Source organism: Panthera onca, chromosome C1 (genome assembly GCF_046562875.1).
Source record: "Panthera onca isolate mPanOnc1 chromosome C1, mPanOnc1 haplotype 2, whole genome shotgun sequence".
Lineage (NCBI taxonomy): Eukaryota > Metazoa > Chordata > Mammalia > Carnivora > Felidae > Panthera > Panthera onca.
The window spans coordinates 215,864,952-215,935,836 of record NC_138346.1 but is presented as its reverse complement, the minus strand read 5'-3'; the positions used below and the strand labels follow the sequence as shown (position 1 = coordinate 215,935,836).

The following is a 70,885-nucleotide window of genomic DNA, read 5'->3' as shown; positions in this document are numbered from 1 at the left end:
GGTTCGCCGTCTGACTCTTGATTTCGGCTCAGGTCACGATCTTACTGTTGGTGGGATCGAGCTCCACATCAGGGTCCGTGCTGACAGTACAGAGCCTGCTTGAGATTCTGTGTCTCCCTCTCTCTGCTCCTCCCCCACTCACGCTGTCTCTCTCTCTCTCTCTCAAAATAAATAAAATAAACTTAAGAAAAAAAGGATTACTCACGTTCTTTATTTCTCCCTAAGATGGTTTTGGTAAACTGTGTTGTTGTTTTTTTCTAGGATGTTACCTACTACTTTATCTAAGTTTTCAAACTTATTGGCATAAACACTGATATTGACTTTGATAATACTTTCTGTTTTATGTTTTCCCTGCTTTTCAGAAGTTTCTACTCTTATTCTTTCCTTTCCAGACTTCTAAAATTCTAAAGTTGAGTGTTTGGTTCATTCATTTTGAGATTTTCTTCTTTTCTAACAGAAATGTTAGAATGTATCTAATGTATCAGACATGATACATTATTTCTGTATATGGATATCAGTTTGTGTCCACATTCAGTTCTGATGACTTCCAAGTGTATGCACTTTTTCCCAATATATGTAGCTGTATTTCGTTACTGATTTCTAACTTAATTGCAGTGTGGTCAGAGAGCCCCGTCTGCATGGGGCCAATCCTGTGAAATATGTGGAACCTAACAGTTGGTCAATCTTTGTGACCATTTCACGTGTGATCCAATAGAATGGGTCTTGGGGCGCCTGGGTGGCTCAGTTGGTTAAGCGTCTGACTTCTGATCTTGGCTCAGGTCATGATCTCGGGGTTTGTGAGTTTGAGCCCCATATCAGGCTCTGCACTAAGAGTGCAGAGCCTGCTTGGGATTCTGGCTTTCCCTCTCTCTGCCATTTCCACACTTGCAATCTCTCTCTCTCTCTCTCTCTCAAAATAAATAAATAAACTTAAAAATAGAATGGGTCTTCTCACATCCATCAGAATGGATCAAATGAAAAGACAGAATACTGCTAAGCATTGATGAGGAGGGGGGCCCCTGGAGCTTTCACGTAGGACTGGCGGGAACACAAATTGCTACAACCATTTGGAAACCTTTTGGGCAATGTCTGCAAAGGCTAAACATAAGCTAAACATACCCAACAGAAATACATACATGTGATCATCAGGTGACACCTACAAGACTGTTCATCCGGGGATACCTGGCTGGCTCAGTCTGTAGAGTGTGCAACTCTTTTTTTTTTTTTTACGTTTATTTATTTATTTTTAAGAGAGAAAGTGTGTGAGTGGGAAAGGGGCAGACAGAAAAGAATCCCAAGCAGGCTCTGCACTGTCAGTGCAGAACCCAACGTGGGGCTCAAACTCATGAACCGTGAGACCATGACCTGAGCTGAAATCAAGAGTCAGACACTTAACTTACTGAGCCACCCAGTGTGGCCCAAAGCATGCAACCCGTGGTCTCGGAGTCGTGAGTTCAAGCCCCACATTGGGTGTAGAAGATACTGAAAGATAATAATAATAGAGGTGAAAAAGTGTTTATCCCAGCCCCATTTATGCTGCTTGCAAGGAGGCAACAATCTAAATATCCATCCACAGAAGAATGGGTACGTGTGGCTTATTCATACAATGGAATGAGAATACAAAGACATTTCTACACACATAAATCTCTCAAACATAACAGTGAGCAAAAGAGTACTACTGTATGGTTTTGTCGATATTCAGTCAATATGGGCAAAATTAATCCACAGTGTTAGAAGTCAGAAGGTGGTTTCCTTTAGCATGGATTGTGACTGGGGTTGGTGCGGTGGCAGAAAGAGGGGTCTGAGGGTGCCATAAAGACCCATTTCCTGATCTAATCCAAGTACTAGGTCTGCCGTGTGTCGACTCCATGAGAATTCATTTGATTTGAGAAACACAACAGATGAACACAGGGGAAGGGAGAGGAAGGGAAAGGAAGGGAGGGGAGGGGAGGGGAGGGAAGGGAAAATATGATAAAAACAGAGACGCAAACCACAGGAGACTCTCAAAGACAGAGAACAAACTGAGGGTTGCTGGAGGGGGGATGGGCTAATTGAGTGATGGGCATTAAGGACGGCACTTTTGGGGATGAACACTGGGTGTCATATGTAAGATATGAATCATTGGGTTCTGCTCTTGAGGCCAAGACTACACTGTATGTTAACTAACTTGAATTTAAATAAAAAAGACAGAATTCCTTTGAGTTATATTTTTGATTTGTGTACTCTTCTCTATATATCTTCTTGTTCAAGAAAATTTCAGTGGAAAAAAAACAAATGGAAGCACCTGGGTGGCTCAATCAGTTAAGGATCTGACTCTTGATCTCAGCTCAGGTCTTGATCTCAGGGTTGTGAGTTCAAGCCCCACGTTGGGCTCTGTGCTGCGTGTAAAAGCCTACTTTAAAAAAAAAAAGTTTGGTCCTTAATTGCTAGGTGCGATGTTTATATATTCATTAAATCAAACTTGTTAGGGGCTCCTGGCTGGCTCAGTTGGTGGAGGGTGGGACCCCTGATCACAGGGTTGTGGGTTCAAGCCCCGCTTTGGGTGTAGAGATTACTTAAAAATAAAATCTTAAAAAAAAAAAATCTCTTTAAATCAAGCTTGTCAATGTTCCTGTCAAATCTCTATCCTTACTTACTTCTTACACACTTGATCTGTCAGGTATAAGAGAGGTTGCGTTAAACTTTCCCGCCTTAACAGTGCATTTGGCAATTTCTTCTCATAAATCTGTAAATATTTGTTTTACATCTCTTGAGGCTGTATTACTGGATGCTTACAAGTTTAGAATCATTATCTCTTCCCGATGAATTGAAAGTTTTTATCATTATATAGTCCTCTTTATCACGGGTAATGATTTTTGCTTTCTTCTCTGTTTTGTCTGATGTTTAATAGCTGTTTCAGCTTTCTCTTGGCTACTGTTTTCCAGTTTATCTTTTTCTACATTTTCAATTTTTTTACGATCCTTATGTTTTGGAACCACCTCTTGTGACTAACACATAGAGGAATTATTATTTTTAAGAAGTTTTTAATGTTTATTTGGTTTTGAGAGAGACAAACACATAGACATACGGAGCATGAGTGGGGGAGGGGCAGAGAGAGAGGGAGACACAGGCTCCAGGCTCTGAGCTGTCAGCACACAGCCCCAGCGGGGCTCGAACACACAAACCATGAGATCATGACCCGAGCCGAAGTCGGACACTCAGCCGACTGAGCCACCCAGGTGGCCCTGTATCCAATAATTCTAAAATCGGGCCTTTGTAGTTCTGTGTCGCTGTCTGGTTTCTGCTGTTCTTACTTATGGTGCTTTGCCTCCTTGTGTGTCCTGTGGTTTTTGCTTGGGAAGTGTTCATTTTCCTCTCTTTTTATTGTTCATTCTGTAGGAATTCTTTGAGATTTGGACTGAGGTTGAGTTCTTCCAGGGAGGGTTCACATTTGCTTCTGAAAGTCACCTGAAGGCCCTATTCTCCCAAGATGGTGTGTGTGTGTGTGTGTGTGTGTGTGTGTGTGTGTGTGTGTTTCATATGCACACACTTTGTATCAGTTTTGGAGTCCAGTGCAGAAAACAGAAGCCAGTCAGTGTACATTAAGCAGAAAGAAGTTGAAAACAGGACATCAGGCGCTCGTAAAATCCTTGGAAAGACAGAGGAGTGGTCATCAGCAGGCCTCCCTGGAACTGTTGAATTGATTCAGGCATAAGGAAGCGAGGGTTATGTGGCCACTAAGGCTATTGAAGCTGTTGCCAGAACAACCATATCTGCCCACAAAGCTGCTGATAAAACCTTGAAATACCTAGTCCTGCCACTGCCATGGCTGCCTTTCACACTCATTTCCATGACCTTAGTTGCAGAAAGACCCGCCCCTGTCTCGCTTCCGTCTACCAAATCTGATGCAGCTCTGGGCAACCGGCCAGACCTAATTCACGTCTAGAACCTAGCTGCAAAAGAGCCTCAGAAACGCAGCGTGTACTTTCTAGCTTCTGCCGGGTCCTTTGATCCTATTCAGCTCAGAACCACCAGACAGCTCAGTTCTTGTTAGCCTTTAGTCAACCTTTCCCTAGTGTATCTTTTCCCTTCCCTTATTCTGACTGGGGGAGACACTATTCACCGGCTACTGAACACTCACTTGTGATTTCCTTCTCTCTTGTATACTTTTACCACCTAGGCTGGGGGAGCGGGGCTGGGGGGAAGACTAGCTTCTTTTGTCAGGTGACAACAGTTTTGATTAATGAAACACAAGCCGAAGTCTGTTGAGATTCTGGGAGGGTGTTTGCTTTTCCCGAAAAAGGAAGCAACGTGACTAGTTTTTAGCTTTTCCTTTCCTGCTTTGAGTGTGGATGTAGAGGCTGGAGTCTTGGCAGCCTTTCTGTGACCACGAAGAAAAGGTAAAGAGAAATGCTGAGACACCATCCCTATACTACTGAACCAACACCAGCAGCCACATACTCCCAGACTTCTAGAAGAAAAATAAACCCACTTTGTTAGCTATTGTTAGGTGGTGCTTCTGTTATTTGTACTCAAAAGTAGCCCTAACCAATACAGAGCTTTCTTTTTATGTGTGTCTTCTGTGAATAACAGAGATTTTGTTGTTGTTAACTAAATCTGAAAGTCTCTGTATTCTAAAATGGGGATTCAATCCATTCTCCTTTTGTTTTGCTGATATGTTTTGACTTATTCCTGCAATGTCATTTGGTTTACTTTTTACCATGATTTTTTTTTTTTTTTTTTTGAGATTTTAAGTCATCTCCTCACCCAACCTGGGGCTCGAACTCACAACCTTGAGATCAAGGGTAGCATGCCCACTGACTGAGCCAGCCAGGTGTCCCTACCATGATTTTTTTGATGTTGAAATGTCTCCCTTTTTCTTTCCATTTGTTGGATTGATTTTTTTTAAGTTTATTTATTTTGAGAGAGAAAGAGCATGAGTCGGGGGTGGGGGGTGGGCAGACAGAGAGGGAGAGAGAATCATCCCAGGCAGGTCCCACACTCAGCACGGAGCCCGACACGGGGCTCAATCCCACGAACCATGAGATCATGACCTGAGCCAAGACACTTAACCGACTGAGCCACCGAGGTGCCCCAGGATTGATCATTTTTTAAAGTTTCATTTTCTTTTTCTTCAAATGGTTTAGACGTTGTACATCCAATTTCTAGTATTCCCAAGTAGGGAATTTTCTGACTGCTTTTCTTTTCGTGTGCTGTAGGTCCAAGACTTTCTACTCATCTGTCTTTATGTTCATGTTATGATCCTTTCTTTTATCCTCTGCTGTCAATCCTCTGAAACAAAAAACATATTTTTTTTAGGTATGGCATTTTTCAGGCCTAAGAGTTCCATTTGGTTCTTTTTTATATTTTCTGTACTACTCCTAAAAACTCCCTATATCTTCATCCATTCTATCCATCATTGCCTATAAAATCTTTATTTTTACAATAATTATTTTATTATCTATATTAATGTAGCATCGGGTTATCTACGGGTCTGCTTCTACGGCTTCTTCCTGATTACGACATGCATTCTCCTGCTTCTTTTCATGTCTCGTAAATTTGTATCATATACCGAACACTATGGATGATAGACAGTTGCTGTGACCTTCCTCTGGAAAGTGGTAAGTTTGGTTTTAGAAGACAATTAAATTCCCAGCAGATAACCTTGATCTTGTGGTGGTTTGACTACAGGCTTTTTTAGGGTATTTATCTCAGTTTTGCCCTCAGTCTGGGATATGGTGCTCACTTCTAAACCATGGCCTTTCTGGGCTTTATCAGAAAGCCCAATGGGTTTACCAAGTACCTCGAAGTTGGCTGGACTCGATATCCAAACTGCTCACGTTCCGGCTCAGTTCCTTTGGCCTTCTGGTTGCTTTCCACCGGATTCCTTGGAGATGCACATGTACGTACACATGCACAGGTCAGAGTTCAGCCAAGGATTCGGGGGTGCTTGTACACAGATTTGGGAGCTTCCCCCTTTCCACGATCTGCCCTCCCTCTATTCCTATCTATTCTGGAAGGAAACCCTGAAACGGAACCTCTGTCTTTTCAGTCCAGTAAGACTGCTACTTGCTGTTTGAATTCTATTTCTTTAAAAAAAAAAAAAAAAAGTTTTAGTTTATTTATTTGAGAGAGAGTGGGGGGTCGGGGAGCACAAGTTGGGGAGGGGCAGAGAGAAGGAGAGACAGAATCCCAAGCAGGCTTTGCACCGTCAGCGCGGAGCCCGATGTGGGGCTTGAACTTGAACTTGTGAGATCATGACCTGAGCCGAAAGTCGGACGGTTAACCAACGTCGCCACCCAGGCACCCCCTGAACTCTGTTTCTTGCAGGCTGAGAGAATTCAGGAACTGTCTGGGGGAAAGCTGGTTACACATGAATCTGCATTAGTTTGATTCCTTTTTTTCCCAGGGCACTGGTCGCTCCCCACTACCTTCACGTGGCTGGGTTTGTGTTTGTTTTTACCCTGGGTTTATCATTGCCATAGGCAGGATGGTTAATCCGATGCAAGTTTTTCTATTACCTGAAGTGGAACTTATCTCCCCAATTTTTTATGTACATTTAATAGTTATTCAATTTTTTCCGGAGTTAATCAATTCTGTCCTCTTCTCTTGAGAGACCAAAGCATTAATCTGTCTTCAGTTTCTTCCTCACTCCCTTCCTGCTGGGATTAACCTGGGATCTTAGTTCTCTATTGTCCTTGATTCTTTAGCGATGCATAAAACATTATTTAAACTCCACTGTAGGTTATAATGTCTTCTTTTCTCTCCATTGCCCATTGGACACATCTTCCTCCTCCTTGGATTCTTTTTGTCTTGCTGTGTTGCAACCCTTGAGAAATTCTTTCAAAAAGCCAATCTGAGAGTGACAGACTTTCTGAGGTTTGTATGCCCCAAATAGTTCATTCCGACCTTTCACTTGAATGCTATTTTGGCCGAGTACAAGACTGTGGGTTCAGAATCACTTTTTCTTAGACTCTTGATAATATGGCTCAAGCCATATTTTCTCATTTTCTTATTTTCTTCCAGCATATCCTGTGTTGCTGGGACTCCTAGAATTCTTGCTCTGTTGTGGGTAACTTCCTGCTCGTTTTTCCCTTTGGAAGGTGTTTTGTTTTGTTTTGTGTTTTCCAACCTCGGTATCCTGCAGTTTTGGGAAATGTGTCTGCGTGTGTCTTACTTTCAGGTAAATCATTTGACCTCAGAGAGTCCTTTCCATATGAAGACCCATGTCTTTCTTCAGATCTGGTGAATTTTTTCCCATTATTATTTTTTAACTTAAAAAATGTTAAATGTTTATTTATTCTTGAGAGAGAGAGAGAGAAACAGAGTGCAAGTGGGCGAGGGGCAGAGAGAGGGAGACACAGAATCCGGAGCAGGTTCCAGGCTCTGAGCTGTCAGCACAGAGCCCGACGCGTGGCCTGAACCCATGACCTGAGCCGAAGTTGGATGCCCAATGGACTGAGCCATCAGGCCCCCCCCCCCCGATTATTATTTTTTAAACTTTTAATTGAAGTATACTTGACGTGTAACATTCTATCAGTTTCACGTGTACAACATAGTAATCCAACAATTATATACATCACAATACAGTATGCTTTATTTACGTGATGCTACTCTCTATTCTTGTCTTCTCAGATACTAAATGCATCTTAACTCTTCCTCTGATTTTCTGTTCCTTGGCTCTTTTTCACAATAGCCTGTTTTCGTGGATGTACTATGCTGTCTCATCTCGGAGGATTATTTTAACATCTTGTCGGCTTTGTGAAGTGTTCGTATGGGTGCTGGTCTCTGTTTATTGAATTTTGTTCTTTTCTTGACACTAATTTTCCGCAAGTGCTCGGTGATGTTCGATTTTATGCTCATATTTATGTTCGAAAACCCCCTCTCTCCTCTCTGTGGATCCAAGTTCTGATCACACGGGCCTGGAAAGTGGAAGGGCCGTGCTTCCAGACAGAGTGTGTGGTCGGAATGAGCGCTCTCCAGCAGATGGGTTTCCAGTCCCACCCGGACATTCCTTGTTTTTATTTTTATTTTTTAATGTTTATTCATTTTGAGAGAGAGAGCTAGCGAGTGCATGAGAGGGGGAAGGGCAGGGCGAGAGAATCCCAAGCAGGCTCTGAGCTGTCAGCACAGAGCTCCGCACCGGGCTTAAACTCACCAACCATGAGATCGTGACCTGAGCTGAGGACGTTTCTTGCTACCTGGGACCTTGATATGTTTCTGTCACCAACGCTCCGGCTTATGGAAACTCACACTCACTAACACAGCTTCGTACAGGGGGACAGGGGAAGAACTTGGCTGGGGGATACCCTAGAAGGGGTTCCCTAGATAATCACCCTGATGACTGCCCCAGGGCTCCTTCCTGTTCTGTGTCCGTAAAGGCACAGTTTTTCCAGAACTCTCGGAGCTGCTTTCACAAAAGTCGTGTCCTATGACGACTTCCTTGATCCTACTTCTCCATTGTATCACACCTGTCTGCTCTGTATCTTTCATGAACTCCTGCAACAGTCAGGCATGCCGATAGAGAGGTTTTTGGGTTTTTTAAGTTTATTCATTTATTCTGCGAGAGACAGAGACAGCATGAGTGGGGGAGGGGCAGAGAGAGAGGGGGAGAGAGAGAGAGGATCCTAAGCAGGTTTCTGCGCAGAGCCCAACGTGGCTCACAAAACTGTGAGATCGTGACCTGAGCCGAAACCAAGAGTCAGACGCTTAACCGACAGAGCCACCCAGGCGCCCCGAGAGTTTTGTTTTGTACTTACAGACTGAGCCTTCATTTCAGGAGTTTTCAGGCGATGCTTAGCGGGGCGGCAGGGGCCCCCCTGCGTCCGGCGGCGAGGGACTGATTCTCGGTCACCCTACTGCAGTGCATTCCTGGCTGTGAGCTGCACAACAGGATGCTGCACCACTCTGCATAATTAGCAGCTTGCCTCGGATGAGGTTCAGACTTAGAGGAAAGAGGCCTGCCAACATCAGGATTTACAGCCAGAAAAGCAGTTGAAAATATATCCTCAACGTTAGGCTACCAAATTTTAGAAGAACATCTTTCGGGGCGGGGAGTGGGGGGGGGGGGGAGGGGGAGTCCCACCTGGAACCAGTTATGGAGAAGTGAGGTGATAATTCCAGAAACATGGAAGGCGACTTCTAAGTCAGCCACAGCTGTGGCACTACATACTGGCATTTAAGTAATATGGCAGAGTTTTATGTGCAACTCAGGGTGTGGCACTTAGGTATGATTCAGAAAGAATAATATGAGATTGTATAGCTGGAAATGGGCATTTGGGTGGGGATTAAGCAAGGACAGAATTATAATGCATGCCAGTGGGTGGTAACACCTCTTTTTGCCTGTACTAAGGCTGTTCAGAGGAGACTCTGTATCTAGAAAGCTTTTTTTTAAATGTTTATTTATTTTTGAGAGACAGAGAGAGACAGAGCTCGAGCGGGGGAGGGGCAGAGAGAGAGGGAGACACAGAATCCGAAGCAGGCTCCGGGCTCCGAGCTGTCAGCACAGAGCCCGACGGGGGGCTCGAACTCACGAACCGTGAGGTCATGACCTGAGCCGGAGTCGGACGCTTAACCGACTGAGCCACCCAGGTGCCCCAGAAAACTTTTTGTAATTAATGGATACGTGGAATCCTTAGGAATATGATTTAAGAAAAAAAAAAAAAAAAGCCCCGACACGAATAGACTTTGCGTAAAGACGGATAGAGAAGGTTTTAGAGAAAAACGTTTTAAACAAGCCTTTCAGTTTGGTAAATCAATTCCTTAATGAGATCCTCATCAATGCCCAGACGACAAATGACAATCTATTCCCACCATTAAAATTTGTGGATTCTTGTATAAGGAACATTTGGACCGATTCAGCACCCACGAAACTCTGAGGAAAAAAAATGTGGCTTTGGAAACAGAAAACCAAAACAGATTTCTGGCTGTGGTCCTCCAGATCCTCCCACACGCTGATTAACTACAGGATCAACATCAACAACTGTTTTGTTACACCACTCCCACAGCACAGCCTTCCTCGGCCAGCCACCGACCGGCCCCGGTGACAGTGGGCTCTGGGCAGGTGTGTCTTCTTTCGGACCAAGTCCCTTGGTTCTAAGGCCGATTCTGGGGATGTCACCAAACCACACTCAGTGCGCCCAGCACGGTACCTGGCGCGTGACAAGTGTCTGACAACCGGGGGCCGTTCACGGGGTCAAGGGCCCCCCACGGGCAAGTCAGATCGGCCCAAATCCCGTCACGCGGAGGGAACCGCGGCGGTGCGGGGACCCGATGCTGTGCTCTTTCGCACGCCAGTTCAGTCAGGCATGGTGCTCGGGGGTTTTCTGCTGGACCAGGTAAGGGGGCAGGAGGAAAGTGCAGATGTAACAACCAAAAAGGCAGATGGGAAGATAAAACTGTGGCAACGCTTTGGGAGGAAGGGCTTGCGTGGTTAAACGCACTCTTGTTGTCTTTGGAACGCAGTTATTATAATTTGTATCGAAATGACGCACGGGGCTCGGGGGTGCCTCCCCGACCTGGGTGCGCAGGCAGTGAGAACCCGGCCCGCGCTATCTTCACAGTTCTGGGATCATGTGAGCCCGGCCACCTGGGCTCCTGCAAGCCCCAGACGTGTAATTAGAGGCTCCTGGGCCGGGATGATGCGCAGACAAGTCTTATCATGCGTCTGGGCTGCCGTGGGTGCGTGAGTTCCCTCTGCAGCCTGGAGCCGGTGAGCCGGCGCCTGGGCCTCCCTGAACCACCAACCGTCCAGGCTCCTGCTCAGCCAGGAACGTCGATCGGTCACGACACAGAAACAGCGTACAAAGACACGAGTTCATGCGAGAACACTAGGGAGGCGGGGGGATCACGCGAACCCGAAATACAGCCTCCTGTGAGCTGTGGTGCCAGAGGCCGCTCAGGGTTCAGGCCAGAGAGACTCATCCCGCCTTACACAAGAGGGGAGTGTATAAAAGTCACGCAGTCCCGGGGAGGTGGGGGGGGGGGGGGAGGCACGGGGCTAAGCCCTCATGACTGTAAAATGAAGAAATATGCACAAAGCATGTGATTAAGATGTTTATTTGACGCGGATCCAAAGTTACTTCCAAGGAACGAAGTTGCTGCCTTTCTCCATAAGGGCACAAAGTCAAGTGGACGGACAAAGAATACTCCCAAAGACCGGTCCCAAACAAATTGCCTCGTCCCCTGGCCTTTTTACTTCGTGTGTGTGTGGCGTGGGGGGCGGGGGGAGCAGTTTTATGCGTGGTCACGGATGCTGTTTTAGTGAACTTGCCACAGGCCCACCTGCTGAGGGTTCCTGGCAGGTTTCTGGAATCACCAGGTGAGGGCTGACAGCACTGGGGAGGCACACGTAAGCCCAACAGCCTGATGGCAGCTCTTTTTCTCGTTCTCAGAAGAGCCCTGTCCCACCGTCCCCGGCTCCCTCGCCATCCCTGAAGCCTTTCCGCTGCCCAGTGGCGGTGGACGTCGAGGGACGGTTTACAGGGCTGCTCCGATGTGAAGGGTCTCCTCAGACACACCAGGTATGTTTGCCATTGAATTCTGGGCAGGTACCATGCAAGCAGGGGTGAGCGTGTTTAGACACGCTCCCCTGACAGATTCTCAGCAGCTTAGGCAGAAGGTTCTTGAAGTTCAATACATTCAAGTGAAAAGCAAGCATGAAAATTCACACCCTCAAATTGCATTAGACATGCCTAGATCGTGTTATTTCACTCAGTTGCGAGGGATAAAAGGGAAGGCTAACCAAGTTCAGGCACATCTGAACCTTCTTCCCCGTTCTCCTCACCTTTCCCCCCTCTCTGCTTTCCCCAAATAAGACACAGAGAGATTTCTCTTGAAAGTTGTAGGTGGGGGGTGCCTGGGTGACTCAGTCGGTTGAATGTCCGACTTCAGCTCAGGTCGTGATCTCACAGTTTGTGAGTTCGAGCCCCATGCTGGGCTCTGTGCTGACAGCTCAGAGCCTGAAGCCTGCTTTGAATTCTGTGTCTCCCTCTCTCTCTCTCAAAAATAAATAAACATTAAAAAATTAAAAAAAAAAATCTTTTAAAAAAAGTTGTAGGATTCAGGGGAGCCTGGGTAGCTCGGTTAAGTGTCTGACTTCAGCTCAGGTCACGATCTCTTGGTTTGTGGGTTTGAGCCCCGTGTCAGGCTCTGTGCTGACAGCTCAGAGCCTGGAGCCTGCTTCGGATTCTGTGTCTCCCTCTCTCTCTGCCCCTCCACTTCTCATGCTCTGTCTCTCGAAAATAAAAATAAACATTAAAAAAAAAAGTTGTATGATTCACACGTGGAGAGGAAAAGAACATCTGCCAAATGATCTAGTCTGCAAAGAAACATGTCTCTGAGTGGATCCTACTTTGGACCAGACTTACTTTCTAAAGACAAGGGTACCTCAGAGCTTTGGTACTGGTTTGTTACACATTTCAAAGTTGGGGCGCCTCAAGGCTCTGGGAAACTATTCCAGAATCCTCGAGGTCTGAAGTATTGGCTTTACTAGAGCTCATGCAAATGCATCTTGCAGAAAATCTTGGCCCATCAAAGTTAACATGCATCAGTTTTATCTCAGTTACTATCTGCGTAATGAATATTTACACAGCAACATATTTTTAAAGCTTGATTAGCTTTTCACAAAATGCCTAACAGAATGCCAGAATCAATTTATAAATTAATTTTAAAAAGTGGGACCTAAGTCCATTTTGATAGGAACTCTTTCTAAATAAAATACCGTATGGGAAGATTGTGACAAGGTCTATTTCCTGGTTTTGATAATGGACTATAATTTGGTAAGATGTTATCTTTGGGGGAATCTGGGTAATGGGTACAGGGCATCTTTCTGTACAAGTTTGAAACTTCCTGTGCGTCTATAATTACTACAGAACAAAACGTGAACAAACTATGTATGAAATAACCACGCTAAGAGCTTATTTTTTAAGAAAAAGTCTCCATGTACCTCAAAAGTACAAATTAGGTGATGAAAATAAGAACTGAAATAGAGTATAGCTTAATATGTATTTTGATACTCAAGCCAGTGGACAAAGGGATACTGCTCTCTTTTCTCCAACCATGAGATGGTTTAGAAGAATCTGTCGGCCTCTTTTTTTGGAACAGGGCCCCTGGCAGTGAAGAGACATCCTCTTACAGACAGTTCTTTTCCTAACATGGTTAAGATATCCCTAGAGACATAGGGAGAACTAAGCAACATATAAACAAGATGAAACTTCCATTAGTATGTACGTGGCATTTAATAACAGATAGACAACACACGATCAATTCTTGTGGCCTGGGAACACTTCACAGTTTCCCCCACACTTTGAATTGACTTACAAATGAGTCCTCTTGACTTTAGCGTCTGCCTTCTGCCGCGAGACAGTCCCTAATCATAAATCCGTGTGGTTTGTGTGGTATTGTGTCTGCTGGGGCACGGTCTCAGGTTGAGGGGACAGCAAGGCTCGGGGATGTGAAGGGGAGCCTTGGCATCGGATGTGGGGGGTGTTGACTGGAGCCTACATTTCCTGACTTTCGGACAGCACTTGGTTACTAGATAGTACCTGCCCGATAACCGTGTGTCCGGCAGCAGCTAACAGCTGTTTCCCCTGGGGCGGGGGGCTCAGCAGCAGCTGAAGCGCAGGCCCTGCCGGCCTGTGCCCGGGGAACCCCCCCTTCCCGAGTTCACTGGCTCCTTGCGTCTGTTGAGGATTGAGCTGGCGCTCCAGACAGCATTTAGTTGCGTAGCATATAGCGTTAGCGCCATGGCGAGGTGCACTTGGTTGGCCGTGAAAAGATAGGGAGAAAGTATATTCTTGCAAAATCAAGGAAAAACAAGAAAGTTCAGAGGGAAGCAAATAATGGAACTAAAGATCGTCTTAACCACAAGGAAAGGGGATGGGGGGGCGGAGAAAAGAGGCAAAAACAACAAATGCAACACAGGGAAAGATGAATGGGAGTGCTCTGTTCACATCTCCCCTGACTCCCTGCACCCCTGGGGGCTGGAGGGTGGGGCACTGGAGCCGGGCACCCCCAGGCTCCTCCCACTGCTGTCCAACCGGCTGCCTCTACCTTGAAGGATCTCTCAAAGCCAGTTTTCTTCTTCTCCCATCCTGACACCCCCCCCACCAATGCGCCCCGCCACCCCCCACCCCCATCGACACCTTTGTGTTTCTCTTGGCTTCTCTCCACACAACAGCCACTGTCATCTTAAGACAAATCAGATCCCGTCAGACCCCTGCCTAGGCCTTTGCACAGTTACCACCCTGCCCAGCGTCCATCTTCCTGCTGCTACTTCTGGCTTCTGGAAAACGCCAGACTTTTTCCCAGCCTTGGGGTCTCACACAGGACTTCTTTCCTGGGCTCTTCCTCCCTGTTCGCGCCACCTCCTGAGGTTTAGCTTCCCTTCTTATCACCTTGGAGAAGAGGGCCCTTTGTGACGGTCACTGTCACCGTCACTGCAAATTGTCATTAGGTACTGCTTTAAATCCAAGCGGGCAGGGAGGATGCCTCTCTCCCAGGGTCTAGCAGGGGGTGGTATTCCCCAACATGTGTCTGTTGAACCAACTCCCTGAGCCCATTTCTTCATCTGTGAAAGGTCAGAAGTAACACCTTTCAGGGCAATTGCGAGCAACCGATGACCACAGAATCCATCCCTGTATTGGGCCTTCACTGCATGCCAGCTGCCACGGTTTACAGGCAGTTGTCACAGATAATTCCACGTAGTGGGTATCATGGCCCCCCCAACCCTCCCCCACCAACAAGTTTTACCCAAGGACTGAGATTTTAAAGAATATGCCCAGCACTGGGGCACCTGGGTGGCTCAGCTGGTTAAGCGTCCAACTTCGGCTCAGATCATGATCTGGTTTGTGAGTTCGAGCCCCACACGGGGCTATTGTCAGCGCAGAGCTCGCTTTGGATCCTCTGTCCACCCCTACCCCATCCCTCCCCTGCTCGCACTCTCAAAAATAAACATTAGAAAAATAATGAAAAGAATCTGCCCAACACAGACGGAGGTGGAGGTGGCCTTCCAGCCCAGCTCACTGACCTCCGAGTCCTCACTCCTGACTGTGGAGGATACCAAGTTCAATTAAGGTCATGGAGAGCTTCACCATATTGCCCAGCAGCCTGGGGAGTGGGAGGAGCAGCTGGGTTTTGGCTACAGGTCCCAGGAGAGGGGGGAGCCGGGCGCAGAGCCCCACGGCACTGGGGAGGGGCGCCCTCAAGCACAGAGGCCCAGCTTCCTCCTGCACCTGGAAGCTGCGAGAAGCAGGTCTGTCCTCTTTGTGAGAGGCCAGGACAGGCTGGGGTTCCTTTGGTGGCCTCACATCAAGCAAGAAGCAGAGCCTCCCAAGGGCCCCCGACAACCCGGACCTAGTCCTGAAACTCAAAGTCACGTCCAGTTTGTATCTATGCTCGTTTCTTCCATACGTTCCCCTTGACGGGGGAGCCCCTCCCCAGGCAGGACCTGCTTTGACAGGGACACCCCAGCATCTGCCCCTTGCTCCCTTTCTGAACTGTTAAAGGGAAATACGGACAGCCCAGCCAGCCGTCTTCACTGTGCATTCGTATAATATTAAACATTAATTGCTCAAGTTACTTTCATTTTAGGGACCAACCATAAATTTCAAGCATTTATGAGGCTGCAAAAAAACTTTCCCTTGTGCTTAAAGACGGTAATGGTTGTGAACGTACCGGAGACATCAACTTTTATAGAAGAGCTTAGGCAAGAAACGCGGTTAACGGTGTCATAAATAGTATTATAACTTTATTAAAATGGAAAGACAATATTCAAAATAATGCAACAAAAATGAATAAAATCCTTTGTCCAACACTGTACACATAATGCAGAAATCAGTGCATTTTTCTAAAGCATGTCTCAACCTTCATGTAGTTCATACTAAAATAGAAGCTTTAAATAGCTCAAATATTCAGCAGTTTGAATTGTAAACAGCTTGTTTAACTGTTAAGAGAACATTGCAGTAATGTACCTCCGTTAGTGAGCACCTTCTCTTTTGTGCTTGTCTACACAAGATACATGCATCGAAGCACGCGGGTGTCTGAGCGCAGGCTGCGGGTCTCACGGAATCCAAGGGAAGCGGCAGCCGGGAGGGTCTCCAAAGCGGAGCGACGCGGACGCGGCCTGTGGCATTAAAACACACTGCGCTACTGGGCAAAAGCGTTTTACGTGGAAGGCACACCACCCCCAGGAAATACTGAACGGGAACCAGCAACACAAGGCCAGCTTGCGTTGTCCATGTTCATTCACACAGTCTACGGAAACCGACACGGAAACACAACACGGGCCCCCCCAGGGACTCTGTCACGTGGCCAGTGGTTTCACGATCGCTTCAACGGGACGCCCGGAGCCCTGGCGACCGGTCTGCCGGTCCAGGGGAGTCTAACGCGGTGCCCCTGTGGCTGCGAGGCGCATGCCAGACCGGGCCACCGTGGCGGGCAGAACAGAGCAGGGACCGTAAGGAGAACGGACGTGCGAATTCTGTTAGCTTCGCATCTTTCGAGAAGCAGGGCACGTGTGGCTGCCAGATATGCTGCTGTCCTCCCTGGAATGGAACGGAAGGAGCCGGGTCTCGGGGTGACTCTTAGGCTGGGCAGGCAGAGCCTCGGCAGGGACTGCGCCCTGCCCTGGGGGACAAAGGCTGCTTGCAAAGTTTAAAGGAGAACATCACAGGGCCCAGGAGCCTGAATGCTTCAAAGTTACTAATTTTAAAAAAATTTTTTTTTTTTTTTTTTTAACGATTCTGATCTAAACAATACTGTGTTTTCTTCCATTCGCTCAATTTTCAGTCAGGAGTTGCCCCCCAGCTTTCACCATCTTGAATATATATTACTCTAAGGTAGCAACTAATTGGTTACCCTGCAGCTACGGTCTATGGTTACAGCACGAGTTTCTACACAGGCCTATAATATATGCACATGTCCAAGGTTCCCCAGCCTTCCCTGCCTGCCCGCCCACTTTTAAATTACGGACCGGAACAGACTTTTCTCCAACGCCGGCACGATCGGGGATTCTTGGCCCGAGATCGCCCCGCGACCGCCCCTACCCTTTCTAAGACGGAGGGTTCAACTGTTTTGTTCTGCAATCCGAGACCTCTTCCTGCGAACCTCAACCGGCCTGGAGGGCGGCTGGGGAGCCACTCGCTCCCACGGAACCCCCGCTGACCCGCGACGCCGAAGCCTAAGGAGAAACCACGTAGGACGAGTGTTTACGCCTCACGTGGCCCCCCAGGTCCAGTCTTGTCTTGGAGTCCAGCTTTTCTGCGGCCGAGGCTGTACCGCGGTCAGCAGACAGCGGCTGGGTGTGGGTGCTTGAGTTTGCTTCCTCTGCTTCCCGGAAAAACTTTTCAAACTTGTCCAGGTACGGCGGTCTCTCAGGTAGTAGGTAATAGTGTGTCGAGCTCACCTTCTTCCCGTTTTCGATGACGGGCAGGATGCAGGGAGCCTTACTGGCAGACCCTTCGCTGTTCTGTCTCTGCAGAGCTTTGCTGCTCACGTACTTGGGGTCAGGGGCAAAGCTCTGCGTGGGGGGCATGACCCCATTGAGGTAAGACGGAAGGCTTTTGGGGCTTGGCGTGCGGGAGTTACTCCGTGATAACGGTTCTCTCGGTGGTACTTTGGGAGGCCGGTCTTCATCGCTGTAGGTGCTGGAAGTGACTTCCGCCGACCACCTTCTGTAATCTGGCTTCACGGGCCGAGGAGGAATGGGGACCCTGGGGGGCACCTCGGGTTTGTCTTCGTCGGAGTTCGGAGAAGCTCTGTGGATGTAGCTGGATATCCTGATGGCCGGCTTGTTGAAGGATCCAGCTGGTCCCGAATGAGACCTTCTTAATCTCCGGTGGGTCTGAGGCAGAGGAGGATTTGAATCTTGCACACCTCCATTCTGCTCAGGCGCCTGGCTGAGATCTGCCGCGGAGACAGCTGGGGTATCAAAATACGCGTAGTTGATCTGTCCACACCCACGGAAGCTTCGCCTGCCAGGAACATCGTATCTGAAGCCAGAAAGCGTACAGTCTTCCAAGAGGAAGTCCGTGTCCGAGCTGGTTAAGAACTCGACCTCGCAGTCTGTCTCGTCCAGAGAGAGGTCTTCGGAGATGGGCAGTGGCGGGAGGGGCCGGGAACCGCGTTCACAGAGGGCCGTGCAGGGGAAGGGGGAAGGGGGGCTCTTTATGGGTGTGAGCGGAGGGGGAGAAGCACACACGCCGTTCACCGAGAGTTTCCTAAAACCACACGCGACTCGCTCCTCTTCCCGCGGTCCCGGGAGCTCGCCCGGGGGAATGATAAGAGGGGCCAAGCTGGGCTTCTGGGAGGGGCCGTGCTCTGCAAAGTGGCTGCCGCTCCTTGGCGCGGACGTCGCAGCGCGCCCTGGAATGCACGAGACAGAGGTTAGCCAAAGAGCCGCCGTGCCCTCCCCCGCTGCCCGGGCTCCGGCAGCTTTCTGCTGGGGTATCCGACGCTCGGTCGCGGCAATCCCGAGGACACCCAGGCGACGGCCACAGGTGTAATTAGAGGCCAGAAGATTGCTAATGCACATGATCTGGTTCAAAGAACAAATTATCTCTTCTATCTTCCTTGGCCGTGTGCACGGTGCACACCCACACATCTCGGGCAGGTCTGGTGACGTGCGCAAAATTCGCAGAAGGGAGCAGCATATAATTTACGTGAATACCACACCACACCGGCCTAGCCATTTAAGAGACGCGACAATACGAGGCACGCAGGCTGTGAGGGAGATAAGACCGGGTCCTCACGGTTGGAGCCGTCACGGCATTAGGAGAGTGTGGACCTGCCTGCGATGCACTACGCGCTCTTGACAAAAATCTAAGGACCACAGCGCTCACGTCACAAGCACCAGACAGCAGAGAACACCCTCGCAAGTGTTCATCCACACGTACACTCCCTGATCTCCCTCACACGGGGATCCAACACCAGTAAGAAAGGGGAGGGATCTGGCCCAAGGTCTCCACAAGTTAAACGTGGAACAGAGCCGGGCTGAGAACCCGCTGACTGTGAACGACGGCGCTTCTGCACCCAGGTCGCCAGGGCATCGGTGAGTCAGGGTGGAGGCGGGGAGGCTGAGGGCCCAACGCGTTCTCTTCAGAACCTGCCGCCACTAGGGGTCAGGCTACTGCTGGAAATAGTTCAGGTGGCTTCCTCGCTTAAAAGTCACCCCGGAGGACGCACCGGCATCATCCCCACTGTCAACTTCCCCTTGAAGCACCAGCTCCCTCCCCGTGGAGTTTCAGGACACGTACCAAGAGATGTGAGGTGCTCCTGGGCCGAAGAGTTGAGGCTGTAGGCCATGGTTATCGGGTCGATGTTCAAAAAGTGACTGAAAGGGAAGGAAAAACACCTTGATCGTGAGTGAGTAGCTACCATATTCTCGGTCTTGTTTTAAAATCACGGGCTGGGAGATTCCAGGGGACATTCCGTCCCGCACTCACTTTTCAAACTCGCCGCGGCCGCCCCAGCAGGCCCTCACGGTCCTCAAGGCTTGGCCATCGTGCAGGAATCCGGTTTTCAACGGGACTCGAATCTCCTGGGCAGCAACTCCTGCTGTGGACATTGTGCCTTACTCTGGAGGTCTCCTCACTGGGGACGCCTAGGGATCTGTCACCAACCAGCAGCTCGAGGTCCCTAGGGGTGGGGATGACAAAAAGACGAGAGAATAAACAATTCCGAAATACCCATACTAGCTAGTACCAGAGAACTTCAGGGGACGCCGGGCAGAAAAACGTAGTGACAGGCGCTCATTCAATTCCGACATCTTTGCATGAGCGAATTCTCACTTCTCATGATGGTACTTAAATGGAGACATTAAGAACAATTTTGGGGGGACATACTAATCAAAGCTTTGAAACGTTTTCAGCAAAGTGAGCTATAACGTACGACGGGCAACAGCGGACTCCCACTGCGGCCAGGCAGCTACACAGCACATCGCGCTCACTTGTCCCCAGCACGCAGTTCTCTAACTTCCCATCCGACCTTCCAGGGTGCGGAGGTCACGGCCATGGGGCTCGCCGTCCCCCCAGCCAACAAAGCGATCTCAGAAATTACTGCGTTCAGTACTGCGGCTCGAACGTTCACTAAAACCCAGAGCTTTGACAGAACGAGAGATCCTACTGCGGCCCCAGGTTACCCCCCTGCCTGGCAGCTGTCTGCAGGCTGTATTTCAGGCTTGGCCCCGGGAGGACAAATTCTCCAGGTACTGCCTGTTCGAGAATAAAGAAAGAGTTCCAGGTGAAGATACTAATTTCCATTATCCTGTAAAAATCAAGTTCTGCAAGGCCACTAGCTTTGTCGGAGGACTGGACAGCTTCCTCCTCCCTCTAGAAAGACAAACTTAAAGGCACATTCTTCACATTCTTGTGTACGAAGTGCCTGGGGATCCGAGTCTTGCCTCGCTGCAAGGCAAGGATTACAGAGGTGAAGCAGGCGCCTCTTCCTCAATCTAGTAGGGCCTCAGTGTGAGGGCCCTCGCCCTTGTCAGATGGCCAGTGTCTGCGGTCCCCCAGGCCCCACACCCTCTTTCTAGAAGGGTTCGTTAGCATCCGTCTCCGCTTTCCTCAGATATTCATGTTTGCTTATAGCCAGTCGAGACTTTTTTTCTTGTAGACATTAGGACGCAATGTGTCAACTCTCTGTGCAACGCTGACCCCTTCTGGGACGTGCACAGCCACCTGGCGAGGCTTTCCCCTTCTCTCACCAGGCATGTGTGCGCCCCCCGAGAGCCGGGTGGTGTGCCGAGGACCCGGGGTGACTCAGATGAGCGGCACGTCCGCGGTGGAGGGCGGAGGGGGTACGCGGGCCATTTTGTTGTTGTTGTATGGATAAATCTGTCACCCGCTAGACTGCAAGTCCAGGAAAGAGGCTGGGTCCCGACCATCACTACCTGGAACACCAGAAGTGCTCAAGAGGTGAATGCTCGCTGGACGATGACTACCCGACCCCATCTGATTTTTACCATCGTCAGCATCCAATGTCTACAATGAATAAAGCACAGTCTTTTTTTTTTTTTTTTTTTTTTTTTTTAGCTACAGAGCTAAAACATAGTCTGCGAGCGTTTACCGTTTGGTTTTCACGCAAAAGGAAATGGAGAGCCAGCAGCAATGTTTCAGGGACAAAGTGCAGATGGGTCCTGGTCACTGGTCCTCACCTTTTTACCCTCCTAAAGCCAGCTGCTTTGATACGTTAGGCAGAGACTTAAATAGGTTTCAAACATTATTTCAAAGAGTCAAGCATCCTTTTTCTGTGATCCGTTGCTCAAAGATACAGGATTAAGAACAGGGGGAAAAAAACCACCACCCGCCATTTAAGAAATCTAAGTTAGTGGCAGGTCGTCTTTTGATTTGTCATTTTTGGTCTTTAGAGGATTGAAATCAAACACGTGTGTTCTTACCTCACCTGGATTAAGGAAATCTACAAAAAAATTTTTTTTGAAAACCCATTTTTAGAAAACACTGCTTGGGGCTCCCTCCAGGCACCTGGCCTGTAGGTATGTGGCGCTCTCCCCCAGCGCCCCGCAAGCTGGGGCAAGACCACGGGGCAAGCATCCAGGGTGATGCAAAAACGAAAGGCCAGATAGGAAGAAGAATATGGTATTTAAGTAGTTTGAAAGCACACGTTTGGAGATCACTCATCCAGATTACAGGAAAATGCTGCGGGGGATTCTGGAGGCCCAACCCCCACCTGTCTGCAGGCCAGCAAGTGCTCCCGTAATTACTGTGTGTCAGCCTCCTAATGCCATCTAAATCTTAGCTTTCAACAGAATGATTGTGTAACTATCGCCTCTGCTGGAATGGCCTCGGAATTCTAAACTCACATTTCAGTGGCCCCTGAAAATTTCGTATACGTTCTCGAAAGTTATTTTTTATTCATTGTTCCCATCACTGACTTGTTAGCTTTCTTAAGCAAAAAATTTTTTTAGTATAAAAAGAATTGTGTTCACTAAGCCAGCTCACTTCTGACCACAATAGTGTCTTTGTGTATTCATAGAAGGTGACCCTGCCTCCACATTTCAATGGGGAATTGTGAATGGGCCATGTTATGAAACTGTCCGGACTTCCTACTTGCTGCTCGGAGAAGCGAGCTTCGTGTTCTCTTTTGGAAAATAACTTCCAACTGCAGACTCGGGAAGGGGGACGCGCCGTAGGTTTGGGAGCAAGCGTTTCCTGCGTGTTCCTGGGGAAGCCAGCGGAGGCAGGAAGCCACCTCTTCCCCGCCTCCCCCCGAACTCCCCAAGCCTTCCATATGCGCTCCTCCTAGGGGAAGATCAGCCAGGTCAACGTCAAGTCAAAAAGAAACACCACTGAGCCAGTGTTTCGAATCTTGTTCCAGTGTGACTGTCAAACTAAGTCTACCTGACAATTCATTAGGCAGCAACGGCAGAAACACGCGTACGCGCGCAGATCAGTCTCTAAGTACAAGATGGCATTCTTGGACGAAACACAAAGCAGGAAGGCGAATGTGCATGCAGGCAGCGCGGTGTAGGATGGGACCTAAATGACCTTGGGTGTAAGAACTTTCCTAAAATCCATCAACTAGTCAGTTAAATAGCAATCCCAGATATGAACGACTTTTTCTTATTAACATCGCTTTTTTTAAAAACTTCAAGACAAAATAGAATATCCCCTAAAACCATCTGTTTCCTGCGGCAGCCCTCCCTCTATTTTCTCTCCTCGCAACCCTCGCCCCCCCGCCACCCCCCCCCCCCCCCAGTTTTGATCCACTGCGATGGCTCCAACTCTACCAGACAGCTCCTCCCTCTCCTGAATCTCCACTCCAGCCCTGGCTCAAGCTTCCACTTTGCATTTCCTATTGTCTGGTGATTATCTTTCCACTTGGACGGTCCTCTGGCATCTGCAACTCTACAGACCGAACTCCTGTCCCTTACTTCACACCCCATCCCCCTTCCCAAACCAGTTGGGGGTCTGTGAGGATGGGAGGATCAAGCTTCCACAGGCACCATTCTTAACCTAGTTACAGGTATACATTCAAGGACTCCATGCAGCTTCTCAAACCCGTCTTCCTTCCGTTCACTGAAACCACACTGCCCTGCGTGTGAAAATACCTAACCCAGCCTACACACCAGGACCAGATCAATATTCCTGAACTGGAGCTCAAATTCAGATCTTCCACTGCTCAAAAATCTTCAAGGGCTTCTAAATCAAAGCCCTTCAGGTTATGGCCTTTAAAACAAGGCAGACCCTGACCTACCTTTTTCAAACTCCGGCTTCTGTCTTCCCCAAATCTGTCAGAATCCACCTTGTCCTTGGAGGCCATCTGTCACACCACCTTCTCCACTCACCACTTCCCTTCTGAAAAGCCACAGCGGGGTCTCCACTCTTGGGCTGTTTTGTGCCATGCCCTGACTCCTTACCCATCCTCCAAATCTTCTGGGACCCTCCCCCCACCTCCACTCCTGGGTAGGTCCTGGTGTCATTCATTTCTAATAAATATTTACTAAATCGATACTGAGAAAACACTAATCCCGTTTTTAAAAAAGTAATGACAGGACAGATTCACATTTACTGTAAATCAGCAAACTAAGGGATAAACCTCCTGATAATAATGTAACAAGTTCAGGGAAGCAGCAGGCAAGGCATTTGCATTAAATTCATTTCCAAAACCTAAAGTGGACCATTCGCAGACTGGTTTCTGTTACTGTATATTTACTTAAGCAACCAGGGAAGAGCTTTCTGAGAATAACGAATTTCACCTTCTCTTCCACACTCTTCCTTTTTGTACCTACTGTTTTTGTTGCTAAATTGAAGGTCACTTTCCTTAAAGAAAACAAAAAAGGCTACCACCACAGAGCATACATACATGCTTTATTAAGGTGAAATCACATGCCTTTAGCTTGAGGGAAGTCACTTCGAAAACTTTTTTTTTTTTTAAACGAGGCTACCTTCAGAGGGTAACCTAGATGTGTTTACCTTGCCACCAGATCTCATTAATAAATCTCAGAAGCAATCCACAAGAGGGGGAGGGGCACATTTTTGTCATACAACTCACCCAGTTCTGCCCAGCGCTTCCTTATTTAAAAGTGTGATGTAATTTCCTTCTCTCAATCTGGTTTGAGAACCTGATTTCTGTTTATTCAGGGTGATAAATGGGTCTTTTCAACCTTATTTAACAACTACCTACACGACTATTTCCTTACCAAGGGAGATAAAAGACAATCCTACTTAGAGCCAAAAATTTGTGAAAAGAAACTGATTTTGGAGCATGACGAATCCCATGATTTTGGATAAGCCAACCAAATAAACCAACATCTGCGTGTTTATCTTCAGTCTGAAAATGCCTAAAATAATCACCTTTCAGAACATTAAAAACGAAACAAAATCCCATGACTTTTATTGTGATCAGTGTCTAAAGCACTAGCACCCAAGCTATTTGACACACTGAACATTTAGTTTAGCCATTTTACAGAACTGTAACTTTTATTAATAATACGAGAAACTTACTGGTTCAATATTCATCGAACACATTCGGTGTTTACGACAGTTAGGGTGCTGCGTGATCTGAGTTTACTTACTAGCAAAGGACTCTTCACAATCAAAGGCCCTAACTCGGGCTTTTTCTCAGATTTCCCTTTAACAGACTGTAATTTGGGCGAAGGGAGTGAAGGGGGAGGTTCAGAAATTTCCTTTGTGGTCCCCTGCTGTCACAGAAAGGATAAATGGCCTTCATAGCAAAAGCATAGAGAACTTAATGTCTTTTATATTAAGTTAGTAAATAAAATGTAATTAGAATTCTCCTGCATGAATTCCAGGTAAACGTGCCGGTCTCAGCAGCGATGGAGACGGTTCTACGTGGTGAGAGGAACATTCTGTCCCCTGCAGCTCCAGTCCTCACCTCTCCAGCGTGGGAGCACAGAACGACCCACTTGTAGGTGGTAAAAACTGAGGCAACAAGGAAAATAATTTATCTTCAGACTGTTGAAATCAAAGCTAAGTGACCTAATTTCTGGAATAATCCAGAGTATTTTCTAGCTGAGTATTTTAAGAAACGGCAAACTAACAAAAAACCTATTCGTTCCACTGCCATAGTCATCAATAGCCTTTTGATTCACTTAGTGTCCCACACAATCTTCGCGCAATGGCAGAAACGTACGAGAGCGGGGATAGTCTCTTGTCCTTTGTAACTCTTCCTACAGAGTGCCCCGACCAGCAGCAATACACACACACACACACACACACGCACAGGATGGGAAAATATTATTCCTTTTAGACACACACATAATAGATTTCCAAATGGAAAAGATACGTGGGTTCTATTCTAATCTTAATGACAATGAGCACAATAGTCTACTGATGGGAAAGGAGTCTTTAAAACTTTAAATTTACTTAACGAGCACTGGAGTCACCCAATGGGTAACTCCAGATTGTTACAATGAACATAAAGCCAGTAAGAATAATAAACTCATCTGACAGGCATTGTTCTGGGTGATTTATATGTATAACTTATTTAATCTTCTCAACAACCGTGTAGGGCGGGTTACTACCATTACCTTCATTTACAGATGCGGGGCTGGAGGCACTTGGGAGGTGAGTGACTTGCTCCAGGGTCATAGCTGGTGAGCTGTGGGGCTGACAGCTAAGCCAGGCTCTCACCACCACACCGCTGGGCCTCCACGCCCCTCAGGCTCTTCAGACTGGGAATAAGGTCTGCCCCACTTCAAGGCTCACGTTAAGGGTGGCTCAGACAGACCGTCCTGGGGATTTGCTGCCTGGTACTAGTTTTTCTCGGGTAACCCGTGGACTGTGAAATTTCCTATTTTACTTCACCTCCCTCAAATTCTCCTGTGAAAGTTATGAACTGTGGATCTGGCCTATCCCATCCTCTAGAAGGGCGGGTGAAGGTATCACTCTTATATCCTGTGACCGCTTCAAGCAGTTCTTTTGAAGCCCTCAATCTTTAATGATACACTGACGCCCCACCATTACATAACCCGTTACAACATGATATCTGGGATCACACGGATCTGTCTTTACCCGTAAAAAGGGGATATTACAATATACCCAATGGGTCTCCTTTTAATATACTCTCCCAGCACAGATCCCAGTGATGGCATTATAATCAGGCTCTATTTTCAAGTCTGGAACTTAGTAACAGAATATCTTGTATTTGTAAAGCATGCTACAAATTACAAAGCACTTGCTGATTAGCTCACCTGAGCCCCACAACATCCCTGGAAGAGGAGGCAGGGATGACACTGTCCATTTTGCGGATGAGAAAGTGAAAACATCTTCCTGTTCGCAGAAGGGCCATCGGGGCTCTTCTGCCCTATGACCCAGCACTTCCTGAGATCCTTCCAGGCCTCTCCTCTCCTCTCCAAAGCATCTTCACTTTAGGCAACAACCTCCCTCCTCCTGCCAGTGTTCTTGGGAAACTGATGCAGGAATGGCCGAGTGAAATGTACGAGACGGCATCACAAGTCAATCACCAGAGATCAGAACTCCACTCACAGGGTTTCACTCCCAAATTCTTAGGAAGCAAGGATGAATTATTTTCACAAGTCGTTATCAGATGCTTATTCTGGAGTAGATGCTATGCTAGTGAAGGAGACAGGGCCGCTGCCTGAGGAAGTCTCAACCTAATGAGGAGACAACCAGCAAGCAAGCAATTTCCGACTGTGATAGCTTCCAAGGGAGGATCAGGAAGGGAGACCGGATGTACGCAGGCGGTTAGGGCAGACCTCTCTGAGGTGACTTTCTAAACTGAAATTTAAGGATGAAAAAGAGGCAGCCATGCGAGGAGTCAGAAGAGCATTCCAGGCACAGGGAAATGGTATTTTAAGTAATCTCCAGCTGGTCAATTTCATGTTCTGTGGATCCTCAATAAAAGCTCTGGACAATGTCTTCTCATCCTTACCATCCTCCTGCTTCCTCCGTAATGCTGAACCCTGACACTCTGCAGTGGAAAAGGGCTAAAACTCGCACAGCCAGAGGCCCGGGTTTGACAAATACACTCACTTAGGCCTGGAACACTGTTCTTTTAGTAATGCTACCCAACTTGTCAGTACGTGGAATTGGATTGAAGTCTCAACAATGACTCCAAATTGCAGAATCCTTTTCCCTTCTGGAAGCCGAAGGCCACACTACCTTTTCCCTACCTTAAAGCAAATTCCTCTGTTCCGCTGGCAACTAACTAACATTCAGAACTCTGAAACTCACCAGTTTTATCCACCTTTCCAAAGTATGCATTTATGCTGTGTGGATAACGCCAGAAAAGCCACAACTGGATCTTGTTTATCTAGTGATCTAGTGAGTTATTCATTAGCTTGTACAAAGCATGGCCAAACACCAGCACCAAAAGATGCGAAAGGAATCCTGATGATGAGGTTCCAATTCAGATTTATTTAGATTAAAAGCAGAGCTGTTTCTCTGGCAGAGGGAGCTGATGACATTCAAATTCCTGGAATTACCCTTGGCACCACCTTCCCCTCCTCTGCTCACCTTTCTAAAGCAACCTGATGGTATGTAGACATTCAGGTCAGTTTCAAGCATGTTAGATTGTACCTGTAATTTAGGCAACTTGCTTTTAAAAGCTACCATTAGTATTAGCTGAAAGGGAGTATTATCTGCTTCAACTTCTGAGAAGCAGCAGTCAGGAGTTGTTTTCACACAAAAACTCAAGTCTACAGTATAATTAAACCTCACGGTAAGAGGGAGCAGGATCTATTGTGAACTGAAAGGAGGAAAAACAATTCACTCAAACAGTAATTTTACCTATCTGTTGAAAATACGAATAATTCAGACATTTCATAATAGCCATAAAGAGATCTGCTTTCCACCCTTATCAGTGACTGGTCCAATCCTGCTGAGCTTTAAGACGTAAAATGTGCTTTCATGCAATTAGTTATCAACCATCAACTATGCACAAGGCTGCGTGAGATAGAAGCCGTACAAGGAAGAGTTCCTGCCCTGAAGGAGTTTACAGTCTAATATATGTTAGGTTATAAATGCCTAGTCCAGGACCTTAGCACCTATCAGCCAGTACCCACGAAACACACAGGTAAAAACAAGCCTGTGTGAAATGAGGAGAATGACAAAAGAGTGTCTGAAGTTCAGGCTAAAACCTGTGTGTATTTCTCTCCAGATCTGCTAATATCTGGAGGAGATGGGAATATGCTATTTGATAACATACTGGTAACCAATCGTAGCACCATTAACAAGAAACCAAATTTTATTCTGTCTCAGCAAAATTTGGTCATTTAGTGAAATGGGTACCCGGCCTCCTCCTGTCTGGTTTGGGCAAAACCTCGCTTAAAATTATAATTATGGTGGGGGGGGGGGGGGGGAGGCAAGACTTGGTATGGTGAACTTAGATATTTCAGTATTCTCAGCAAACATACACCCTTTGCGTTCTTACACATTTATAAAAGTTGAAAACCGTGCAGAACACTGTTCTTCAGAAAAAGAAGAAGAAAAGGCATTTTAACCTCACCTTTCTTCACCTCTGACAGTTGCTTAGAAACCAGTCCGGCCCTACCTGTGTTGCAGGTGTACCTCAAGTCACCAACACATCTCTTTTAAAGCTACAGTCTATTCTGACTGCACTTGAGTTTATGACTAACAATCTATTCATATTTTTTATCAGGGAAGAGACTGGTTTCTTTCAAGCAGTGACGAAATCCTAATAAAGACCTAGCAAGCACCAATACAGCACCAATCATGGTTAAGAAGTCATTTAATTTGTACGAGGCTGTGATACACACACACACACACACACACACACACACACGCACGCGCGCGCAGGAACACCCACCGAGCACTCACGTTCCGAACCCAGAACCCTGCACTCCCCGTTCCTTCGGAAGCAGAATTCAGAGCAAAGGACCACGATTCCGAGACAGGCGGAGGGGGGCTCGGAACTACTCCGCGGGGTTCAAGGACCCCGGCCGGGGACGACAGCCACCGTCTCCGAAGAGAGCGAGCAGGGGGACCGCGGGGCCGGCCATCCCCCAGCACAGCGTCCGGGACGCGACGGACTGGCACACGGCGCGCGCAGGGGAAGCGCAGCCCCATTGTGGAAGGAGGACGCCGAGGCCGCCGCTCCCGCAGCCCCGGCCCCCACGCAGCGCCCCCGGGCCGGCCCCTCCCCCCGGCCGGCCGGCCGGCCGTCGGTCCCGGGAGACTCCGCGTCGCGGCGACCCACTCGGCGCCCCGGGGACCCGCCCAGAGTCCGGAGCCGCCCGCAGCCCCGCGCGGGGGCCCGGCGGGGCGGGGGCGTGGGGCGGCACCGCCCTCCCTTCCCCTCCCCTCCCCACCCCCAGCCCGCAGGCCCCTTACCCCCGCGGAGCCGCCGCTGCCCCACGGCGCCCTCCCGCGCATGTCCGTCCCGGCTGGCTCAGCGCCGCGGGCTCAGGGGCCCGGACACCGCGCAGGCGCCTCGCCGCTCTGTGGCCGCCGCTCCCCGCTCGCGCTCCCCGCTCGCACTCGGCCGCCGTCGGCGCGGTAGCCGACGCCGCGTTATATAGCAAGTGGCGGGGCCGTGACGTCGACGCTCGGCGCCCCACCTCCCCCGCGCGGCCAATCGGGGCCGTGCGCCGCTTAAAGGGGCGATGCCGCGGCTCAGGCGCTGGCGCGGGGTCCACCGGCGTCGCGCGGCCCGGCGGGGCCGCCGCCTTTGTCTCCGAGGGGGAAGATTCTGGGCCTCGGAGGCCTCCGCGCCTTTGCTCTGCCCAGTTAGAGCGGCAGCTGCCGAGCCTCCCCCGGAGTCCTGACATCGAACTTTTCTGTGAGGTGTGCGGGCAGCTCGGCCTCGTTCCGCCCGAACCGCAGGCGGCGCCGCGCCTCGAGCGGGGTTTCCCGTCGTTTCCTGCCCCGGGGAGGGTTTGGCGGGTGTTCCCCTGTCCGCGTGGCGGCCGCCGCGGGGTGACCGGGTGGCCGCAGACTCCCGGCCATGGCGAGTGGAGCCTCTGCGAGCAGGAGGCCCGCGCGCACCGTAGGCCTGCGGGCCGAGGCGTGGGAGGGACCGCAAGGGACGGTGTGGACAGAGTGGGGCAGCACGGGACATTGAGATACGGTGTGGGGCGTCGAGGGACAGAGTCGCACACCGTGGGGCAGAGCGGCACAGCGCGGGACAGCCACCCTGGTGAGGGCCTTTCATGAGCCCTCCTAACGCGGGTCTGCCCGGCCACCTCTCCTGCGACCACATGTTTGAAAGTCAAGGCCAGGCCCTGGTGGCCGTTGACCCGTGGCTTCCAGGAGGAGCGCCCCTAGCCCCAACCGGGCCTCGCCTTCGGTCTCCGATCTCGAGTTTACTTATTAGACCCACGCTGCTCTCCGCATCTCCGGGCATCCGGGTAGCCGGCGATGCCCAAGGACAAAACACCAGCAAGCCTGCAGGAGGAGGCTTCTCCCCTGGAAGGTGATGCAATTTAGGCTTATAGTTTAACCGAAAAATAAATAATACAAATGATAACAAACCAAGAGTAACTAAAGTAAGAAAAAAAGCAAACAGACAGAAACCCTCCAGTTTTAACTGGAACAGTCCCCTGAATGGTACTCTCTCTTTAAGTAGAGGCCACAGACCTCCGGCTGACCTCCTTGGTCTTGGAGAGCCCCTTCTTGGTTTCAGCAATTGTGCCCGAGAGTTACACAGTTAGCACTACCTAATTGGGGGAGTTTAACACATAGAATGAGATTCTGACCTCATTATCAGGTTAACTATTAACTTACGCACTCCATGAAACGATTTGCCTTTTCTCCCCTGTTATTCACTTACATTCTTTTAAATTCGATTCAAAGGCCCAGTTTTGAATTCAAGGGCTTCACGCACACACGCGCGCACACACACATCTGAAGTATCCCTTTGCCCTCTCTCAGTTGCAAGACAAACCCATGTTTAGCAGAGAGCTCTCCTCTCCTTTCTGATGGGCTTTTTCTGGTCTATGGGGGCTCTGGGGTCATAGGTCCTGAGTCGGGTCAACCAACTTATGGTCTTATTGCCATTGATTTAGTTATTATTTTAGGATGATGGAAATCGGTTACAACTTTTCTCTGGCTTTCTTAACCAAATTAGGCTCTTTGCTGTGCGGAAACTCCAGACTGTTCTCCCCCATTTTGGTGTCATTTATGTTTAAGACTTACCCATATGCTGTTATCAGTGTATAAAAAGAACTAGCCTGAGAACTTGCCAGAGAACATCTTTTCAGACCTCATAGTGCAGAGCGTTTACTGAATGGGGACCTAGATGAACTCAAGTTTCATCCGAAAGGAACCCTCGTTACGCTAATTCAAGCCACTACAATACAGTTGTAATTTGTGCTTTGGCCTTATTGGCATGCTTTTCCATTCCCCTATTCATTAACAGCGATAATTGCCAGAGCAACCATCAAACCCACCCCTTCTTTAGAGAAAGAAGATCCACGGGATACTCGCTCTACGGTTGTCAACCGTATGGTGTCCCGTTTTGGTAAGCTGTCAAAAATCATAAAATCACGTGAGTATAATATATGATTAATCCATTCTTTCTTCCGATCTATTTTATTTTTTGAAGTTTATTTATTTTGAGAGAGAGAGAGAGACAGAAAGAAAGCACGGGTGGGGGGGAGGGGCAGAGAGAAGGAGAGACAGAATCCCAAGCAGGCTCCACACCATCAGCCCAGAGCCCGATGTGGGGCTCGAACTCACGCACTGTGAGATCACGACCTGCGCTGAGATCAAGAATCAGACGCTGAACTGACAGAGCCACCCAGGCACCCCTCTTCTAATCTATGTTAAACGCGCAAAATAAACAGCTATGTCTATTTGTTTGGGGGGAAAACCCAGTTATAGTTGATAGCTTACTGGATTTGGCTTCTAGTTATGTTCATGTAATATAGCTCTCTCGGCTGTGGCTGAATTACACGAGGAGACTCCTACCCCACAAATCTTTTATCTAATAGTCTATTGGTGATCTTTTGTAATAATACTGTCCTGTCAATGATATTGTATTTAGGGAAGAGTTTAAAAGGAAGGTGCTCAGCAGCTTGCAATAATATTAGCATATTGTGTTTATCAGGAGATCATTCACTGATTTTTAACAGATTAGAACCCTAGACTAGAGCTTTAGGGGGAAAATACCCTCTTTGTACTGAACCTAACTTGTTTTAAATTGTCTCCAGGAAGAGAGAAGCTGAAAGTCAGACTTTTTTTTTTTTCCACCTCTCACAGCCCATTTAATTTTGAAGCACTTCCCAAGGAATTTATATTAGCTGATTATTTTTTAATATGAAAAAAACTAAACATAACATCTAAAATGTTAGACTTACATCACATTGACCCAAATTGTCCCTTTGCACTTGGCCATTTCTCAGTGTAAGAAGAAGCTGTCCTTGGAGTGAGAACAAGGGGACGTTCTGGCTCAGAAACCGTAGAATCACAGATACTGCTTTTCTAAAGAGTTTGTTCCTTTTTCTCTTGTCTAGCAATACCAATGCTGGACAGGTGCCTTTCAACCCATCCAAATTTATGTTTGAATGTTATTGACTCCTGCAGAAGATGCATATTTTGGTGTTTTTCTTCTTGATTATAGATGGTTTTGTCTTAACCGTAGAAACAGTTAAATGTTTTAAAGTGAGACACTTTCTGGATTACCCTCTTAGTTCTAGAGCGTTTACTTTTGTCTATTCATGATATAAATGTGACCATGCACTTTCCCTTTTTTACTAATTTATGGCTGCATGTGCAGTAAAACATGACAATGGAAAGATTCCATTTCTTATAGGTCATTTATTAGTATGCCACTTTATGGCTTGGAGACATCTGGGCACAGATATATATCCAATAAACTTTGTGGGTTACTATAAAACATCCATGCTGATAAGAGCCGAGATTCATTCACGAAGAGTCCCACAGCACAGTGGACGTCTCCTCTGAGCTTTCAACTGTAGCAGCCATTTGGAAAATTGCACGGGAAAAGATTTCTTTACAACTTCCATTTTTTCCCTTCTGTAGTTAGGGATACTCCTCCCCCTTCTTAGATTTTACCCTAAAAGAAAAAAAAAAAAAAAAAAAGAAAAGTGTATGTGGTATATATTGCAGATATGCAGACCATGAAGAATGAGCAGGCTTTTTTTTTTAATGTTTATTTTTGGGGTGGTGGGGCAGAGAGAGAGAGAGAGAGGGAGGGAGTCTCAAGTAAGCTCTGCATGTCAGCGCAGAACCCCATGTGGGGCTCGAACTCAAGAACTGTGAGATCATGACCTGTGCCGAAATCAGGAGTCGGATGCTTATCTGACGGAGCCACCCAGGTGCCCCATGAACAGACTGGTTTTAACTGATCATTTTCTTGTTTCAGTGTCAGGGCCATGGCTTAACTGCCTCCATAGCATGTATAGTTGTTTATATTTAAATTGAACCACTTTTCATTTACCTGATTCTCCCTTAACAGACATTTGATGTGATTGGTGATCATTGTATTTCTTGTTCTAGTCCATTTCTGGAACTTATGACTATCAGAAACTTTTCAGTGTCCTGTACGTACGTTAATTGAATATGTGGATGTTTGCAAGACGATGCTTTTCGGGTTTCTTTTGAACATGAACCTGACTTTATCTTCAAATTTTAACATTTCGTTGCCCCCCCAAGCAAATGCTGTATTTCCCATCAGCTGGCCAGTAGGGTGTGCTCTAGTCCCTTGCCAGATAAATAAATAAATTAATAAATAAATTGATTAAAAAGAAATTAATTAAAAATATGAATGTCACCTCTTCACCAAGAGATTACAGAAATATACTTCACTCTTTCGTTGCCACCCACAGAGATGAAGTATTCTGCCCACAGACACAGTGAATCGTTCAGCAAACACAGTACCTGTGGGGAGCAAAACTGTTGCATTGAAAAAAGAAACTTTGGAGAGGTGGACCCCTTTGGAGTTAGTTCTGAAACAACTTGCTATTATTTTACCAAATGGATCCCTTGGTCACAGATAGTTTCTTTTATTCTGTGTAAAATGAGAATAAAAAAATCTGGTGCGGTGATGAGGAACGCAGACCCTGGGGTTTACATCCTGACTGTCTCAGCCGTGACTCAAGTACTTACTTGGCCTTTTGTAAGATGGTGATAATAGCGGTTCCTACTCTGCAGGGTTCCTGGCCAGATAAATGAGATCGTACTTGGGAAGTGCTTAGAACGTGGTCTGGCCCCAGTCAGGGTTCAGTAACAGTAACTGTCCTTTTTTTTTTTTTTTTAAAATCATTGCTATTCTCACTGTTATTGCTGTAAATTCGTTGAGGGATTTTCTGACACCTTTCTTTGCAAGATTCCCAAATTCTCTATCACTTATTAGCATACATGATTTAATTTGTCTGGGAGGTGCTTTCATTTGTTAAATTTCAGGAGCATAAACGATTTCTAAGATAAACTGTCTCACTTTTCCTGTAGTATTTCCACTTAAGAGGCTATAAAGCCTTAAGCCAAAGACGAGGGTCTGCCATAGGGAAATATCAAGCACCAGCAATCCTTGGGGAGATACCCGACGGATGGGAGACTCTCAGCATCTCTGAAGGGAAGATAACAAGCGGCCACAAATCTATGAGCACCTTCTTGTAAACTCATATTCATAAACACCCACAGGCATTTGTCCTTTTAAGAAATAGGTTTAGTTTGTACATAAAGTACCTGCAGAACTTTTAAATACAGGCAACATTACCATTTTCTCTGCAAGGCAAGGGCAAGGAGATATTACCCAGTGACTAGGTACAGTAGCATTGTAAGAAGTCAGTGAATCCCAACACTTCTTGGGGCTCCACCTGTATTGATTCATACATGTATTCATTCATCAATAAATATCTATTGAACTCCTACTATGTGCCAGTCCATACCAGGTTCGGGGTAGTGAGCAAGAGAAACATTCAGAGAACGTTCAGCGGTAGGATTATAGACAAGCATATGGGAAACTTAATTTATATAAAGTGCAAAAAAGTCTTCATAACAAGACTAGATTCTGTCTCCTTAAATTTTTGAGAATCAAAGACTCTTTGAACCAGTATTTTTTTTAAGTTTATTTATTTTGAGAGAGAGAGAAAACGGGGAGGAGCAGAGAGAGAGGGAGGCAGAAATCTGAAGCGAGCACTGTGCTGACCGCAGAGAGCCCAATGTGGGGCTCAAACTCAGGAACCATGAGACCATAACCTGAGCTGAAGTTGGAGGCACTTAACCAACTGAGGCACCAAGGTGCCCCCGAGCCAGTATTTTCACTAGTGATACATTGAGGAAATAATCATAAACAGAGAAAGCTTTCTGCTCAAAGTTGCTCAATGCAGTGTTGTTCATAATAGTGAAAACCTGGCCTGTTAGTAGGACAGTTGGCATGTAAAATATCGAATATCTATTCAGCTATTAAAATGATCCTTATGAAGATTTTGTAATTAGGAATAATAACTAATACTAGCTAACACTTTTACAGCATTTGCTAGGAACTGGGCTCCGTTCTAGGGCTTTACCTATAAGAGTTAATTAAACGTTCACACAATCCTGTGAAGTCATGTTGTTACTATGCCTGGTTTATGAACAAGGTGAAGTAATACGCCCAAGGTTACAAAGCTGGTAACTGTGGGTTTAAACCGAGGCAGTTGCTTTCAACCACTGCAAATTCTTCCATTATAATGCTTGGTGTAAAAAGTAGAATGTGAAATTGAATATGTAGAATATCTATCCTCATGTTATCAGCACCTTTTTACTGTGCTAGACAGAAAAAAATCCAACTCAGGGGCTCCTGGGTGGCTCAGTCGGTTAAGCGTTGGACTTCGGCACAGGTCATGATCTCACGATTTGTGAGTTCAAGCCCCGCATTGGGCTGTGTGCTGACAGCTCAGAGCCTGGAGCCTGCTTCAGATTCTGTTTCCCTCTCTCTCTGCCCCTCCCCCACTCTCTCAGTCTCTCTCTCTCTCAAAAAGAAACATTGACAAAAGAAAGAAAGAAAAATCCAACTCAAATTCATTAAAATAAAAAGGAATTCACTGCTTCAGTTCTGGACAAGTCTTAGTGGCTGCATGCACTGCTTTATTTAGGTGCTCAAATAACATCACCCACGTCTGGGCTTTCCCTAACTTTTGGCTTTGTCCTATTTTGTAGTGACTTCATCTTGAGGTTCTTCGGTGGCATGATGGCTGCCCGCAGCTCTGAGGTAAGATGGCTGCCAGCAAACCCTGGGCCATTTAATTAAAAAAAAAAAGAAAAAAAAAAGCTTATTTAATGGTTTGAACAAAAACCAAAACCTGGGCCTGCTTCTCACTAGTTCAAATGGAGGGACAGGGAACGAATGCTCTGATTGGCCGAGCCTGGGTGCAAGGCCACCCTTGGGACCATGGGTAGACTTAGCTCCACCTGAAGCACATCAACTAAATGCAGAGAAGGGGTGGTGATCTCCTACAGTCAAATTGGACAACGGACTAGGAGAAGAGGGAAATGGATGTTTTTGGTATACATCAAGTATCCACAACAATTTCATTATCTATAGGATAAGCATTTGACCCCGTAACTTACACCTTGAAGCTTTCTGTTCTTTGACCTTGATGACACTACACTATCATACCTTTTTGGTGTCTCGTCTGAGTCCTCCTTAGTCTTCTAGTCTTCTTTTTCTAGGATGCTTAGCTGTAGGCATCCTCTGGAGCTATTTTTATCTGTTTCTAAGCCATCACATTCAATTCCTAAACTTTTATTATCACCTCTATATGAATTGTGCCCAAATCTAATTATAGCCATATCTTCTTTCCTGACTTTTATTCCATGCTTTCAGTTTGTTTGTTTTTTTTAAAGGTATTTTCGTTTTTTTTTTTTTTAAACGTTTATTTCTGAGACAGAGAGAGAGCATGAACAGGGGAGGATCAGAGAGAGGGAGACACAGAATCCGAAACAGGCTCCAGGCTCTGAGCTGTCAGCACAGAGCCCGACGCGGGGCTCGAACTCACGGACCGCGAGATCATGACCTGAGCCGAAGTCGGCCGCCCAACCGACTGAGCCACCCAGGCGCCCCCATGCTTTCAGTTTCTTACCAGTACTCCCCCACCCCCCTTGGATATTTGTTGCAGATTGGCTTCCTTGGGCAACAGGCTTTGGGATGAAGGATAATTTATTAGAGTATACTCTTGGAATCTATTGAAGGGAAGAGGAAGGAGCAGATTTGGGCAGAAAGAGAAGCTGAGCTGTGGTACAGATCCAAGATAGGCCTTAGCTGATCCTATGGAAAGATTTGGAGCTGGATTGGTCCTCTAGAGTTGTCCCAACTTAGGCAAGGGAGCTGGATCTTTATTCCTTCCACCCCCACTGGCCAGTCATTGGATGTGGGTTGCCCTTGGGAAGAAGAGCAATATTGGGCAAAGCCATTTTATTTAGCTGAGACACTCTTTAAAGAGGGTTGACAGGTAAGGACTATTTTCTGGCAGCAATCATAGAAGTATGGGGTCTAATCCCAGAAGTAAGACTTCAGCCCTCCAGGGGGATCTGGGTAGCTCATCATCGTAGCTTCCATTTATTTTATTTATTCTCCCTGGCTGTTGGTCTACTCTCCCTCACTCTATTCTGGTAATATTGTTGACATTTTTACTTAGATATTTTGAGGCTATGTTATTAGGTGCATACAAGTTTAGAATTGTTAAACCTGTCTGGTAAATTGAACATTCTGTTAATGTATAATGAGCTTCTACTAGTAATAACTTTTGCTTTAAAGTTTGTTTTGTTTGGTATTGCTATAGTCACACTGGATTTCATTTAGTTTGTATTTTGGTGAATCTTTTTCCAAAATGTTCTTTTTAATCTTTGAGTTTCCTTAATGTTAGCTGTGTCTTATAAAAAGCACAGAGTTTTTTTTTTTAATTTGTCTTCTAAGTAGAGAGTTATTTCACTTGGATCTATTGTGATTACTGATATACTTACTGACAATTATAACTTATTTTTATCATGTAAGTTTGTACCTTCTATTTGCCTCGCTGTAAGAAGTTTCTTTTTTCTTCTTTCTTGCTTTTTGGGTACTCATTACATTTTTTTTTCATCCCATCCCTCAATTCAAAAATTATACTCTCTAGTTCTCTTTTTAAATGGCTATCTAGAAATTGCAAAATGCATACTTAACATAGTAAAGTCTAAAGCTAATATCTTTACCTTTCTGAAAAATACAGGGAATGGTTAAGAACATGTTAACTCACATCACTGCCTTCCAATTTTTATTTTCTTATTTGGAATTCTAATCTCTCTTTCTTTAGCACCACTAATTGGAAGTTGTTGTTATTATTATTATTATTATTATTATTTATATAGTCAATATAGTTGGCCCTTGAAAAACACAGTTTTGAAAATATAAGCATGCAGGTTCATGGATTTTTTTGGATGAATACAGTACAGTACTATAAATGTATTTTCTCTTCCTTATGATTTTCTTAACAGCATTTTCTTTTCTCTAGCTTTCTTTATTGTAAAAATATAGTGGTGCCTGGGCAGCTCAGCCAGTTAAGCATCTGACTCTTGACTTTGGCTCGGGTCATGATCTTGTGGTTGTGAGATGGAACCCCGCATCAAGCTCTGCACTGTCAGCGCTTGGGGTTCTCTCTCTCTCCCTCTCCTTCTGCCCCTCCCCCACTTGTGCTCCCTCTCTCAAAATAAATAAATAAACATTAAAAGAAAGAATACAGCATATAATGCCTATAACCTACAAGACATTTGTTAATCGACTATTTCCATTATGGGTAAGGCTTCCAGTCAACAGTAGGCTATTGGCAGTTACAGATTATTACAAATTATTACATTTGTTTTACTCTTTTACATTATTTACATTTTTATTTGAACCACTTACAGATAAGTGGCAGACATGAGGCTATGGCATTAAATTTTTTTTTTCACGTTTATTTATTTTTGAGAGAAAGAGAGACAGAGTGTGAGTGGGGAAGGGGCAGAGACAGAGGGAGACATAGAATCCAAAGCAGGCTCCAGGCTCTGATCTCTTAGCACTGAGCCCGACGTGGGGCTCGATCCCACGAACCTTGAGATCATGACCTGAGCCAAAGTTGGATACTTAACTGACTGAGCCACCCAGGTGCTCCAAAGCTATGACATTTTAAACAAAAGCCATAAATATTTTTAAAATAGACTTTATTTTTTTAGGGCAGTTTTAGATTTATAGGAAAATTGAGAAAGCAGTCCAGAGTTCCCATATACTCAGCACCCAGTTTCTCCCCTGGTTAACATTACTTAGAATTAATGAACCCATAGTGACACATTATAAATATTTTTAAAAATTTTCTAAATTTATTTTTGAGTCAGAGAAAAACAGAGCATGAATGGGGGAGGGTCAGAGAGAGGGAGACCCAGAATCTGAAGCAGGCTCCAGGCTCCGGGCTGTCAGCACAGAGCCCGATGCGGGACTTGAACTCACAGACTGTGAGATCATGACCTGAGCTGAGCTTAACCAACTGAGCCACCCAGGCGCCCCCCATAGTGACACATTATAATCAGCTGAACTCCATTGTTCATTTGGATTTCTTTAGTTTTTACATGATGCCTTTTTTCTTTTCCAGGAGCCCATCCACAGCACCGTATAACATTTAGTTGTTATGTCTCTTTCAGGCTCCTCTTGGCTGTGACAATTTCATACTTTCCTTGTTTTTGATCATCTTGACAGTTCTGAGGAGGACTAGTCAGGTATTTTGTCGAATGTCCCTCTATTGGAATTTATGTAATGTTTTTCTCATAATGCTTTTGGTTTAAAAGAGGAAGATCATAGAAGTAAAGTGTCTTTTTTATCACATCATATCAAGGGTATGTGCTATTAACATGATTTGTCACTGTTGATGTTGACGTTGACCTGAGGAATACTGAGCTATTTAAGGCTTCTGTAAACATTATCAGTGGCTTTCAGGTCAGGTCAACTATTCTGAAAAAAATTTGGAAGTTCAATTATTTTTGAATCATCATGAGAATTGTACAATAGCCGGAAAATTCATTGCAATTCATGGAGCTGCCTATGTTGGTGGGAATTCCTAATTGTAACGTTAATTTTTTTAAAATATATTTTTAAAAATGTTTATTTCTTTTGGGGTGCCTGGGTGGCTTGGTCGGTTAGGTGTCCGACTTCGGCTCAGGTCATGATCTCACGGTCCTTGAGTTCGAGCCCCGCGTCAGGCTCTGTGCTGACAGCTCAGAGCCTGGAGCCTGTTTCGGATTCTGTGTCTCCCTCTCTCTCTGACCCTCCCCTGTTCATGCTCTGTCTTTCTCTGTCTCAAAAATAAATAAACGTTAAAAAAATATTTTAAAAAAAATGTTTATTTCTTTTAAGAGAGAGAGAGCATGGGGGAAAGGCAGAGAGAGAGAGAGAGAGAGAGAGAGAGAGAGAGAGAGAGAGAGAATCTCAAGCAGGTTCTGTGTTGTGGCTGCAGAACCCCATGCGGGGCTTGATCCTACAAACCATGAGATCATGACCTGAGCCAAAACAAAGAGTCAGATGCTTAACTGACTGAGCCACCTAGGTGCCCCTATACTACAGGGTTAATTTTATACAGTGTGTTTTTGGTGATACTATGAACTAGGAATTAATGTTAGAATGGAATGTCTTAACATCAATTCTTTTTTTTTTTTAATGTTTTTTTTTTTGAGAGAAGGAGAGAGACAGAGCATGAGTGGGGGAGGGACAGAGAGAGAGAGAGAGAGAGGGAGACACAGAATCTGAAGCAGGCTCCAGGCTCCTAGCTGTCAGCACAGAGCCCGATGTGGGGCTCGAATCCACAGACCGCGAGATCATGACCTGAGCCAAAGCTGGACACTCAACTGACTGAGCCACCCAGGCGCCCCTTAAGATCAACTGTTTAAAACATTTAGCGTATTTGAACAGAGATTTTTGCATACATCCATTTGAAGCTAAGAGCATCTGTATCCATCTGTACCCCAGATGTAGCTTTTGATTTTCTAGAATTGTTTTGCAAAGGAACACATCTTATCTAAAAAACGATTTAGCTGTCTTGTTTCCACTATTCTTGTTTCCATTCACTGAATAAACCTTTTGGATGTGTGAGCAATTACATTTCCCACATCCTACATTCGATCATTTCTAGGAGCCAATAAGAGAGTTCAGTGAAGTGAATTTGAATGATTTATTTGTACAGAAAGAATGAATTTCCTCTTAGCTGTACATCCGACACCCACACGATACCTCATCTCTGATGCTGGGAAGGAACATTTTTGGGAGAAATTTGATGCCCAATTAGTGTGTTTTAATTTGGTCAGTGGAATTTCCATCTGGCTCTGATGTGTATTCTGGAGGACAGACTAGCATGTAGTTATACAGCTTATTAGTTTGTGAGATGGGGTCATAGGTACAGAGGACATTTCACCGAAGCAGGATTTTATAGATTCTGAGTCCCCCCCTCTGTTTTTGTTAGCTACGGGATGCATGGAGACAGAGAAAGCACGTGATACTTATTTTGTGGTTAAACACCTTATTATCAACAGCTTAAAATAAGAAAGAACATCGCAAATGTAGACTGCAGATAGAGGTCTTCTCTCCTGAAGAAACGAGACATTTACAGATACAATGATATCTCACAGATGGGTACTTCCTTGCTGTAGAATTATTGGTCACAAAACTTGAGATAAATGTGTTTAGCAAAAATTACAAGTATGCTTTTAAAGTTTTATTGTTCCATATATGTAGAGGCAGGAGGAGGAGGAGGAAAAGGAGAGAGAGAGAGAGAGAATAAACATTCTCATCCCTCGCAACTTCTGTACGTTGGGAGTATTGCACACGCTAATACTGAAAAGTCTAAGATAAAACATGCCTGTTTTAAAAGTGAAGTTTTCACAAACAGGGTTTGATTCCTGTTATGCTGAAAAAAACAGGAGATTCCAGATGTAAGGGATCCTGGCCAAAAACCTCTACTTTCTATTTTTTGCAATGTATCTTTTTAGTCCGTTTCAAGGAGGCACATTCTCTGTTTTCTGGCCTTTGCTGTTCCATTTTTACACACGGGAGCACGATCTTAGCTGATGCTGTCCATGTCCCTTCTTCCTCTAAGAATTACACTCCCTTCCTGGGTCCTGTCAGCTCTACAGCTTTGTCACACTGTGGAGTAAGGTCCACGCTTGCTTGTCTCTTAATGTTGTCCCCGTCCTTTCTTTAGGCACCAAATTCGCACGTATTGTTTCGATTTTCTGTCTTTCACTCAAGTGTAGTAATAACAATCTCAAATGGTTGTGGGATGTCAGGTTTGAATGGGAAGGTCTCAGTGTGTTTCTGAGGCCAGTTCTTGATTTCAGGTGATTAGCAGTTCATTATTTTTCGGTGGGAGAGGTGACTGTGTATCCATAAAACTAAAATCTTGACTTCTGCTCATGCACAATTCCAACTGTACTGAATCACGACTTCTAAGATACGAGCGAACAAAGCCCCAGGCAAAGAGGTTTACTGTGAAAACATTCAGTCCTTCCAGGAACAGGACCAGTAATTTCTCCATCTGTCTGTAGAGTCTGAACCTCAGGATGTCTGTGAACGTTTTATTGTGTTCCACTGTACCCTCGAGTCTGTTTCCCAGCCCTGGAAAATGCCCATGAGAAAGGGTTGTGCAACGCTAACTGTTAGTCACTTTATATTTCCTGAATATTCCCTATTTAATTCCCTGGTAGCTGGCAATAACATCTAGGATTTAAATTGCTGAAGGGAATTCGGGAAAACCCACATAAATGTCTAAGCTGGGGCTTGGCAGGCTCTGTGTTTTGGTGACATAACAATGCCATAACGAGAGATTTCATCTCCCAGAAGAGACAAGAAATCCCTACCACCGCCAGACACCCACTGACACTCATCTGAGTCTGACGATCATCGTTTGTTATAAATGGATTGGACATAGTTTTTCATCTGATTCCCGGGCTGCTGGAATAAAAATTTGGCCCTGGAGTTTAAATGCAACGAGATTTCTTTAGAAATGGGCACCTCGAAGGGTTAGGGGACTTTTTAGAAAGACAGAAGAAAATGTAGTACGTTTTCTGTGAGAGTGGGCAACAGCTTCTCCGTGAAGAGCCCACCCCCCTCCCTCCGGATGGAGTCCGAGCTCTGCGGAGGGACAGGCTGGGCCTGACCTATCCACCAAGCCAACCCCAGCAATCAGATGGGTGATGCTGTTCCCAGGCAGACTTTTCTCGCACCCTAGAGGCTAATGGACGTGATTTTTAATTTAAGACAGCCTTTTACCAATTGAGGTATTATATTTACCCTTATCACTGCGAAAATGGTCTGACACGTCTTGAATTCAATTCCATCCTCCATGTTGTTTGATGCTTTATAAGTTTTGATTACTTCAACAAGGGACCTTTCCTCTTTGTTCATTTTTTGTTATTATTGTGGTTTGGACGTAAGAATATGACTGTGTGCTCTAGAATTTGACGGCTTTTTTAAAAAGTTTATTTATTTATTTTGAGAGAGAGAGAGCAGAAGAGGGGCAGAGAGAAAGGGAGAGAGAGGGAATCCCAAGCAGGATCCACACTGTCAGCACAGAGCCCGAAGTGGGGCTCGAACCCACGAACCATGAGATCATGACCTGAGCCAAAATCAAGATTCGGACGCTTAAGCGGCTGAGCCACCCAGGCGCCCCTAGAATTTGATGACTTTTTATTGGGGAGACTTGTATACTCGCAAAGGAAGTTCATTGTCCCCCTCCTTACTGTTCTCCATTTATACCTGCTAATTCTGTTGTGGTTACTGAATCATCCGGGCTACTGCTCTGTCTAGTTCTCTCATACTTAATTCTGTCACTTTGATAAATGTTGAGGTCACCAGTTACCATTATATATACTACTCGCTGCATTTCACCATGTAAGACATTTTTATTATATTTACTGGATCACGAATAGTATGTTGTGTTTTTACCATTTCATGGTCTACCATTACATGGTGATTTCATCTGCCCATGGTTCTTGCTGTGGCCTTGACTTAATCCGACACTGTGGCGGTCCGCTCAGCTCTTCTGAAATTTGTGCAGGTGTCTCAGAATGTAAGCCATCTCGTTCCTTCACAGGTTGTCATCGGCTCCTGTTCACGTGACTCCTGTGGACAGGAGACTGTTGGCCTTTGCTGAAGGGTGAAGTCTAGTCTCTTTGCTCATTGTGTCGCAATGATATCTCCTCATTTACATCTGTAGCTCTAACTCCAGAAGTTGGACGTCTAGAAGGCATCTGTATTCATTTCCCAAGGCTGCCATCAAATGTACCATAAGCCGGAAGGCTTAAAACGAGAGAAATCTGTTGTCACGCAGCTTTGGAGGCCTCAAGTCCAGAATCGAGGGTGAGCCGGGCCACGCTCCTTCCGAGATCCTAGGAAGAATCCTTCCTCAAGCGCCCGATGGTGGCATTCCTTGACATCCTCAGTGCTCCTTGATGTGGAGCCACATCTCTCCAATCTCTGCTTCATCTTCAAATGACCTCCTGGCGGAGACGTTAGTCATATTGGACTCTGGGCCCACCTTGCTGCAGTATGATCTCATCGTAAGGAATTACACCTGTAAGACCCTTTCCCCGAATAAGATCACATTGTAAAGTACTGGGGGCTGGGACTTTAACATATCTTTTGGGGAAGGGGGACACAAAATTTTAATATAGTTTTCATTTCATTTTTTTAACAGCTTTCTTGAGATACCTTCCTGTGTTTTTTTTGAGATAGTTTCTGCCTTATGACCTTTCCGTTTGCAGTGTCTTTGCCCCAGTCTTCTCATGGCCTCCTTAGATCCTTCAGCCCTCTGCTCGAAACTTCTTCAGAGAGGCCTCTTCTGACCACTCTATTTAAAATAGAAACTCTCATCCACTTACACATATCACTGTCTGACATTTTGTTTGTTTGATGACTGCACATTTCCCCAGGTACGTTGTAGGACCTGGGAGAGCAAGAAATTCACCTTGCCGTTGACCAGATGTCCCCAGGGCCTAGAACGGTGCCTGGCACACAGTAGGCGTTCAGTTAATACGTGCTGAATTAATGTGAGAGTGAATATAGTTGTAGCATCATCCATTGCCCTGTCACTTTATTGAGCAGAGTTCTGAATCGGAGTGAATAAGGAGGAGATATATGGGAATGTTTCAGTGGAGCATAGGACAACAGTATGTGCAACGGGCCTGAGGCAAGAGTGTGCTTGGCATGTCCAAGTAACAACAGGGTTGGCCAGTGAGTGTAAGTGAGCAGTAGGAGATGTGATTGGAGAAAGGGACCATATCAAGCCCCTCTCCCCTTTCCCACAATCTTTGGGCCACCTCATATTCTTTCCCCGGCTGTTCTGATAGCTGTCTTCCCATTCTTGGGTGGTGGCTTAAATACCACCTCCCTCTCATATTCCACTGCCACAGCATCCCATAGCATTTATCACCAGCAGTGAATCCACTCACTTCTTTATTGTCTTGCCCTCCCACTGCCCCAACCGACACATAAGTGCTGTGTGAGTCAAGATCACGTTTGTTTGATAACTGTTGTGTTCCTGGCATCCAAAAAGGTGCACACTCCCGTGTTGGTTTGTTGGTCGAGTGAGTGAATGGAGACGAACTTCTATCAGTAAACGAGTTCCCCTGAGTTGCTTAATTCAGTTTATAAAAACACAGTTTATAAAAGTTTCTCTTTTCCGGGGAGGAAAGGAAGGGGAGAAGAGAGAGAAAGGACAGCCATATCTAAATACGCTTCCAGGGGCGCCTGGGTGGCTCAGTCGGTTAAGCGGCCGACTTCGGCTCAGGTCATGATCTCGCGGTCCGTGAGTTCAAGCCCCGCGTCGGGCTCTGTGCTGATAGCTCAGAGCCTGGAGCCTGTTTCAGATTCTGTGTCTCCCTCTCTCTGACCCTCCCCCGTTCATGCTCTGTCTCTCTCTGTCTCAAAATAAATAAACGTTAAAAGAAAATTTTTAAATACGCTTCCATCTCCCATATTTATTACCAAATAATACAGTTATATTTCTGGCATTCTCCTGTGTGACATTTTTCTATTCCCATGACCTTAAGGCATATCCCTTATGAATTCTGAAGCTCTGTTTTCTCTCTTGCCACACGTATCGAGTTTTCACCCAACATATTTTCCCAGTGTTTTTTGATTTCGTTTCACATAGTCTTCATAACATTAACCTTATAAGGCACATAAATATTTCTCACCTGAGTTTAAACAAGAAAAAAGTGAAGTTAATTGTCTATAGTTAGTAAGTCCATCGATGAACTTTTATTAAGTGGTCTGCTTACCAATTCCCCATCTATTTATTGTGTACATACTGGATACGAGGCACTGGTCTAGGCTCTGGGGGGTCCTGGAGTAAGCTGGGCAGGCGAGATGTGGTTCTTGCCTTCCCAAAGCTTCTGTTCTGGTATGAGGCAGACACTACAAATTATTTTCATGAGAAGTTATTGAATTAAATTTGCATGTAATTGATACACAAAAAAAGGAGTATGTGATGCTATGAAAGCATCTTACAGTAGGACCTGAGCTAGTCTTAGGGGTCAAGGACACCTTCTCTGCTAGTTTCTTCTTCATTAGACATTCTTCTCTTTTCTGTTATGAACAGAACTCTGATTTCGTTTGAATGGGCAGAGTATCCATTTTTGTACTTCCCTTGCAACAAGGGATGGCCACTGGACACTACGTTGACTACTCCCGTGGTGGAAGTGGACCGGACGGTGCCGGCTGAGTTTCGCTTTCCTGGAGTAGGTTCCGCCTCTTGGTCCTCAGTGCTTCTTTCCACTTCCTCCTTGATAGGGGTGTCCGTGGAGTGGTACGAAGACCGAAGTCACGAAGGCATTGACGATATCTGGGACCTGGTGCCCCTGCCCTTGGGTTTCTATCCCCCGACCTCTTATGAGGTGCTAACAATGAGCCCCTGTTTGATGAAGCCACAGAAGAGGGGTTTCTATATCACGCAGTTGGGTGCAATTCCTAGTTAATACAAGCCTACTTGAGGAAATGGCACGTGAACTGGGCTTTGAAGGATGTGAGTAGCAACTAACTGAGTCCCCGCGTGCTCTGCGTAGACCTAGGGCTTTTGAACGCCGGGGTCTCATCATCTGAGTTGAAGGGTATCGGAGCACAATTTCTTAAATCCCTCTACAGTCGGACTTGATGACGAACCTGCCGGAGGAGAAAAGGCTAAAAGCAGCAGCTGGCCCTTGCCGTGTGCGAGGCACTGTTCTAAGGGGTTTACACCCGTGACCTCTTTCAGTTCTTACGACAACCCTTTGAGAGAGGTGCCATTGTTGCCCCCTCTTAGTTGAGGAAGCCAAAGCAAAGACAGATCAAGCCAGTGGCTCAAGATTGCATAGCTACTAAACGGAAGAGCCAGGATTTGAAGCCCCGTAGTGTGGCTTGAGAGCCTGAGCTCATTAACTCGTGACGAGTGGGCTTGACCCAAACTTTGGACTCATTCCCGTCTCCTTCCCTTTGATGCCTAAGAGGCCTCCTGAGATGTGGTGCCCAAACAGGAGACGTTGACTGTTCTTACCAAAGAGTGCACTTCTGGATTCTGTTCCTCGCTAGCTGATAAGCCAGTTAGGCGATGGTTTTGGAATACCTTCATGTCGGTCCTCTCCTTTCTGTGATTTCTGGGAACCCTACCGAACCAACTGTTCCCTCAAGTCATGAGACAGAGAAGTTCTTGATAGTCTTTTTTAAGACCCTGACCCAAAGTCTATCAATTTGTTCCAAGTTGCGATAAAAATATTTATCGCAAGCACACGCAGGTTGTTTTATTTTTTCCCTAGCTTCTGGACCGTTGCTTTGTCTGTCTTTTATTGCCACTTCTGGGATGCCCCTGGAAACACGGAAGCTTCCCCCATTAGGTCCAGCTCAGGGCGTGACTCAGAAAGCAGTCCGTGGATTACTAGTTCAAAACCAGTTCGAAAACCGTTACTGGTCTGCAACAAGATGAGTAGGGAAATGAAGAGGCTTTGGGCAATTTGGCATGACCACAATGTCCAAGGATGTGGTCCCTGAGCTAGTCTTGTTGATGGGGCACGGGCCACTCCGGGTGCTGGCACACTCACCCAATGAGCTGGTTGTCACGGGAGCTGTGTTACAGGCATGGGCAACAGGACCACTTGGTTCACGATGGATTGGAAATGAGAACAAAAGTGCTTCTTCATGACAGATAGTTTGAGAATCCCACCTGTGACTCGCAGTGGCAATTCAGCGTGTGTCATGTAATCTGGCCCTCAACCTTATTTTGGTAAGCTTTATTCTAGTCATTTCATCTGTGGCGCCTCCTTGCCTGTGATGCCACAGCCTGTCCTTTCTTTCCTTCACATCTACCGTAGCACTTAGCAAGGTGCTGGCCACATACAGGAGACAGACCTCAAATGCTTTGGGGCGCCTGGGTGGCTCAGTCGCTTGAGTGTCTGACTCTTGATTTCAGCTCAGGTCATGATCCCAGGGTTGTGGGATCGAGATGGCAGTTCGAGTCTGCTTAGAATTCTCTCTCTCTCTCCCTCTCTCTGCCCCTCCCCTGCTTGCACTCTCCTCTCTCTCTCTTAAAAAAGGGAAAACAATCCCTCATAACTTAGATTTTAGAAATACAATGTCAAGGAAGAAGCTTCAGGAGTACTATTCTAATGACCATTTATGGGAGCCTGTCGCACACCAGGCATTATGCTAGAGGCTGTATTTGTTTCCATATGTCACTTCACTTAATCTTTGTACCATCTCATGAAAGTAGGTATACTTACCACCATTTTGCCAATGAAGGAGATGACGTATCAGAGAGGCTGAGTGACTTATATGAGGTCACACAGCTACTGAGTGGTGGTGGTCTGTCTGACTTCAAAGCCTGTGTACTTTTTCTTCTTCCCGTTATTACTTAGTGACAGCATGTATTGCTAAAAGGGAAGGTTACCGGATTTAGAAAATGACTTCAAATGTATTTTAAATATCATTTTTCTGAAATAGCCTTTTTGGTAATTGTTGCTATGTCTTAGATTTCCATTAAAGCCCTTTCTGTTCTATACTTTGCTTTTACTGCAGACGATGGGGCACAATCTTCCTCGGCCCAGGCCGTCCAGCAAATTACAATTCCAGATTCACCTTTGCACCTCTTGGGAGAAGACAGACAGAGCCTTCTTTTTGGGGTCTAATTAGGCCACGATTTAGCCTCGTGGCCCTGGAGGTCAGGACATGCAGCTTTAGCAGAGACGTGCGTCCCGTCTCTGGGGACAACAGGGTTGTTACATGTCTCCGTGGTGTATCATATGCAAACTGTGTCTAGTGTGGGCTTTTCAGATGCCGCTTTCTGGCTCCTGGGGGAGAATTGTTTCCTAGTGTTTTTAGTAGTTTCCAAAGGCTTTTATTCTCTAATTTTTTTTTAAATATATATTTTTTAAACGTTTTTATTTATTTTTGAGACAGAGAGAGACAGAGCATGAACAGGGGAGGGTCAGAGAGAGAGGGAGACACAGAATCTGAAACGGGCTCCAGGCTCTGAGCTGTCAGCACAGAGCCCGACGTGGGGCTCGAACTCACGGACCGTGAGATCATGACCTGAGCTGAAGTCGGACGCTTAACTGACAAGCCACCCAGGCGCCCCTATTCTCTAATTTAAATGTATAATTACCTGCTCCTAATTAAGTCCCATCTCTGAAAACTGCGTCAACAACTTGCTGTCCAGAGTTAAGGTCGAACTGCAGTTTAGACCAGACAAGGGCACATTTACTGAGGACCAAGAGATGCTCAGCCTGGTTGTCTAATTATCCCCCCGAACCCAGATTTATAATTGTATTCCGTTAGATGTATTTTAGAAAACTGAACTGACTGCCTTGGGGATGAAGCAGGTAAAGTGGAGATTTTTATGGTAGTTTAATTTCTTTTTTTTTTTTTTAACGTTTTATTTTATTTTTGAGACAGAGAGAGACAGAGCATGAACGGGAGAGGGTCAGAGAGAGGGAGACACAGAATCCGAAACAGGCTCCAGGCTCTGAGCTGTCAGCACAGAACCCGACGCGGGGCTCGAACTCACGGACCGCGAGATCGTGACCTGAGCCGAAGTCGGCCACTTAACCGACTGAGCCACCCAGGCGCTCCCCCCTTTTTTTTAAAGCTTATTTCTTTTGCGAGAGAGGGGTGGAGAGAGTATGAGAGGGGAAGGGGGGGTGCAGAGAGAGAGAGAGAGAGAGAGAGAGAGAGAGAATCCCAAGCAGGCTCCACTGCCATCGCAGAGCCCAATTCAGGGCTCGAACTCACAAACTGTGAGATCATGACCTGAGCCAAGACCAAGAGTTAGATGCTTAACGGCCTGAGCCATGCAGATGTCCCCCCCTCCACTTTTTTGTTGGTTTTTTTTCCTTGTAAGTAGGCTCCACACCCAATGTGGGGCTTGAACTCACAACCATGAAATCAAGAGGCGCATGCTCTTAACTACTGAGCCAGCCAGGCGCCCCAGGATTTGAATTTCTAAAGCAGAATCAGGTCTGTACTTTACGAACTATTTTTATGTTTAAAAAAAACACAAGGTTACTGGGAAGTGTCTATCCTCAGTGTGAGTTCGTCGGTCCCTAACACATTCCAAGGAAATTTGACTGTGGAAAGGTGTTTGAGAAACTACGTCTTTTATATTTTGTTTATGTTGTGGTGATCTCGTAATTAAATGAGAAAGCAGACTAATAGTGACTCAGGATTCTAATATGAAGAGGAGAGACATAAGGAAGGAAGAAAGTAAATTGCCCTCTTCAGAACGTAAGCAGTCTGCTGAGAAGTAGTCTATCCAGCATAGCATCTCTCAAATAGATGTGTGTGTACTTAAGTAATTTTTCTTTAGCCAATTATCTCTGTCACATCACTGTTTCTTTAATCCCTCACATCTAATTGCTGATCAAAGCCTAAATTCCAACTGCTAAATGAAGCTCTTAATCTGTCCCTTCCTCTCCAATCCTGCCGCCCTATAGCTACTTTACCTCTCGTTCCTGAACTGGTCTCCCTTGACCCCAGGATCTTCCATTCCCTGATCCGACTTTTGTCCTGGTACCATGGTGGTGGCTTATTTGAAAACATGTACTTGATCATGTCACTCTACCACTGAAAAGCCTTCATTTCTCACAGGAAGAAGGAGGAGGAGGAGAAGGAAGAGGAGAGGAAAGGAGGAGGAGGAAGAGGAGGAGAAAGGAGGAGGAGGAGGGAGGAGGAGGAAGAGAAAGAGAAGGAGGAGGAAGAGGAGGAGAAGGGGGAGGAAGAGTGGGAGGAAGGAGGGAGGGGGAGGAGGAGGAGGGAGGAGGAGGAGGAAGAAGAGGAGAAAGGAGGAGGAGGAGGGAGGAGGAGGAGGAAGAGAAGGAGAAGGAGGAGGAAGAGGAGGAGAAGGGGAGGAAGAGTGGGGGGAAGGGGAGGAAGAGTGGGGGGAAGGGGGGAGGGGGAAAAGGAGGAGGAGAAAGGAGGAGGAGGAAGAAGGCAGAGGAGGAGGAAGAGAAGGAGAAAGGAGGAGGAGGAGGAGGGAGGAGGAGGAGGAAGAGAAGGAGGAAGGAGGAGGCAGGAGGAGGAGGAAGAGTGGGAGGAAAGGGGGCAGGAGGAGGAGGAAGAGTGGGAGGAAAGGGGGCAGGGGAGAAGGAGGAGAAGAGAAAGACAAGGTAGAACACAGACACGAAAGAAAGATAAAGACAAGATGGAGCACAGAGCCCCTGCTTCATGATCCTTGTCCACCTCTCCTCTAGCATCCCTGCTATTCCAGCCTCAGGGCCGAGCCGGTGGCTCCTAGGTCTTCCCTTCGATCAAACTGCTCTTGGTCGAGGATGCTCTTCGCCAGCCTGCCTCCGATCCCCAGGTTTTGGCATCGGCTCCTCCTCGGTAAGCCTTCCCTGACAATCTCTTCCTGCTCCCTCTGCTTCTACTTAACAACAATCCCAATGTGTTTTCAATATCAGTCTGGGTGCCATCTATTTTAATTATTATGTTTTAATCTAATTATTTTATATTATTATTTTTAAAGGTTTATTTACTTATTTTGAGAGAGACAGAGACAGCGTGAGCAGGGGAGGGGCGGAGGGAGAAGAGAGAGAGAATCCCGGGCAGGCCCTGCAATGTCAGCACAGATCTCGATGTGGGGCTCGAACTCATGAACTGTGAGATCATGACTGGATCTGAAACCGAGAGTCAGACGCTTAACCGACTGAGCCACCCAGGTGCCCCTAATCCTTGTATTTTAATAACAGGGTGCTGACCACCTAGATTTGGATTCTAGCTTTGCATTTCCTAGCTGGGTTAAGTTGACAAGTGATTTAAGTTCTCTGTACTTGGGTTTACTCATTTGTAAGGTGGGGATATTAATAGTGCCCACTTCTTGGGACTGTAGTGGAGATTCAGCGAATTAATGTGTGCAAAGCTTTTGGAACCCTGGCTGGGACAAGCTGGGTGCTTCACTGATTCCACGGAAAAGCCATTATGTGAGTTGCATAGATCTTATTTGAGAAAATACTTGAAAAGCATTTTATTTCTGCTCTTGTGCTTACTTGTGAGATAAATAATTGGATAATATTAAAATCTGCAGCAACAACTTGCTATTTGTCTGTAGCGTTCTTAGAAAAACGAGAAACTTTTCAAATAAAGGACTGTTATACTCCTGGGCAGAGAAGTTTACTGCAGCTTGAATATTAGTAATTTTAGTCAGAGCCTTGACTGATCGGTAGCTTATCTGCAATTTACCCAACTAGTTTACTCGGTTTCTGAGTTACCTTAACCACACAGCAGAACCATAGGTAAGAAGCAAAGATTTCTGGTGTTGGTTCCTGGACCATGCGATTCAGGGAACGGCCGTGAGGTTCCTCGTTTTCTGTGGGTGATTCTATTTTTCACCATTATAAATGATGCTGAAGTGAACATCCTTTACCCAAAACTCTTGTGCACCTTTAATTATGTCCTTAGAGCAAGTTGATCAAAGTAGAATGATTGAGTCAAAGGAAATAAATGGATATTAGTTATTAGCTTACCTTCCAAACAAGGTTTTATTCATTTATACTCCTACCAATAGCACTTGGAAGTGTCCCGTCTCCTCCACACTTCTGCTATCACTGAGTATTCATCTTGTTTTCTTTTTTTAATATTTATTTATTTTTGAGAGAGAGAGACAGAGACAAAGTGTGAGCGGGGAAGGGGCAGAGAGAGACAGACACTGAATCCAAAGCGGGCTCCAGGCTCCGAGCTGTCAGCACAGAGCCTGATGCGGGGCTCGAACTCACAGGCTGTGAGATGATGACCTGAGCCGAAGTCAGACGCTCAACTGACTGAGCCACCCAGGCACCGCTTTATCTTGGTTGTTGTTGTTGTTTTTTTAAAATTATTTCCTTCCTTCGTAAGCCAGAGGAAAGAAAAGACATATGAAGAAGGTGTTTTGCTCATACAGGGGAGGAGATATTCACCCACATTTCTCTTCCTTATTCATCTGTAATAAAAGATTCATTTTTAATAAGAGACTTGTGCTTTAGACTCCACTCATTTTCTGACCGCAGACTTTTAGTAATCAAAACTTTTCATATTCAGTACGTTTCTTTTAAATCTTCATAAATGAGGTGCAAGAACAGAAACCTGCTAATACTGCCACTGTGTGTAGTCAGTATGGATAAGAAGAATCGCAAAGACTTTAAACTCCAGAATCCCAAGACTCACTTTTAAAAAGGGACGCGAGGAATACCAAACACAGTGGGAATCAAAGAAGCTCAGCCTGGAGCGTAATATTTTCACTTATTGGATAGGACTGCGTAGAGTTTAATGAGTGATAGCCTTTAATTTCTTTAAAGTTTTTATTTATTTTGAGAGAGAGAGAGAGAGAGAACACAAGCAGGGGAGGGTCAGAGAGAAGGAGCGAGAGAGAGAATCCCAAGCAGGCTCCACACCGTCAGCATGGAACCTCATGGGGGGCTCGAACCCACGAACTGTGAGATCATGACCTGAACTGAAATCAAGAGTCAGACGCTCGACTGACGGAGCCACCCAGCTGCCCCCAGAGACCTCTGACATACATGGTTTGTGGAGCGACTCAAGATCTCTTGGTGACATTGTTTGAAAAATGATCAGAACAGTTAATTTTATTCTCTTTTTATGCAAAAAGGTGTGAATTAGAAAGATTAATACATAACTTTGTGATGATTGGTAGTACTATTTATTAGTTCCTACAGTTTTCTTATTAGGTACTCTCTGGAATGATTATGTACGTATAAAGGAACGTTAATGCATATTTATAGCTAAAAAAGAGTTAGACACGGGGATTTTCACTCTACTGTATATGTATATATATATTTTTTCACTATGTATATGTATGTACATATACATATATATTTTTTGAAAGAAAGGGCCTTCATGATATTCGAAAGTAAAAATCTGGGGACCTGCGGGAGGGAAGGAAGGGGTTAAACATGGCAGGAGGGTGCCAGGACAGGCCTCTGGGCTGACTTCTCATCAGGAAATCTGGTATTTCAGGTTGGACTGGGCCTTGGGAATGGCTGCTCCTTTGTTCAAGAGAAAAAGTGCATTAGATCTGGCTGCACTTTCAAACCTGACTTGTAGAAAATGAATTCTAGAACTTTCTAGGGTCAGAAAGTGAGGCGGCCCTGCAGTACCTTGAACAGAGGTAACCCCTTGAATCGGAGATGGTGTCCCTGGTCCTCAGGTTACGCACACTGACAGCCTGGCGACAGCGGTGGTGGTGACGGGACACCCATGGTGGTGATTAACCCTACGGATCCCTCCATTCCCCTCACATTTATTTTGAGATTCGCTCTTTAGTAAAAGCGACCTTGACGCTGGCGGGTTTTTTTTTTCTCTTCAGATTTTGTTTGTTTGTTTGTTTGTTTATTTATTTATTTATTTATTTCTATTATGAAATTTATTGCCAAATTGGTTTCCATACGACACCCAGTGCTCATCCCAACAGGTGCCCTCCTCCATGCCCGTCTCCCACTTTCCCCTCCCTCCCACTCCCCATCAACCCTCAGTTTTTATTTCAAGTGCTTTTGTTTTCCTACTTTTCACAGCTTGGGATACATTTATTTATATTTCTCTGATGACCAGCCTCTGTGCGTGGACTCCCTTCTTGCGCCGTTTTTTCAAAAAGTTGCTTCATTTAACCTGTGACTAATTGGTTAGATAAAACCAGCATATGTACTCCTAGAACCTAGGAGTACATTTCGTCCCAGGCCTGGGAAGGAGGAGTAAGTTGCACTTCATTCCTGTCATTCTTTCTCTTTCCCTTTCCTGCAAAATTATCATCAAAAGTCGTGTTGGAAAATTCTTCATTTGTCTATCAGAGCTCTTTCACTCATTCGTGTATTATTCCATAAATCTCCCCCCCAGCCAGCTCCTGGACTCCAAGTGTCCTCCCACCCACACACAGCACAGGAAGGGAAGCTTCTCTAGGAGAAGAAACCGGTCAGGAAGGAAAGAGTAAGGAGTATGGAATGTCAACTAAGTGAAAAATTTGTGATTTGGTGGAAAGAACAACGGACCAGAGTCTAACACGTGGGTTCTAGGCTTAGCTTCCTACTGATGGGTTGTGTGAACTTGTACAATTGCATCTAATGTCTTGAGTCCCCACCTCCTTCGCTTGTAAAATGGGGTGGCCTGCTTCCCTAGGATGGTTGTGGGAATCCGACGAGACACTGCACGCCAAGTCTCTCTGTAAACGCTCAGGCTCTTTCTGAAAGCACGGTGCTATCATTATTCTGGAAGGAAAACACGAGACAGGCAGGACAGGGCGTCCATGTTGGGAATTCATTCTGGAGCGAGGTTGCAGCAGTCATGGGGAAGAGTCTTCCTTGGGCAATTTCCTATTTACTTATTTAAGTAATCTCTACACCCAACGTGGGGCTCGAACTCATGACCCCGAGATCAAGACTCGCTTGCTCTTCTGACTGAGCCAACCAGGTGCCCCATTCCATGGGTAACTTAAATGACAATGCCTCAAGGAATTTTCCCCGGCTCTACCCCTCCCCAAGTCCAGGTTGTGCCCCTGACATGGGCCCCTAACACTGTATACTTTTTGTCCCCGAGCATTTTGCAGGTAGTGGTACCTGTGTCCATCTACAAGACCGTAAGCCCGTCGAAGTCAGGGCCTGCTCTCATCCATCACGATGCCCACAGATCCTGGCGCTGTGTCCATAGGGACAGTAAGTAGACAAGTGGAAGTATTTCTCACAAGCAAAGACCCGAATGAGGCATTCGGTCAGACAGCATGACACGTCAAAGGATTCTGCTGGGCACTTACGCCGTGTGGGAAAGTCAGCAGATTGAAACCAGGTTTGGGGTCCAGAAGGCCAGTCTTAAGTCCCAGTTAGTAGTCTCACTGCTTAGCTATATTATCACCAAGACATCCCTGTGCTATCGGGAAGCGTGCTATCGCTTCTCAGCTTCGGAGAGTGACAACCTCTCTGTGCTTCAATATCCTCACTTGAAAAATGGAGCAAAAAAACACCTTCAAATGCCTTATCTTCTTCAGCCACGTTAAGACGCGGTTTGGGTTTTTGTTCACGGCGCCATAAGCAAATGCTCTAAAACGTTTTGTTTGGTTTTCATTTTCCTGAAAAATGACAACATTCAGATACTTTGCAGCATTTCTCAAATGATGGGTAACATTGTAACAAGAGCCTTGTCCTTTTTCTCTTGGCTCATCTGTAACTCCAGACTTCCTGTTTGTTCGGGTTGTCGGATGGCTTGGAATCCTGGAGGTTTCAGGGAAGCCGAGTACCTGAATAAGGCTAATGACTTTGTAGAAGCCCATACTTGGCTAGTGCTCACCTCCCACTACCACTAGCCTCGCACAGGCCGCTGTCATCTCTGGCCTCCTAACGTACTTCCCCTTCTTGCCTCCAAACCACTTTTCACAGCACAGAGCAGACGTTCCCCAAATGCACATCTGATCGTACTCCTACTGACCGAGAGCCCTTCGGGAGGCCCCCCCTGGCTGGCCAGGGCTCTTTCTCAGGATCCTTCTCTTCTATGTCAGTCTGTCTGTCTCTCTCTCTGTCTGTCTCACTCTCTCTGTCGCTTTCAGTTCCTCCAACCAGCTGGACTCAGTTCTCTCCACCCCAGACCTAGTTCTGCTCTTCCTTCTGCATGGAATATTCTCTTCTGTCTTTGCCTGGCCAACTGTACTATCGTTCGCGTCTCAGTTTTAATGTCACTTCTTGCTGGTGGGCCTTTCCTGACCCCCTAGACCAGACTGAGCATCTTTGTGATGTGATCCTGACTCTTCCTCTGGCTTGCCTCGTCCCGTAGAGCTGTCTGTAAACTCCATGAAGGCAGGAGCAAGCTTCTCCTGTTCACCTCTGCACCTCCAGAACCGAGTGCCGTGTGCCTCGAGTAGATGGCGTGCCTCAGGTAGGAGTGTGCCTGTAATGGGTTCATTTTAATAGAAAGGGTAGTTCCAGGGTGCCCGGGTGGCTCAGTCAGTTGAGCGTCTGACTTCGGCTCAGATCATGATTTCACGGTTTGTGAGTTTGAGCTTCGCAACGGGCTCGCTGCTGTCAGTGCCGAGCCTGCCTCCTATCAAATCCTCTGTCCCCCCTCTCTGCCCCTCCCTTCTCGTGTTCTCTCAAAAATAAATAAAACATTTTTTTTTTTTTTTTTAAAGAAAGGATAGTGCCACCTAGCCAAAGCTATATCATTTACTCTTCCATTATGGTGCTCATTAATTCAGTTGTTAATCCTCTACTCTGCCCAGCAGTGTTCTGGGGGTGGGGCATACAGCACTGAACAACACAGCCATAGATTGAGCTGGAAGGACATTTCAGGCAGAAGGGAAGCCTGCAAAGCAGGTGGTTTCAAGGAACAGCTCGAAGGGCGGGCGGGAGGCTGGAGAACCATGGGCCAGGAGAAGGAGGAAGGAGTGAGGACTTTGAACTTGACTCTGCCGGGGGTCTGAGCAGAGGAGGTAGGGGAAATCCAACTGACTTACGTTTTAAAAGGATCCCTCTGACCTATGTATAGATTACTGACTCAAGGGAGATAAGGCAGAAAGCCAGGACGCTAGTTAAGGAAGCTGTTCGAAAATCCAGGCGGAAGGATGGCAGTGACTTGACCCAGCAGCTAGTAGTGGGGGTGGTGAGAAACAGTTAGCTTCTAGATCTGTTTTGAAGGACGGGCCAAGAGGATTTGCTGATGGGCTGGATGTGGGATGTGGGGAAAGCGGGTGGCAAGGATGACACCCAGGGGCTTTGGCCTGGGTGACCAGAAGGATGGAGCTGCCGGCAAGGGGACGGGCAAGTGGCCGGTAGAGCAGGTTTCGGGGGACAGATGAGGAGCTCAGCTTCCACATACTAAGATGCCTATTAGTTGCCGGCATGTTTTTGCGTCCTAAAGTAATGCATCTAAGACGGCAATTTTCTTTAATCTAGATATGGAAATAATGAAATACCATACATTTCCCTCCCCCCACCCCCCCACCCCCAAAATGGAAACACAAGATTGCCCTTTTCTGTAAAATTCTATGCCTGGCCATTTCCTGTGCGGGTGCACTAGGATTCCATGTTTCTTAGAGTAGACGTCAGCCCGGATCCTGTTTTAGAACCAGTAGAATTGTGCACTGCTCATGTTTGCTTCATTGTATAAGATATTTATTTACTTTTTTTTAAGTTTATTTATTTTGAGAGAGAAGGTGTGAGCAGGGGAGGGGCAGAGAGAGAGGGAGAAAGAAAGAATCCCCAGCAGGCTCCGAGCTGTCATCGTGACCTGAGCCAAAATCAAGACTCGGATGCCTTAACCAACTGAGCCACCCAGGCACCCCTAAGAAACTTATTTTTATAGTAAGCCTGTTGGGGAAAAAAAGGTAACTTACTCTATTTCCATACCTGAGTAAAATGATGCTAAGTACAATTTATCCAATGACTGAGGTCTTGGGTCACCACTTAGAATAAGCAGCTGCCCGCTGGGCACGCTGAGGGCCTCCTATGTGCTGGTAGCTCTCTTCACTGTCACCGTGACAGGTATGTGAGGTCTCTGGGTGAGTTGGAGTTTTTGCCATGGTGTTCGCTCATTCTATCCTTCCCGCTTTCTTTCCTTGTGTCCACTCCCCCCGCCCCCACACACACGCACATACACACAGATGATATTTTTAGCACACTTGCTTTTCATTTCTGTTCTGACTGTTGAAATACCTTTTTCTTTTCTTTTCTCTTCTCCTTGCCTTCCCAGCGAGTTCCAATGAGCTGAGGTTGCTATATGTGATTCTTAGATAAGTGGGCTGTTACTAGTTTTGCATTTTCCCTTCTGCAACTTTAACTTTTTGCCTGAGCTGCTGGGGGCCATACTTACAGGCCAAGGAGGCTGAAGGGCCGGGTTGATGCTGAAAAGCTACTAGTGGATGACATCCGACAAGATACAGATAATCAAGAGTATAGTCCTGACTATGTCTATGCAGAACTGGTCTGTATCCTTTTCCTCGGCTAGATAAGTTTTATATACTCCCCCCAAGAATAACATTCTTTTTTTAAAAACGTTTTTAAAAGTTTATTTATTTATTTTGAGAGAGAGAAAGCACACACAAGCTGAGGAGGGGCATAGAGAGAGAGGGAGAGAGAGAATCCCAAGCAGGTTCCATGCCGTCAGAACAGAGCCCAACGCAGGGCTCGATCCCACGAACGATGAGATCGTGACCTGAGCCGAGATCAAGAGTCAGATGCTTACCCAACTGAGCCATCCCGGTGCCCCCACCCCCCAGGAATAGTATTTTTTACAGAAGATGCCCCAATTCGTGTTGTTGATAACTAACACCGAGCAGAAACAGCCATTTCAGAGGAAGAATTTTCGAAACTGGAAGACTGTGTATGCCGTGAAAATTAATGTTAATAAAGTCAGATATGTTGCTAGATTATTTGTATCCAGAAAAATGGATTTATCACTGAGTTAACTTAAAAAATTTTTGCCTGGTCCAAAAATTACTTTTAATTCTAACTACCGAATGATAAAGCATAGTTCCTAGAACGGATGCATTCTTCCAACAGCTGGTTTACTCGGATTATTCAGGATTTTTGCTGGAATCCAAGTGGTTTTTCAAGAGAACTGATGATTTTCTGATGAAGCTGTTCACACGCTTTTGAAGCCAGGAGAAGGGGTGAGTATTAATTTGCATTCTCTTCGGCTATAGAATTCTCTCTCAGGCCAGCAGTGTTTGATGAAGTCTGAATTTCCATTTCAGTTGTATAGACAACAAGACTGTATGAAGGTATGAAATTGTCTTGGTAAGACAAAGTAAAATTGGGCCACCACACAAGCAAACATGGACATCACCTGTATCTGGAATCTCAAAGTCATGAAATATGCAGTGTTTGAAAGGATATGAGAAATACATTGATTTGATTTGATTTTTTTCTTTTTGGCCATCCTTCGTGTTACAAAACAGTTGAAGCTTAGTATCATTTCAAGCACGGAGTGTAAAGTGATCGGTGAGGCTGGATAGAGGAAAGGCAAAAGAAATGAATTTGAAGGACAAAAAAAAACAAAAAAAACCACATATCCTTCGAAGACCTCCCTGTCTCGAGGACAGAAAATGCCTTGGCAGTCGCGATTTTTGTGCAGTCAGAAGGGAGCTGATTTCCCAGCTGTTCTGGTGTATTTTCCTTATTAGTCTTTGCTCCCACGGTCTAAAAGCAAATACCGGATCTAAGCGCCTACAGTACTGGTCAAGGACTGCAGCTTCCCTCGTGTGTGACTCACAGGCGCGAGCAAACCACCTACTGTAACAGCTGGCCCCAGACCCTGGCCCGGCCACAGCGCAGCAGCTGCTTTGCTGGACCCCTGCTTGCTTGGCTATTAACTGTCTTAACTGTTGCTCTTACCTTTATGGGCTGTGGTAAAGGCAGGCTTTATTTATTTATGTTTGTTTGTTTTTGAGAGAGAGAGAGAGAGCGCACGCGCGCGTGCGAACAAGTGAAGGAGGGGCAGAGAGAGAGGGAGACACAGAGTCCAAAGCAGGCTCCAGACTCCGAGCTGTCAGCCCAGAGCCCGATGTGGGGCTCGAAGTCACAAACCGTGAGATCATGACCTGAGCCAAAGTCGGACGCTTAACCAACTGAGCCACCCAGGTGTGCCAAAGGTGGGCTTTAGATACATAGACCCTTGGATCCATTTTTCCCCAACTGTATTTCTCGGTTCTTACTAAAAGATCTCAGAGGTCACCTGAAAGCGTAATTTCGATTTAGGATGCTAGAAGGCCGGTCATCATTTACAACGGCCCTTCATGTGCTTTTCTGCATGCGTGATTACTTTCTTGATGAACAAAGGTTATGCTTAGTTTCAGGCTTGGTTATTATTTGTTACTATTACGACCAGTATGAAGTGAACCACCTTTATAAGAACTTGTTTCCTTTTTTTAATGTCTATTTTTGAGAGAGAGACAGAGGGCAGGCGGGGAGGGGCAGAGAGAGAAGGAGACACAGGATCCGAGAGAGGCACCACGCTCCGAGCTGTCAGCGCAGATCCTGACGGGGGGCTGGAACTCCCAAACTGTGAGATCGTGACCTGGGCCGAAGTCGGACGCTTAACCGACTGCGCCACCCAGGCGCCCCTATGAGAACTAGTTTCTTAAAACGGGATGGCATCTTGCTGCGTTTCTTTGACTCTCCGCCATACCTCTCCTCTGCCCAGAGGACCATTCTCGAGGCTTCACTAGAGACAGGGAGAGCACAGCACCTGGCCTCAGAAAGCCTCCAAACCGGTTGTGGCTACAGATTAACGTGTGAGAATCAAAGATTCCCAAAGGAAGGCAAATCAGATGCAATTTCAGAGAAAGGAGAGATTTTTTTTGCGGGGCAGGTCAGTCTGTGCCCCAGTGCTTGTGTCTCGCAGCCTTGTGTTTTACTGGGTATTAGTAGTGTTTCGCAAAAGTTGTTCTGGAGTCACACGCCATGCTATTTTCATCTTTCGATCTCCCTATTCTAGTACATTCCGGCCCCTGCACGGGACACGACACTTTACACATAACACGTGCCGGGTAAACATTTGCTGACATAATTGAATGGGAGAAGGCTTTGTGGAAAAGGCAGAGCTTGGGCCCAGCTTTAGATAGAGAGGGGAGGTTGGCCAGTGACATACTCTGCCTGTATATGAGTCATTCGTTCTGGGCCTTGAGGACGAACTTGCAAAGTCAAAACAGAGCGGAGACACATGCCAGGTCGAAAGAGTAACTACGGCAGAGCAGAGGGTTGGTGTATGGAATATGGGGTCAAGGAGGAGGCCTGGCAAGACGTTGTTCTGGAGAATAACTGGGACGGCAGGGTAGCCAGATACAACAGCAGGGCCCCTCGGAGGTGCTGTGGGTGGATGGACACCAAAGTAATAGTCTTTCTCTCCCTATCCCATGCTGAGGACACACTTTTCATTTGTACCTTAGCACATTTATTGTAGTCTTCAGGGGTGGGCGGGACCTGTCAACGTGATGTCGTACTTCCCTTCTTTACATGCGGATGTTTTATTTGTTAATCAGTTTGTTCTGGAATTGGTTTGTTTTCAGGAAAGAGGTGGAATGCATTTTGAAACACCATTTGAAAATTGGATTGAGAACATTAAAGTTTCTTTTTTTCTTCTTTTCCGTTTTTCCTGGGACCCTGGATGACTTTATAGCGATGCCATGGATGAAGAAAAGGAATTCTTGAAAACTAGAAAGCTACCTAGCTTGGGGCAAAGCAGGAAAAAAACTGCAGGTTTGGGGAAATGAGTGTTTCTGCGCTGGCAGTATTGTGGGCCATCTAAGAAGAGACAGAAATTGCCATTTGAAATCAGGGCTCAAGTGTGAGAGAAGTCAGGGCTGGAAAGAGATTTAACAGTGGAAGTGGTAGTTAGAAATGGGGGACAGTGCCTGGGGAGAGCAGGTGGAATGGAGTTCTTTTTTTTTTTAATTTTTTTTAAGTTTTACTTTTGAGAGAGAGAGAGAGACAGAGTGTGAGTGGGGGAGGAGCAGAGAGAGGGAGACACAGAATCCGAAGCAGACTCCAGGCTCCGAGCTGTCAGCACAGAGCCTGACGTGGGGCTCGAACTCACGAACCCTGAACCGCGAGATCATGACCTGAGCCAAAGTCGGACGCTTAACCGACTGAGCCAGCCACACGCCCCTGGAATGGAGTCCTTAACTGGGATCCAGAGTGGCTCTGGTGATTGAGGGTCAGGGCTCTATAGCCACCGGAAATTATGAGCAATATTTTCTTTGAGTTTCCACTTGGCATGTTGGGATGGAGTGTGTTTGTAACTTTGGTCAGGTTCTTAGAGGTATCCAAAGGTTAAGAAATCGCTGATGTAGAATGGGAAGAGGAGAGCAAGAAGGTCAGAACTCTGAGGGGAAATCAACATTTAAGGAGTTCTCAGAGAAGAGCCATGGAAAAAGGCTAAAGAGATTGGGAAGGCAGAATTCTATCTGGGAAGTCAGGCGGATGCGGAAGGCAATGGAATGCGTGGGCGCAGGGCAACAAGGTTAAATGGTATCTTAAGGTCGGGTAGGGCTAAAAGAATGTGTTCGATTGACCACTAGGAAGTCATTGGTGACTTTCAGGAGAGCAGTGTAAATGGAGGCACATTGTGATAAGTGGCGGATGGGACTCAGGGAGCCGGGAAGTTAAGTCCAGCTTTCTCTTTCTGGAAGGTTAACATTTGACAAGAGTGAATATTTACTGAGTTCCTGAGAAGGGCTGGAACTTGGCCATTCACTGCAGACATAAATGTGAGCAAGGTAACATAGGCTTTGCTCTCACGGATCTTAGGGTCTCGTGGGAGAGATAGGCATTAATCAAATAATGACACAGAGTAAGCATGTCGTCACAAACTGGGAAGAAATGTGGTGCCCGGCACTGAAGCATGACCTAATCTGGGGTCAAAGAAGGACCCCTGAAGAAGTGAGCTTTGAGCTCAGACCTGTAGGGTGAATAGGAGTGAAATAGTGAAGAGAAGGGGGGCAGAGAGCAGAACATCCTAGGCAATGAGGGAAGCAAGAATGAAGTGTACAGAGAGCGAGGGAAGCCCAGCGACAGGAGTCCATGCTGGGTCTTTTAAATGGGCATAAAGATCTGCGTCTAAGAACATTCAGGAAACCGCTAACCTGTGGATGGTTGCTCACGGTTTTGCATTTCAAAACCAAATAGAAGAATCCAGGTGAGAAATAATGGTACAACCTTGGACCAGCATCCTGGCAAAGGAGATAGAGAGGAGCAGAGGGTTTCAGGAATCATGCAGGAGCTGAAATAGCACCAGAAGGTAGGAGAGAGAACGCTACCTTCTCTCTTAAAGAGTGCCTTAGGAGGTCCTGCGAAAAGTAAAGTTCTCCTTCAGGTGCTGAATACCGAAGCTCATTTGTAGGCAAAGGGAAAGAGCAGTGGAGAGAGCGAGCTTGAAGACATACAAACCCGGAGGGGACACACGGCTACTAGAATCGGAAACACTGTTCTCTAAATCGCGAAGACGGGGCTGGTGAATATACAGGTGTGGTTACAGGTAGAAAGGAGGCAAACCGAGACATGAAGACTTGGTTCATGAAGGGGGGCTTCTGTCTGCTTTGGGGTGACTCTGTGACCCCCCGCCCCCAAATATTAGGCTAGCATCAGGCTCTGGAGGATGAACAGCAAGAAACTCTAAGACAGTTCATGGAAGGGACACATTTACCATTTGTGTACGTGCACAAACACTGCCTGACCCTCACGTACCTCTTGGAGCCCATGTTTCAGTTTTATGATTAGAAACAGGGAGCTTTAAATGTGCAAATGTCCAACAGCTATCTCGAGCTGTGTTCAGAAATCTCCTTTTCCCCCGAATCCGTGAGGTGGTTTGCCCAACATTGGGTGGTGGGTGTCGTACAATAAGGAAAAGCACAAATCTCAGACACTTGAGTTGTTACTCAGGAGAACGGGATCATTGTCTTACAGACAAGGCACCCACACAAGTCTGAATTTCAAATGACATGTTAACTTGCATTTCATGCTAACAATTAAGTCCTCCCATAGGGACACCAGTGAGGTCAATCAATCTTTAAAACTCAACACTAATTTTGGGGCACCTGGGTGGTTCAGTCGGTTAAGTGTCCGACTCTTGACTTCGACTCAGGTCATGATCTCATGGTTTGTGAGTTCGAGCCCCGCTTCGGGCTCTGCGCTGACAGCTCAGAGCCTGCTTGGGATTCTCTCTCTCTCTTCCTCTCTCTCTCTGCCCCTCCCCTGCTTGTTCTCTTTCTCTAAATAAATAAGTAAGCTTAAAAAAAAATTAACACTGATTTTAAGTTTAGTAAGAAAGATGCAGTGAGAAATCATATGTCAGATCTCTCAAGTTGAATGTGCCTATTTAATGTCCTAGCTCAGAAAAAGAGATCGGGTTTTTAGTTGACCTTTAAAAAAATGATCTGAGGGATTCATGTTCATCCCTCCCCCTTTCCGATACAGTTGTGGGAAACTTGGACTCTTTCAACACATCAGGTCCAACTGCAGAATCTCCGAGCGAATCTACGTGTTTGTGACGACTCATGCTGCAGAGGTACGGCTTTGTCACAAAATGGCTTTTCTCTCTGCAAGAAAGATGTGTATCCTCTGAGCATGGTAGGAACGCGCCATGTTGAATTAGAAATGAGCAGTGCGGTACCGGCTGGACGAATAGCTCTGCTTGGCAATCTTGAAATAAATGCAGCTGGGATAATTTTCGATTCAACCCTTGGCAAACCTTCAGTGTGTACAAGAAAAAAAAAAAGCTGTGGAGGAGGCTTAAATGCTGTAGGCGCTCAGCAGCCATCACTCTATCTCTCGAAGTTTCCAGTAAACAGTAGGTCAGCTCTGCGTCCTGCTGAGGTCTGGTGAGCACTCTGGGAAGAAATGATTCTTGTTAAGTGAGTTCATACGTCTAATTGCTGAGCACAGGGCCTGGCACATTGAAGTGCTTAATGAATATTAGCTTTTATTTTTAAAAAGTATTATTATTTAGGATTATTAACTTCCTAGGGCTCAATGTGTACCCTGAAGGGTCACGATTATGGACCCAATTTCCTCCTCTACCCGTATGGTCTCTCAGTTCCAGACTGACATACCCAGGTTTTATACCCCACGCCTTCAAAGGAGACCATGTACTGCTGGGAAAGTGGCTTTCAGTTCCAGAGCAGCTCTGAAACTGATTTCTGTATTACAAGGTTTCAGGTGATCACGGTTCACTGGTAGAATCAGGGAAGTTCAGCAGCCGACAGAATCTCCCCCTTCTGGGCCGATTCCTTTCTGAGTTCCCAGGAGAACTAGGTTTTGGAATTTTCCCTGAATGTCTATCCTCCTAGGGCTGAATCGAACCTCTGGCGTTTCCTGTTCCACACTGGGAACCAGAAGCTTTCTGAATTATCTCATAGGACATTTCCTGATCTGTGAATCTTTTAGAGCCTGAAGATCATGTTTTTCCCCTCATCATCTCCTGACTCTCAGTCTCCAAGGAACATGTGCATATTTCATTACAACTCCACCGTTTCCCGCGTTCGGTGATAAATATGTGAGCTACAAGAGTGTACATTCATAACACAACACCAAAGGTTGGCAGTACAGATTTATGGCTCATTACATCATTTTAGTGTGGGGCTGATTCACCCAATCAGTTTATTTAGCAATAAGAGAATATTAAAGAAGGCAACTGTACCAACCTACACCAGCCCCTGTCTCGGCTGGGTCCATTACTTCTGCCCTCTCCTATCAGTGGCTTGATAAGGTCGATCTGCGCTCGCAGAGATAGGCCTTGTCAGGGAGCCAGAGCGGGAGCTTCCCAACAGGCCCTGTCTGTACTCAGGGACTTCAAGAAACAGAGGACGCTGTGAATCTAAAAACATAGCATTCCTCTCGTAAGGATTACATTTTCACTTTTGAGGTTTTGAGTGTTCTTCTCTCTTTTTTAGTTTTAATTTTTTTAAATGTTTATTTATTTTTGAGAGAGAGGGAGAAAGAGTGTGAGTGGGAGAAGGGCAGAGAGAGAGAGGGAGACACAGCATCCGAAGCAAGCTCCAGGCCCTGAGCTGTCAGCACAGAGCCTGATGCGGGCCTCGAACCCACGAACCGTTGAGATCGTGACCTGAGCCGAAGTCAGACGTTAAACCAGCTGAGCCGCCAGGTGCCCCTCGAGTGTTCTTCTCTTGCTATTGTTTACTCCATCCTTTGTTGTTCAGATAAGCTCATTCTGCCTGCTACCTCCAGAATGAGGCTCTCTTTCCTGTGACATCCTGGTCAGCCAGAGTCATTTTATCCCACCCTGCCGGTGTCACTGGTCGCAAAGCTCTTGACGTTCAATTAGGAATAAATAAGTTACCACCAGAATCAAAGTCAAGTTGAGTCTATCAAACGTTGGGTGTTTTTGCATGGGGGGGAAGGATGGTGGAAATAGGTGGTGGGGATGAAAAGGACACTTACCGTGATGAGCAGTAGGTAATGTACAGGATTGTTGAATCGCTCTACTGTACCCCCCAAACTGATATCACGCTGTATGTTATCTGTGCTGGAATTAAAATTAAAGAGCTTAATTTTAAAAAGGGATGTTTCCAACATTTTATTTTTAAAAGCTTCAACTATACAGACATGTTGAAAGAACTGTGCAGTGAGCACCCCTCTACCTGTCGCCCAGAGTCCACAGTTAGTATTTTTATTTATTATATAACCATCTATCCACCCATCAATCCATCTTATCATGTTAGCTTTTTGTTTTGAAGTGACTTTAGATTTACAGAAAAGTTGCAAGAATAGTGCATAGGGTTCCCAAATACCTTTCGTCAGCTTCCCCCGATGTTAGCATCTTACAGAACCATAACACAATGATCGAGTCAACATTAGAATGATCTGACACAACACTGCCAGTAATATAACCTTATTTTTAAGAACCTTTCTAACAGCGAGTTTCTATTTTTTATTAAAAAGATTTTTTTTTTCCCAGCTGGACTTTAAATAAAAACTTGGGAAACAATACTGCAACACTATTAATGAATCTACACATCTTATTTGAATTTCATCAAATTTCCCACTAAGGTTCTTTTCCTGGTGGAGGATGCGATCCAGGCTCCCGCCTGCATGTAGTTGGAGTATGTTCTTTGTCTCCGGCCTATGACAGCTCCTCTGTTTCACATACTCTTGACCCTTTTGATGTATACTAGCCATTTATTTTTTGAATGTCCTTCAATTTGGGTTTGTCTGAAGTTTTCTCATGATTACACCAAGACTGCACTTTTTTACAAGAATACCACAGAAATGAGATTATGCCTTTCTCTGTTCATCACATGGTGGGGGGTGGGCATCATATCACCCTGTAAAATTGCTACTGATGTATCTTTTATCAATTGGTTAAGGAGTTGTCTGCCAGGCTTTTCCACTGTAAATTTATTATTTTTCAGTTTGTAAAAAATAAGTGTTTTGGAGGAGATCCTTTGAGACCATGCAAATATCTGGCTTCTCCTTAAATCTCGCCTACTAATTTTAGCAGGCATTGGGGGGTTTTGCCTGGAGCAGTTATTTCTGTGGCTCTCTAATGGTGCTTTCCCATGACCCCCATTCTTTCTACATTGATTAGCTAGGGTTCTACCTTAAGGAAGAGGTGTCCCCTCTTCCCCATTTATTTATCTGTTCAATTATTTATTTATGTCAAGTTGGAGTCAGGGATCTTTCTTTCATTCTTTGGGTTCCAATCCAGTATTATCACAATTTATTTTGTTGCTCTGTCTGTTGGATCATTGGAAACTCCCTTCAGATTAGCTCCTGCATCCTTTTGACCTGCCCTGGCATTTCCTGAGCACTTCTTTACTTTCTGGCAACACAAGACGTTGCAGACTTATTTTGCATTTTCCCTATTTTCTCTAAGGAGCTCTGGGTTCTTTTATGAGAGATTGGTGTTTAGAAACCAAGATCTGGGCATTAAGTGTGCTTACTGCTGTGGGAGTACCATTCCCAGTGAATGGAGCTAGAAAGTGTATGTGTGTTATGGATATGTAACATCTATATTTCTGTATTTATCCATCTGTGTGTGTGAGTAGATATGTGCACATATATATTTACATATACATATTCCTCTATATATTAAATCATGAGCTCATGCAGATGCCCTTGAGTCCAACTGAACACCACGGTTTTATTCAGGACTTCCCCTTTTCTTAATTGCCAGCTTCTAGCTCTGCAGGGGAAAACCTGGCTGTCTTATCCATAGTATATTTACTTATTTGTCCAATCCTCGTACACACATAAAGTAGTTTCAGAGTTGCTAATCCATACCTCCTTGGAGGGACAAATTTACTAATTAGAGTCCAATATTAGTACACGATTCTTTTTGTCTTTAGCATTATAGTTTGTGGCCAAAAGTTGCTTAGATTAGTTCTTTTCTTCCCCACCCTCTTCAGGGTGGTTGAGTTATTGGTTTGTAATAATACAGTTAGGTTCATTTGTTACTGCTTGTATTCTATTTTGGATTCTCTCCATATCTTGATTGATTTAAAAAATTTATACTTACTTTCTTGGTGTATATGTGGGCAATATGTGAAACACTGCTGTGATTATTTTTTAAATATTTTATTAAAATTTTTAATGTTTATTTATATTTGAGAGTGAGCGACAGAGAGAGAGATTGGCGGAGGGGCAGAGAGAGAGGGAGACACAGCATCCGAAGCAGGCTCCAGGCTCTGAGCTGTCAGCACAGAGCCCGACATGGGGCTCAAACCCACGAATTGTGAGATCATGACCTGAGCTGAAGTTGGATGCTTAACCCACTGAGCCACCTAGGTGCCCCAACACTGCCGTGATTCTAAAGTAGGAGTAATAAAGAAATGTTCACCCAGAGAAGTGCTGCCCTTTCCCTATTCTTTCCACCACATTCTCACTCTTTGCAGGTGACTAATCTCATTTGTTTCTGGCTTATCCTTCTTATATTTCTTTGCACATGTTAGCAGCTTCATGAACACCTCTATGTTTCCCTTTCTTTCTTCCATGAATCCACCTTCTTTTTGATGCATTTCACAGAAAGTTGCAGCTCTCAGTACATTTTTACCCTAAACACTTTGGCATGCCCGTCATTAACTAGGTTTCAATTTTTGTCTATTTTTTTTTTTCACTTTTATTTCTTTCAAGGTAAAATTCACACGCAATAAAACTCATCTTTACTGTCGAATACGTTTTGACAAATGCATATACTTGTGTAATGCAAACCCCTAACAAAACGTAGAGCATTCCCATAACCTCATAAGTTTCCTGCTCCGGCTCGGAGACAACTGGTATTCTAAGTTTTTTCTACCATCGTTTGGTTTGGCCTGTTCTAGGCTTCCTAAAAGCGAATTATACAATGTGTACTCTTCTGCACGAAGCTTCTTCCACTCTAGCCTGTCTTTGAAATACATCCATGTTGTGTGTCTCTCTAGCTCATTCCTTTTATTGTGTTAGCATTCTGCTGTGTAAACATACCAGTATATGCAGGATGAACAGTGTAGATTTTCTGTTGATGTGGAGTTAGCTTATTTTCATCTGATGCTTCAGATTCTTCTGGTGTTACAGTGCCGTGCTACACATCTTTTAAATTATTTTAAGTAATTCAGCTTTATATGTTTTGCCTTGTGCACACATACATGGTGCTTTCCTTTCAGAAAGCTCAGTGTTAAAACACGATTAGATTCTCTCTGTAGAGACAGATAAATGTACTTTAAGACATTTAATACTGAAAAATTCATACAACAAAAACCTAAGTCAGTGACTATTTTATTTGCGAGAGAGGCGTGGGGGAGGAGGGGCAGAAAGAGAGAGGGAGAGAGAGAATCCCAAGCAGTCTCCACGCTCAAAAGGAGCCCAGTGCGCGGCTCAGTCCCAGACCCTGAGATCATGACCTGCGCTGAAATAGAGTCGGAGACGCTGAACCTACTGAGCCACCCAGGTGCCCCTCGGTAACTATTTCTCGAACATTGATTAGACGCAATTACTGCGTTAGATCTTTGGGAAAACAGGCACGAGGAAGACAGAGGGCTGTTTATGGATGTTTTAGGGCATTCAGGGTACATTCGGACGCCACCAGAGACAGG

At 45.9% G+C, this 70,885-nt stretch overlaps 1 protein-coding gene and 3 long non-coding RNA genes across 9 annotated transcripts in view; 3 read left to right on the top strand and 1 right to left on the bottom strand.

Annotated features, from left to right (window-relative positions):
• The window catches only part of LOC132673224 (uncharacterized), a 1,365-nt gene extending 454 nt beyond the window's left edge, over nucleotides 1–911 (top strand). The window contains exon 2 of the long non-coding RNA XR_009607920.3: nucleotides 1–911. This exon is cut by the window's left edge and continues 202 nt beyond it. This is a non-coding gene — a long non-coding RNA (uncharacterized LOC132673224).
• Nucleotides 912–15,698: 14,787 nt separating this feature from the next.
• ERRFI1 (ERBB receptor feedback inhibitor 1) lies at nucleotides 15,699–29,439 on the bottom strand. Its single transcript, XM_060623848.3, has 4 exons — nucleotides 29,274–29,439; nucleotides 19,422–19,614; nucleotides 19,233–19,309; nucleotides 15,699–18,342 (listed from the first exon to the last, which is right to left on the bottom strand). Exons 2-4 carry the CDS (start codon nucleotides 19,541–19,543, stop codon nucleotides 17,159–17,161), a joined length of 1,383 nt encoding a protein of 460 aa, XP_060479831.2. The 5' UTR covers nucleotides 19,544–19,614; nucleotides 29,274–29,439; the 3' UTR covers nucleotides 15,699–17,158.
• Nucleotides 29,440–29,561: 122 nt separating this feature from the next.
• On the top strand, nucleotides 29,562–49,438 carry LOC132672123 (uncharacterized). 5 transcript variants are annotated; one of them, XR_013557726.2, is made up of 5 exons: nucleotides 29,562–31,428; nucleotides 36,045–36,096; nucleotides 44,090–44,448; nucleotides 46,475–48,127; nucleotides 48,919–49,438. It is a non-coding gene; the product is annotated as an uncharacterized LOC132672123 (long non-coding RNA). The 5 variants fall into 5 exon arrangements; XR_009607375.3 differs by lacking the exon at nucleotides 48,919–49,438 and adding an exon at nucleotides 39,531–39,605 and having other exon boundaries at nucleotides 46,475–48,402; XR_013557725.2 differs by lacking the exon at nucleotides 48,919–49,438 and having other exon boundaries at nucleotides 29,562–30,354; nucleotides 31,300–31,428; nucleotides 46,475–48,400.
• A 5,332-nt stretch (nucleotides 49,439–54,770) lies between these two features.
• LOC144617310 (uncharacterized) lies at nucleotides 54,771–67,495 on the top strand. Of its 2 annotated transcripts, XR_013557724.2 has the most exons (4): nucleotides 54,771–56,030; nucleotides 57,139–57,240; nucleotides 59,862–59,971; nucleotides 60,056–67,495. It is a non-coding gene; the product is annotated as an uncharacterized LOC144617310 (long non-coding RNA). The 2 variants fall into 2 exon arrangements; XR_013557723.2 differs by having other exon boundaries at nucleotides 54,771–57,240.
• Nucleotides 67,496–70,885: the final 3,390 nt, after the last annotated feature.

Bases quoted from the DNA above. Each gene is read 5' to 3' on its own strand.
- ERRFI1 (XM_060623848.3), bottom strand. From the start codon at position 19,543: ATGTCCACAGCAGGAGTTGCTGCCCAGGAGATTCGAGTCCCGTTGAAA. The intron at 19,310-19,421 runs GTGAGTGCGGGA...CTTCCCTTTCAG, and splicing joins GGCCGCGGCGAGTTTGAAAA to TCACTTTTTGAACATCGACC. The intron at 18,343-19,232 runs GTACGTGTCCTG...CGTGCATTCCAG, and splicing joins GGAGCACCTCACATCTCTTG to GGCGCGCTGCGACGTCCGCG.